The 72089-nt window shown below is 39.3% G+C and overlaps 2 protein-coding genes and 1 pseudogene across 11 annotated transcripts; all 3 read left to right on the forward strand.

The window, feature by feature from the left end:
- The first annotated feature begins 17563 nt into the window (after positions 1-17563).
- On the forward strand, positions 17564-22271 carry LOC148875178 (uncharacterized). The gene is made up of 2 exons (XM_088964248.1): positions 17564-18116; positions 19349-22271. Exons 1-2 carry the CDS (start codon positions 17708-17710, stop codon positions 19399-19401), a joined length of 462 nt encoding a protein of 153 aa, XP_088820374.1. The 5' UTR covers positions 17564-17707; the 3' UTR covers positions 19402-22271.
- A 2518-nt stretch (positions 22272-24789) lies between these two features.
- Positions 24790-28223, forward strand: LOC148875179 (pentatricopeptide repeat-containing protein At1g62350-like; annotated as a pseudogene). The gene is made up of 2 exons (XR_016104885.1): positions 24790-25103; positions 27663-28223. The product of XR_016104885.1 is annotated as a pentatricopeptide repeat-containing protein At1g62350-like (transcript).
- Positions 28224-35668: 7445 nt separating this feature from the next.
- LOC148875180 (geraniol 8-hydroxylase-like) lies at positions 35669-42897 on the forward strand. Of its 9 annotated transcripts, none has more exons than XR_016104882.1 (5): positions 35671-36567; positions 36678-37130; positions 37353-37920; positions 39760-40875; positions 41502-42897. XR_016104882.1 is itself a non-coding variant. In XM_088964243.1 (4 exons), exons 1-4 carry the CDS (start codon positions 36067-36069, stop codon positions 39940-39942), a joined length of 1698 nt encoding a protein of 565 aa, XP_088820369.1. In that variant the 5' UTR covers positions 35671-36066; the 3' UTR covers positions 39943-42897. The 9 variants fall into 9 exon arrangements, 4 of the variants coding, with proteins under 4 accessions (XP_088820371.1, XP_088820369.1, XP_088820370.1 ...); XR_016104884.1 differs by having other exon boundaries at positions 42021-42897; XR_016104880.1 differs by having other exon boundaries at positions 39767-40875.
- The last annotated feature ends 29192 nt before the right edge of the window (positions 42898-72089 follow it).

The following is a 72089-nucleotide window of genomic DNA, read 5'->3' on the forward strand; positions in this document are numbered from 1 at the left end:
CTGAATGACCCATCATTGTGCTAATGACGGAAGGCCTTTAGAGAGTCCATCATATGGATCTCCCTATCACATGCACTCATATTTGCTGGAGGGAACAAAATTACGCCCTAGTTAATTTAGGTCAAACCAAAGTGACTCCCACTAACTTTCATAAAGTCAAATTTCTGGTGGGCCTTAATTGGCTAGGGATTTCGCACGCGTCCCTTTTCAGGGTTGTGGGGCCCACCATACAAGAAAGGGGTCACCCAATGACCTTAGGGGACACCATGGCAATGATGTGCATTCAGCCATGGTGTGCGTAAGAACCACTAACGATTCATCATGAGCCAAGTGCTTATAGCTCATGGTCGCAGCACATCATACATCCACACATCACATGCAATGGAAGAATTGATCCAATCAAATTAACTACTATAAGCCCATTAACCAACCCATTTAAAAAAATAACATTAACTATTAATGTTGTCTAGGTATATGGGCAGAATCGCAGTTAGCAGTTCGGCCCATATAGCTTTTCTCACAAGAGTGGGCTTTTGCAGTTTTAACCTTTTAAAACTGGGCTTTACAGGTGGGCCGAATTAATCCCTGCAATTGAACATCAGATTTGGAACTGCAAGTGTGAGAAAATTGGACTGAAAACAGTCCCCTTCAAACCCTAGATTCGGTCCAAACAGTTTTGGTCCAATTTGGCCCAAGATGGTCCGAAACTGATTTTCAATTCAATAATTAATTCAAGAAAGATTTGAAATTAATATTTCTGATTTTAGACAATCATAAATCAGACATGGACTGTTCGTACCACCTGCAAAACAGAGGTTAATCACTAGGGTTGCAGTTTCACAAACTGCAAAACGCAAAAAGCAATCTCTCCATCTGCAAATCTCCAGCGCCGCTTTCTTCTTCAATCAAGAAAAAAAAATACAAAAATCCTATTTCTATTAATTAATTACATTCTTGATCAAATCCTATACATTCAGTCTAGAAAAATAAAAATTAATTATTTTACAGACTGAATTGAATGAATAATAAAAAAGGGTTGCGTAGACCATCTGCGCCAAATCTGCACTTCGATCTCCAGGTTTGAACAGTCCATTAAATCAAAATAAATAAAGAACAGTTCTAAATAAATTTTATATTTAACAAAAATTGATTTTAGATCAGTCGTCCTCAACAAGAAACAATTTCTGGAAATAAAGAAAATAATATGCACAAATCTTTGTAGAACAACTTCTGCCCATCTGCGCAAGTTCAGATATGATTTTCTTGGTTCAAGATTTGAACCTGTGGCTCTGATACCACTGAAAGAATGGTAGGATCCACCGTATGGATGCCAAAAAGGTTGTGGAATAGGTGGGTGAATTTCAAAAATTTCCTACATTCTTCCAACTGGGAATCACATTCCCTAAATTTAGAATATTATATTCAAGGATCTACTCGAACCATGACTGAACCAGATCTTAACCAAAAGAGAAGGGAAGGGTTATACCTGATCCAGAGAAGTAGTATCTCCCAACATTGGTGTTCACGCCCAAATAAGAGAACCAAGATCAGCTCCCACTAAAGATGACACAGCGATGATAGAGCCGAACCAGTAGTGTTCGTCCCACGAACCAGGTTCTTCTAAAGAACTTGAAGGAAGCAATGAGCACCACAGAATCGATCAGGAACATTTCTTGATGTTTTCTCACTTGAGAACTTGAACTGGCAGAAGAAAATATGGCGGTGGCTGCTGGAGGAGAATGCTTGAGAAGAAGATGGTGAATTGCTATTTTCTTCTCTAGAGTTTCTGAGATCCTTAATCAAGATTGCAGAAGAGTTCTTCTAAAATCCTAAGGGTTCGAATTCTTGTAATTCGAATGGGGTTTCTCCTCGTTCTTGATGATCAAGAAACCTCCTAATCCCATTAGGAGTTATCCTAATCCAAATCTGTATTTGGAAAGGGAGTCTTCTTGATCCTATCTGTAGATCAGATCAGCCTACTCTTGATCTTATCAGGAGATTACTAGATTCAAATCCTAATTTGAATCTGGTCTCCAAGAGTGGATAGGGTCAAGATCCAATCCTTTTGGCTTAACCTAATCCCAAATCCGCCCCTATGTATGACTGATCTAATCAGCCCAATTCGAAATGAGCTTTAGGCCCATTATGTATTAAGTGCTCAATAATCTTCCAAAATTGCTACCCAGTTGGGCTTCTTTTATGGTGTGGGACCCAAGCATTGATCTACACATCAGCCACATAGGTTTGGCCCAGCCTTTATTACAAGGCCTAGCCGAATTCACTAGAAAACCCAGTGAACCCCTTGAGTCCATCACATGGACCCTATGGGCCCAACACTTACACTAAGTGGTCCCTGGGCCAAACCATCTTATAAAAACCTAGGGATTGTGGGCAGGTGCAAGATTAGTCCATCAGGTATTATCCTAAATGGCCTTACACTTAACCTCTCAACCCATAATGTTCAAGCACTGCCTAACAAGAGAGGACCTCTCCCTCGGCTGCAAGGAACAGTGCTGCACTCTTTTCTCACATGGATCCCGAGAATTAAAACCACTTGCAAACAACTTGAAACCGAAAATGCTCATATATCATATATATAAATTTTGCAAAACAAAATTCCAACGATTGAAATCAACTGCTGGCAGTTTGGTTTCCATCAGAGAGAGTGCATTCCCAATCATTACCTTTGTCTGACAAATGGGTTGATCATGTCACTATGATCACCCACTCAGATGAATTCTCAAACTGTCCCAACATACCCAGGTTTTGACCCCTGCTAAGGATCTCACTAATTGGCATATCAAAGACAGCCTAATCCGACACCTAGTGAAGTATCATAATCGAATCTAGGGGTCAAGTGTAACCTTCCAGTTTTGCCCATCTGTCTCTAAGGTCCAGGGCAATACTGGAAATCTGGTCCGGTTCAAGGATTCAAGTAATCCCATACTACATGTGCCTTGGGTCTTACCCTAGTGGCCGAGACAGGCCATCCCAACACTTGGCGGCACACCAGTATCAGCCTTAGTAGGATAAATCTCTCCAGAATTATCCAATGACTGTGAACATTTAAAACTAACATGAGTCTTAATAAGTGTCCAGTTTTAGGGTCTTACACAGAATCACACCAAACAACATGAATCAAACATGCACTTTATTTATTTACACTAAATGTCAAAAGTACATCAGTTCAGATTGAAGCTAAGGGCATGCAAAACTATCTAACATGAGGATGTTATTGTAGCCATGGTAACTGAGGCAAACTTGGTTGATAAACTGAAGGAGTGGGTATTGAACACTAGTGCTACGAAGCACATATGTGGGGACCACATCTCTTTTTATGAGAACACAACTCAGTCTGAGGGAAAGCAAATCTTCATTGGAAACTCACAAACTTCAAAACTCATCGGCAAAGAAAAGGTGCTCCTGAAACTAACTTCGGGAAAAATCTTGATGCTGATTAGGACATCGTAGTGCTCCTTTTTTAAAACAGTTATGTGAATTAGGAGTTTTGAAAAATCCTATTGATTTTACAAATGAAAAATTCCAAGTATTTGTAGAAGCAAATTTCACTAAGAAACCTCATAAAAGTGTACAAAGAGAAATTTAATTATTGTAACTTATACATAGTGATCTAGGAAACCTTAAATATCATAAAGCTAGAGGAGAAAAAAGATATTATATAACTTTCACATATGAATTTTCTAGGTATGCAAAAGTAATCTTACTTAGATCAAAAGATGAGGTTGAACAAGCTTTTATAAATTACAAGACTGAAGTAGAAAATCCGTTAGGAAAGAAAACATATAGACTTAGAACAGATAGAGGGACTGAATATGATAGATAAACCATTAGGAAATTCTTTGAAAAAAACGGAATCGTACATGAAACCACAACCCCTTATCATCCTGAATCTAATGGAGTTGCAAGGAGACTTAACAGAACATTAATAGAAATTATGAATGCTATGCTAATTAGTTTATGTGTACCTCTGAACTTGTGGGGTGAAGAAATCCTAATGGCTTGTCACTTATATAATATAATACCACCCAAAAAGAAAGGAAAAATATTTTTTGAACTATGGCATAACAGGAAATGTAGTTTGAACTACTTAAAAGTTTGGGGCAAATTACCAAAGGTTGGAATACTTGAACATAAAAGAAAGCAATTGGGATAAAAAACTTGTGATTGTGTGTTCATTGAATATGCACAAAATAGTATGGATTATTGATTCCTTGTAATTAAAATAATTGATAATATTGTAGAAAATAACACAATAATGGAATCCCGAGATGCAAAATTCTTTTAGCACATTTTCTCAAAGAGAAAAGAAACAATAAATAGGGAACCCTTCCAAATCCATAACAGAAACTAAGAACAATTGATGCTTAAGGAATCAATACTTCACTCAGTCAAGACAACCCCGATTCTTAGAATCAAGAACCGGATTTAAGGAAACGTAAAAGACAAAGGAGAGAAACAAACTTGGGTAAAGGTGTAAATCAGGCTTCGGTCGAACCCTACTTTGGACTAACCCAGTACGGCCTAGCGCGGCCCATGGTTCAGCACAGCCCCTGCGAAAACTAGTCATTGGGACTTGGGAGACCACCCCCCTCCCCCAATGGCTAGTTTCAGCTTTTGGGGGGTTTACAGAAATACCCCCCAACAACTATAAATATCTATATAGGGGGGGTATTTATGTTTTTGGTTATGGAGGAGAAAAAATGACACAAATGCCCCCAACAGTTATATAACAACTAGTTTAGGTGGGTATTTTGGATAAAGTTATAAATAACTTTACAATAACCAAAATACCCCTCCTAACAACTAAAAAATGGCTAATTTTTAGGGTCTTTTGGATAATTAAATATATTCAATTCCTATAAATAACCCTATCTTTCACCATTTTCATCATGCCAATTCATCAATTCTCTTAATCTCTTCTCTCATACATTCTTTGAATTCTGAGATGATCTAAACTCTGATTGACTGTTCTCAAGTTATCAACATTATTGAAGTTTCAACAAGAAGAAGGCTTGCTTTGCTCAACCAGCTCAAGTATCTCAAGTTAATCAGCATTTAGCAATTTGGGAGGTTTGGACTCTTGGAGTTGAAAGGCTTCAACTGTTGAAATCAAGTTGGGATTCCGAACCGGCAATCTAAGTAAGTCCAATTAAATTAATTTTTATTTTTTTAGAATTAAAAAAAAAATGGTTGGCTCCTCCCAAAATCGATTCTCCAACATGTTCAATGTTGGTGATATTCTGTCGTATCATGATAGTGCTAGCACCAATATGGATGCTATTGATATTGATGGAACTTCCACCCCTATTGTTGATACTATGGGAAAGAAAAAGAAGGCCACTAAGTTGGTTAGCCCGGTTTGAAAAATATTTAAAGTAGAAGAGGTTGAGGGAAAGGGAAAATGAGTTGTTTGCCAAAAATGTAGAAAAGACTTTAGCTATTGTAGCAAGAGTGGCACTGGCCATTTGGGTAGACATTTGTTCAACCATGAGAAAGAAGAAGAAGGGAGAGAGACAACACAAACACAAATTGGGTGAGGGGGTTTTAGTACATTTAAATATGCAAGAATGAGCAAAATACATTGTACATGCTGAACATCTATTTTTGTTAGCTAAAGATACTAAACTTGAAAAATGGTTATGTAATTCTATAAACTGACAATATAAAAAAGTTTCTAGGAATACTATTAGATCAGATGCTTTAAAAAAATTTTATTCTTATAAACAAAATTTAATTTATATGTTATCAAATCTTAATTCTAAAGTTGTTATTACTTCTGATGTTTGGACTTCTAAATTTAACATCAGTTATATTTGCGTTATGGGTCATTTTATTGATGAAAAATGACTTTTAAATAAAAGAATTTTAAATTTTACTAGGCTTGAATGGCCAGATACTGGCCCAGCTATTGTTGCAAGCATTTTAAATACTTTACATGCTTATGGAATTGAGAATAAATTATTTTCTATTAGTTTTGATAATGCTAGTAAGAATGATTCCCCAATAAATATTTTAAAATCTCAATTAAAACCATGTTTAAATGATAAATTATTTCATATTTGATGTTCATGTGACATCTTAAATTTATATATTCAGGATGCTTTAAATATTATTTCTACTCATATTTCTAAAATTAGAAATTCTATTATATATATTAAAGGTTCTAGAGCAAGAAAATAAGAATTTAAATATTTATGCCAAAATTACGGTTTAAAATATAAACATTTTATATTAGATGTTAAATATAGATGAAATTCTACCTATGCTATGTTAGAAAGTTGTATTTCTCATAAACAAATTCTTAGTGATTTTTATAATGCAAAAATACCTAATGATATTATATTCGAGGAAGACTGGGAAATAACAATTTGTATAAGAGATTTTTTAAAACATTTTTATGATGCAACTAATTATTTATTGGGTATTAATTATCATATCATGGCTGAAATGCGGTGTGTGCACGAAATGTAGCCACCCTTTACAACCAATCTGTTGCATATGGATGGCCAAGCTGGTGCTTGGTCTGGTTGGGGTTGGCAAGTGGGACGGGTTAGTTTCATCAATATCAAGTCTCAACTATTGACTGCATTTCTTGGTAGGGTGATCAAGAAAAATCGAAAAATCAAACTGACCAAAATTGAACCCAAAATTTGGTTAACTGATTTGGTTGGTTCGATTTTGGTTCTGTATATTTAAAAATTTTATGGAATTGATTCGGTTTTGGTTGAGCAAAATAGAAAACTGGCAGTTAACTGAACCGACTGAGGTATACATATATTTATATATATATTTTATGTATATTATATATTTTAAACATTATAAATTAATAAATATATATTTATAATATATAATATATTATTTATTATTTAAAATATAATTTTATATATACATATATATGTATATTTCTAGTGTTTTATTATATATTTATATTTTTTTAAATATACTGTAAATAAAAAAAACTGATGAATCGAACCGATAATTAACCAAATTAGTCAACCAGTTAATCGATCAGTTTTCGTTTAATTTCAATTTCAAGTACTAGTTTTCCAAAAATTAATAAGCCTGATTCGGTTTAAAAAATAAGCCCACGGTTCGGTAGATGGCGGTAGACAAAGTTCTCAAAACTGTAATGCAGTCTGCGGCCCCAGCGCGCACAGTCGTTAACTGCCTAATCGGTAGACAGTGGCAGCCCAGATCTAAACCATGGGTTCTGTTGTTTTTGAAGGGGAAGGCGCGTTAGAACCGTTAAATCTTGAATGGCCCCTACAGGACCACGTCTCATTTCTCGCAACTTTCTAGGCCCTTAGAACTTTATATCGGCCTATTAGCTTATCGATCATTTGACCTAATTAGTTTATAATAAGAGCATATGGCAAAGCAGCACTGTTCATAAAACCAAGCAGCAAGCCCACTGGCTTTCATATCATCGCCGTTTGATTTCAGGCAGCACTCTCGTCTTGGATTGGGCCCAAATAATTGAGAGGATTCAAGGGTCCTACCGTGCCACGGTGGCAGTCTGGTCGCGTGTCTCTACGCTCCATATCTATAAATAACCACAGGGCCAACTCCCCTCCTACTCAAAGCCTCAAAGCCTACAAATCCCAGGGTCATCTTCTTCCTTCAACTCTCATAATCTTCTTCTTTTAGCTCATTCAATCTGTCATAGTTCAGATTTCAAACAGTACTTGGTAGAGAAATTAAGATGAGTGTGGAAGTATTGGACGGTGCCACCATCTTCGACTTCGTGGAGGACAAAGAGGCCTTCGAAGGCTCGGTTCATGACCGCTTTGCTCGTCTCGACACGGACCATGACGGTGTATTATCGTATGCCGAGATGGTGAGGGAGCTCCAGAGTCTGAGGATCTTCGAGACCCACTTCGGCGTTGACGTCAAGACAGACCCCCATGAGATAGATTTTGCCTATCGTGCCCTGTTCGGCCGGTTTGACCGTGATTCCAATGGTGCGGTGGATTTGGAGGAATTCAAGGCGGAGACCAAGCAGATGATGCTGGCCATGGCGAATGGGTTGGGATTCTTGCCCATTCAAATGGTACTTGAGGAGGACAGTCTCCTAAAGAAAGCTGTGGAATGGGAGTCCGCCAAAGTTGCAGGTGCTGCTGCTTAAAAGAGTTTTCTTCGGTTTTCCCCAAGCATTCTATTTCTTCATTTCTGTTTGGCTGATAGTCTTACAAGCATTTTACCTTTTTAAATTATCAATGTTGTATAAGTATTCTTTTTGGACATTAAATCAAACAATTAATATTCCTTTTTGGCCGAGGATGCCAGTAGTTTAACAATCCAGATTATCCCCTGCTTCATTTAATTTGTATATTAACGCAATCAACAGAGTAAATCATTTGCCAATCTGTTCAGCTACATCCAGGGTAGCTTTTAAAGGATTTCAGAGGGTGTTATCGAAGTAAGAAGCCGAAAATCGTTCTTTGTTAATTTTGTTTTGATTTCGTTGTGAGAGATGAAAATCCTAACTTCTAGTTGGAATCCTCGGTCATAAACAGCCATGTCTAGTCAATGGACTATGGGAAATTCGTCTTGCACTGTTAGTTGACTCAGGACCCCCGAGTGGACTCCGCTCTCAAGCATGGAAAGCCGAGTTAAGGTGGTAATTAGTTTTCTATTCAGCAACCAGAAAAAATAAAATAAAAAAATCTATATGACAACGATTCCTCTGTCTCTCGGCCGAGTCAGTTGGCTCAATGGCTCTTAGCTTGACTCGATTTTCATTGATTACTATTCTTGATTTATATCACTATTTAAAAATTAATGAACTCAGGAAAAAAAAGTGGGAAACTGCGAAAGCATTAAACAAAACCGATTAATTCGATTCCGTTTTGGTTCAGATATTTTCTTAGCCGAAAATCTTCGGTTCGGTTAGGAATTCGATATTTATAGATAGGGTGAAAAATTAAATTAGACATGTGGTTATGTGTTGCATGGGAGAGGAAAGTTGAATAGAGAGGTCAGAAAAATTGGCTTAGTGTTTTCCAATGAATAGGAGCTACTGTAAGCATTTATGCTCTACTACCAATAATCCAATCAAGATGTGAGTTAGACGGCTTATCAGATACATTGTTTGCAACAAGGGATGTGTCTAATTCTTTCCTAAGCAGAGCAAGAAACTGGGCGTACTGATGAGAACTCAAACCAGCAATTGGTGAGGGGCTTGAGGTGGATGGTGATTCGGCGTTTGCACATGTAGTTGATCGATTAGATCGTCCAGATCTGGATTGATTCCCACAATTTGTTTTGTCTTTGTTACTACTTACTAGGGTAGCCGACCAATTCATAGCAACAATCTCTTGTGTGTCCTTGCTTTTTGTAGTGGTCACAAAAATATTTACTTCTATTTGTTGAACGCGTAGTGGTTGGTTTTGATGACACAACTAGTGTCGTTGCTTCTGATGCAGTTGACCCATGAAGAGAAGCATTAAGTAAATGGTGTTCTTCTTGGGTTACTAGAGTAAATGCTCTATTCAGACTTGAGAGTGGTTCAGAACCAAGAATACTAGATCTTATGGCATTATAAGAGTTGTTGAGACCCATCAAGAATTGATGAAGCTTATCTTTTTCTATTTTAGCAATGAGAAGCTTCATGGCTCTGCCACAATTGCAATCGGGGAGGGTTGTGAGAGATCCAAGTTCATCCCATGGGGCCTTCAACTTTGCGAAATATCCTGTTACAAAGAGATTACCTTGTTGGTAGGGGTGGATTCGAGCCGAGCTGAACCGAATAGTACGAGGCTCGAGCTCAACTCGCCACTGTTGTACAAGACTCGAGCTCGAGCTAGAACATTGAGCTTGAGCTAGTCTCGAGTCAAAAACTCATAAGCTTGATCTTGGCTCGGTTCGAGCTCAACTTCAAAAAAAATGCTTTATAAAAATAAAAAATTATCGTTTATTAATTGAGCCTGTAAATTGGATTCGAGCTCGACTGGAAGCTTGGTTGAAACTGAGCCAAGCCGAGCTTGAGCAACTCATGAATAGATCGGCTCGTGCCCACCCCTACTTGCTGGAGCATGGCTAGATCTCATTTTAGTTTATGCAAACGAGGGTCTTCTAGTTCACGCTAGATTTCTAATGTTGTTTCAATAAATCCCACGCTTTCATGTAGTTCCTTGGCTAAGGATTTAATCAACCAAGAAATCACCATTGCATTACATTTAATCTAATTTCTTTCTTCAAGTGTTGACTTTGCTGGTCATGGAAGAGAACCGTTGATGAAAACGTCTTTGTTCTTCGCCATTAACGCATTCATCATGACCCTTTACCATATTGGGAAATTTTCTCAAGTGAGAAGAGATGAAACAAGGATCGAACCAAGATTGTCTGAATGATGAAGATAGAACAACGATCCTGGATCTATCTCTATTCCAGTTCCAGTAGGGATGTCAACGGTATTTGAAAATCTGATTTCAAATTCGATATTCGACATAATCGAATTGAATTCGGATAATTCGAATATTTAATTGGTTGAATTCAGAAATCCTATTCATACCTAAAAGTTAATCGGATTCGAATTTGGATATGACCTTATTTGATTCAATAAATATTCGAATTTGACCGATTATTTAATTCTTATATATAATATATAAAATGTTTTATATAATTTATATATAATAAATTATAAAATATAATTATAAAAACTGAAATAAATATTTTAAGATTTAATTTTTTTCCAAAAAAATTATAAAAATAATATATTTCATCTACCTTAAATGATTTATATATATTTTTTTCACATAATTATATGTTAAAATGAAAACATAGTTATTATTTGAAAAAAAAAGAGTTATTATATTAAAATGCTAAATAAATAAATTTTCTCAACAAAATTAATGGAAAATAGAAAATTATAATTATAAAAACTGAAATGAATAATTTAAGAATTAACTTCCCCAAACAGTTATATGCTAAAAATGGCAATGTATTTATTATTTAAAAATGAGTTATTATTTATATAAAAATTGTATGATGTTTGAATGTTCTAGAGTTTAGTATTGTTGGCTGTAATGTTTGTCTTCATATAACCTATTAAAGATGCATTTCTCATGTGTTTATATCTTATTTATAGATAATTTAACTTTTAGTTTAGCATTATTAATGCATTTATGTGATTTGCATGCATTTCCCTAGCATTTCTATTTCTTTCATTTGTATCTATACTTTTCTAAATTGTATTTGTATTTGTATCCATATTCGAATTGTCTAATACAATACTCGATACTGATACTTTTGCTACATGTATATTCAAACTCCATTCCTTTCTTTTGTGGGCAACAAACATAAATTAACTGTGGCAGTATTGACTAAACTCAATTTTCAAAAGCTAGTGATGAACCCCTAAAATACACATAAATAATAAACAACTATTTCAGTACAAGTCTTCCATTATAGCTTTTGCCAAAGCATGTGAAAGTGAAATGGTCATATTAACAGTGAGCGGGAAAGGTTCTATTTTTTTCTAGACTAAAATGCCCCTTGGAAGCTCATGAATGTCTCAAAAAGATGGAATCATGGAGTCACCACCCATTTTTTAGAGGAAATGTGCCTTCATTTTCATATTCAAAAAATCAATTTGCCTTTGATAGTGACTCTGTTCTCCATGGAAAAAGGCACAAAAACAAGAGATTTTTTGTCCCAAGGATTAGAAGAGGGAAGGTATTATGCACCCCTCTCTCCAAGCTTCTATAGCAGCCAAATACGGGAGTTGTTCAGACTCGATTTGAAATGAAAAAAAAATAGAAATGGTTGCAGAAATTTCTTAAATCTGGAGGAACATGCTTTCAACTTCTCCTAAGACTGATTTTGAGGTGATGTTATCAGGTTTTAAGTACTGATTTCCCTAAGACCCTTGCCTTTTTGCCTCTATTCTCAATTAAGATGAAATCACAAACGATGGTTCACCAACATTTCAGAACTTCAAGCAACCTAAAAAAGCTAAAAAAAAAAACAGAGATTACGAAATCATATTTGAAAGTTAAAATAAAACACTTACCTTTCGTATGTACCTTGTCAAAAGGTTTCCAACAACTAGGGATGAGATAGAATAAAGTTTAAATGGGTTCTTGAGCTTGGGAGTGCTTCTGGTTGCAACAACTTCCGCTTAAAAATGGAGGAGGCGAGTTTGGAATTTGAGGTTCAGAGTACCTCCGAATTTCGGGTGAACAAGAGGAAGTATATGAGCTGGGAGAAAGCTCTCTTCTCTCTTCCCTATCCTACTTTCTCATTCTCTCTCTCCTTGTCTCTCTCTTTCTGGGGGCCTCCCTCAAGTTTCCCCTCTTTGGTTACCTCCCCCCTTTGAGCTTGAATTAAATCAGTATTTATAGAGAAAGGAAAGGGGAATAGGTATGAATTTGTTCAGCTATAGTGATTTAGATTCAATTGAGGTTTTTCACACAAATAGGCAAAGATTGTTCAAAGAAATAGATGTCTAGTCAAGCTTTCCTATTTGATGAAATATTTTTCTTCAATTTCGGGGTAGTTTTTATAGGTTTTGTGCATCCAATGGGAGCTTAAGGCGTGTGCCTATCATGATAGTCTCGTATTTGGGGTTGTCAATGGCAAAAAATGTAAATTTGATGAATTTAAAATGATATTTTTTTTATTGGTTTTAAATAAGGATATCTTGGGGTTTTTAGTTTGGGTCTATTAGGCTCCATTTCATTGGTCCAAGTGTTATAATGGGTCAAGTATGGTTCTAATGTGTCTAAATGGTATATTTCTAATTTAACAGTCATACGGATGAATCTGGTCATGAAATTAGATGTGTTGGGGTTTTTTGGGTCTTTGAACATAGCAGTGAGGTCTGATTGGATAAATAAGATCAGAATGATGGAGATCTATGGCTGAGAAGTTCGGATCAACGGGATTTGTTGAAATAGAATCTTTGTTTGATGAAGGGACAAACGAGAGAATTTTGGGATGAAATTTGGTGGCTTGACACTTTTGGACGTCCTGAATCTAATGGAAGTTACGGATCTTTGACTAGAGGAGTGGATTGACTGATTTAGTTCAGATCATAGTCTTAGCTTATGGTTTTCCAATCAATGAGAGGGCCCAAAATGAAATCTTGCTTTTTTTAACGGTCAAGTGGAGGTGATTGGTCATGAAATTCGACGTGCTAAGGTTTTTTAGGTCTCCAAACATAGTGGTAAGGTTTGTTGGTCATATGAAGTTGAGATGATGGATGATAAGCTCTAATCAATGAGATTTGCCGAAATAGGATCTAGGCTTGATGGGGGTCAAATAGGGGAATTTTGAGTTACAATTTGGTATGTAGGCATGGATTAGGGGGAATCCCTCTCCATTTTTTCCTCGAAGCCCTAACATAGAAAACAATCCATCGGCGATTTCACTGCACTACTGACATCCGTAAAGGGGGAATCTATCGACGTCAAGAAATCAATTGACAATAAGCATGTTTGTCTTCGCTTTATTCTTTTTCTTCTTGTTCTTGTTCTTGGAATCCTTTTTCTTCTCCTCTTCCTTCCCTGCAAATGTTTTTTTCTTTTTCTTTTTTTTTTTTTGCTTTTTAATGCACTTCTAAAGTTGGCCTTACCCCTGAACTCCTTCCTCTCTGAAATGAACATCCGCATCCCCAAGTCGGTGGTACCCTTATCGAAGGCAACCTATCAAAACCCCAAAAGCAGAACTGGGTTCAGTTCTCTGTTGCTCTAGTGCCCTTTGTCTAATGTAGAAGAACTGAATTCCTTATCCGTTTAATGCAGTTCTATGAAACTTATTGCATTGCTTTGAGAGTAGGAAACCTGGAATTTGGACTACAAAAATGAAATCTCTAAAAGCAACTCCCTTATTAGAATTTCAAGATTGAATGCTATTTGAATTCACCTAACTATAAAAATTCCAAAATGATTTTTATATTCTTAATGCATGGTTGTTCACTATACATGTGTTATGCCTGTATAGTTTATTTTTTTTATGAACCCATGCAACATTTTACCTTAACCTTAGAATAATAATGAAAAAAAACATGTCGATCTGCTAACCCTGAGGAGTTCAAGGAAGAACTTCAACACCACATAAAACCAAGCTTTATTACTTTGTTATACAAATTTGTTGCAAGTAAAAAATAAAAAACTTTGATTTTTTTACTCTTAAATTTATAGCTATTTATAAAGTCTTGAACTTGCAGAAAAATTCCTAAATTGATTTGGTGAAACAAACCAGGTGTAGAGAGTTAACTATTCTCTTTTTGGAACTTCGATAGATTGCCTTCTATCCATGTATCAACAATTAGGGGATGTTGCTGTTTGTTTCAGAGAAAAAGGGGTTCATGTATCATTGATAGACACATTGCCCATGCAGGTGTGTGACGTGGCGTAGGGAGAAGAGAAACATATTTCCTCCATTTTCTCTTCATTTTCTTGTTAGTTTATTTCTGTTCTATTTCCTTGTAACTTGTACGTAGGAATAGGTCATTTTGGTTAAGTAGTTATTACTTAAGAATAGGTCAAGTTGTTAGTGGTTAAGTAGTTATGTTCCTATGGCTTAGGGATAAGCTAACTACTAGAGAAGCTAATCCCTTAATCAGTGGCTATGTTAGTGGAAGGAAGTTGAGAATTTTCTCGTATTTAAACACCACCCATCCAACATGGGAGGGCAGTTGGAAGTTAATAAAATCTTATGGTCTTATTCTCACCCTAAGCAGAATACTCTATCACTCTAGCTTTGTCTGGGACCTATCAATTGGTATCAAAGCTAAGCACCATGGCTACTAACAAGGAGAGAATTGAGAACTTAGAGGCTGGACTTAGAGGCTGGACTTAGAGGACTCCAAGATAGCTTTAGTTGTATGGAGGCAGGAGTGGCTGATATGTTCCATCAGTTAGAAGATGCCATCAACACATTATCGGAAGCTCTATTCTCCAACCGTGTTGCATCGACGGCCAACAACCTCAAATTTAAGGCAAACTCTCCTATCGGGCATTCTCGCAACATGAGAGAAGAATCTCAAGACAACTCCAAAGTGGGATGACAACTGTTCTCTTCCAAACTAGCCAAATTGGAGTTTCCTCAATTTGGGGGAGATCCCACCAAATGGTTCACAAGAGTATATCAATTTTTTGAATACCAAGGCACTCTTGAATCTCACAATGTGTCATTGGCTTCTTTCCATTTGGAAGGCAAGGCTAATCAATGGTGGCAATGGTTGAGAAGATCCTATAAGGAAGAAGGCAAAGAGGTGACATGGGAAAATTTTCAAGAGGAACTTTGGGTAAGATTTGGTCCTACTGAATGTGAAGACTTTGACGAAGCATTGTCAAAGATTACACAGGTGGGCTCCTTACGTGATTATCAAAAAGAGTTCGAATGGTTTGGGAATCGGGTACAAGGGTGGACTCAAAAGGCATTAGTAGACACATTTATGGGAGGTCTTAAAATTGAAATAGCAGATGGGATTCGGATGTTTAAGCCAAAATCCTTGAAGGAAGCCATCCATTTTGCTAGGATGCGAGATGAGTAGCTAAACCGTCAAGAGAAGGCTACATGTCCATTCAATAGGACCACTATCGACTCTTCTCCAATGAAACTGAAGTCTACTTCTCCAATGAAACGACTCACTTGGATGAAGATGCAAAGGAGGCATGTTTAAGGCCTTTGTTTTAATTGCGATGAGAAATTTGTACCAGGGCACAAATGCAAAGAGCCGCAGTTGCTGTTGCTTGAAGGAAATTATCACGAAAGTGAGGCAGATGACGAAGAGGGAGCTCACACCAACCTTCAACAAGCTATGGAACAGATACATCAAATTGGACCTTGAGGACAAGGTCCCTCTGAAAGACAGGGGCAATGATAGACGCATGGCCCATGTAGGTGTGTGACGTGGCGTAGGGAGAAGAGCAGCAGATTTCCTCCATTTTCTCTTCATTTTCTTGTTAGTTTATTTCTGTTCTATTTCCTTGTAACCTGTACGTAGGAATAGGTCAATAAAGCCAAGGTGTTGGCCCTACGAAGTAGTCAATTTGGTTAAGTAGTTATTGCTTAAGAATAGGTCAAGTTATTAGTGGTTAAGTAGTTATATTCCTATGGTTTAGGGATAGGTTAACTACTAGAGAAGTCAATCCTTTAATCAGTGGCTATGTTAGTGGAAGTAAGTTGAGAATTTTCTTGTATTTAAACACCACCCATCCAACATGGGAGGGTGGTTGGAAGTTAATAAAATCTTGTGGTCTTATTCTCACCCTAAGCAGAATACTCTATCACTCTAGCTTTGATTGGGACCTATCAATCGTCACCTTGAAAAGCATTCACAAACAACAAAAAAAATAATAGTATAAAGAGTGTTGAATCTGTCGTTGTATAGTGTCAGATACTGATGTTCTGGCGAGAGACGACAGTTGACGAAGATGACAACGACAAAGATAGCACGCGCTATCCAGTGACAAACAAAATTGTAGCCCTTGATATTATCCGCTGGTGGCTTTTACATTCATGAATGCTATGCCGATGGATGCTTCTAGGTTAGGGGAGAGTCAAAAATGGGAGGAAGACCTAAAAATCATATATAATTAAAATGGGTCCGGATGTAGTATGCACGTTAGGTAAGCACAACGAGTGAGCATATAATACATATATGACACATGTCCCAGTTAATAGGTCTTTCATCCAAACATTTTTGTTCTATTAGACAGAAATTATCCATTATTTTATTATCTTTGTCAAAATAATTAAAAATAAAAAACAATGAAAAAGTAAAACCTAAATATGTTGGGAGTTGGGACTCATTTATGTTTTCTTTTTTATAATTTTTTATTTTTAATTATTTTGACAAAAATAATAAAATAATGGATAATTTCTATATAAGGGAATAAAAATATTTGGATGAAAGACACATTAGCTGGGACATGTGTTAGGGAGATATTAGGTGCTCACTAATTATGCTTACGTGAGGTGTCTATTACATCCGGACCCAATTAAAATGTTCATAACTTCTAAGTAATTTTTATTCTTTTATGCATGATTCACGCGTTTCGTGGTTCACAGAACGCGGTTTGATGGCCAAACTGATGCCCCTGGTGGCGGTTGGTAAGTGAGCGCGGATCTCATCAGTCTCAACTCTCGACTCGACTGCATTTCTTGTATCCTGCTGTGCAGTGCAGTCTGTGGCCCCAGCGCTAGAACAGTCCGTCACTGGTAGAGCGTAGCAGCCCAGATCAAAACCATGGGTTCTGTTGTTTTTGAAGGGAAAGGCGCGTTAAATCTTGAATGGCCCCTATAGTCCCACTTCTCATTTCTCACAACTTTCTCAGCCCTCTGCCCTTATAACTTATCGACCATTTGACCTTACTTTATATACGAGCATATGCGAATACGATATCTCGATTCTACGCAAAGCATCAAAGTTCACAATACCACGCACCAAGCCCACTGCCTATCATATCATCGCCGTTTGATTTCAGGCAGTACTCTCGTCTTGGATGGGGCCCAAAGAATTGAGAGGATTCAAAGGTCCCACCGTGCTACTCTAGTCAGTCGTCTCTAGACTCCACGCCATAATCTATAAATAAACACATGGCCGGCTCCCCTCCTACTCAAAGTCTCAAAGCCCAGAGTCATCTTCTGCTCTTCAACTCTCATATCTTCTTCTTTTAGCTCATTCAAGCTATCATAGTTCAGATTTCTAACAGTACTTGGTAGAGAAATTAAGATGAGTGTGGAAGTATTGGACGGTGCCACCATCTTCAACTTCGTGGAGGACAAAGAAGCCTTCGAAGGCTCGGTTCATGACCGATTTGCTCGTCTCGACACGGATCATGACGGTGTATTATCATATGCCGAGATGGTGAGGGAGCTCCAGAGTCTGAGGATCTTCGAGACCCACTTCGGCGTTGACGTCAAGACAGAACCCCATGAGATAGCCATTGTCTACCGTGCCCTGTTCGGCCGATTTGACCGTGATTCCAATGGGGCGGTGGACTTGGAGGAATTCAAGGCGGAGACAAAGCAGATGATGCTGGCCATGGCGAATGGGTTGGGATTCTTGCCCATTCAAATGGTACTTGAGGAGGACAGTCTCCTAAAGAAAGCTGTGGAATTGGAATCCGCCAAAATTGCAGGTGCAGCTGCTTAAAAGTATTCTATTTCCTCCTTTGTAGTCTTGCAAGCATTTTGCCTTTTTTAAATTTTCATTGTTGTATAAGTATTCTTTTTGGGCATTAAATCAAACAGTTAATATTCCTTTTGGCTGAGGATGCCAATAGTTTAACAATCCAGATTGGTGCTCATCTCCAGTTCTGATTCAATATATCCCCTTGTTCATTCAATTTGTGTATTAATGCAATCAACATAGGAAAGTATTTGTCAATCTGTCAAGCAGCATCCATGGTAGCTTTTGAAGGATTTCATGAAGGTGTCATTGATGTAAGCAGTCGAAAAATCGTTCTCTGTTAATTCTGTTTTGGTTTTGTTGTGGGAGATGTTAATCCTAACTCCTAACTTGTTAGAATCCTTGGTCATACCCCATTGCATGGGAGCAGCCATGTCTAGTCAATGGAGTATGGGAAATTGTCTTTCAATGTTAGTTGACTCAGGACCCCCGAGTTGACTCCGCTCTCAAGCATAGGAAGCCGAGTTATGGTGGTAATTTGTTTTCTATTCAGCAACCAGAAAAAAAAGGGATAATAGCATATAAGGGCAACTTTTGAGGTTTAATATCTGTATGACGATTCCTCTATTTCTCGGCCGAGTCAGTTAATTCAATGGCTCCTAGCTTGAGTCGATTTTCATTGATTCTTACTCTTGACTTATATCACTATTTAAAAAATAATGAAGTTAGAAAAAAAAGAGGTAAACTGGGAAAGCATTAAACAAAACTGATTAATTCGATTTTGGTTAACCGAAAAATTTCGGTTCAGTTTGAAAAACTGTGAGCGCCCCTACGACCCTACCTGACGTGGCAATATTGTCACAAGTGACTCCTTCACCGCACCATCAAGCACCTTCAGCCGTGCCAATAGAGTGCCTACCGCGTGCTTTCATGGTGTCATCATGGGTGGGCTATGTATGTATCTTGGAAGGGGGACTGTCAATGGCATTATTGTAATTACTTAATATGAATTTCCACTATTTTGATGTTTCCTTTTGTCACTCCCCCAAAAGCTTAACGTACTCTTTGAGGGGAGGTAGGTAGTCGAGTGAGTCATAAGCGTGTAAAGGTTAAGCACGAGATCCCCTCGACACTGAACTGTGTGCTTGTTCTTACCGCTAATTAATGCAATACAAGTTGCCTTTTGTCTAATTTGTGTGCCTTCTTGTTGCCTTTTGTGTGTTATTGCTTTTGCATTTGTAGGCTTTCTCGACCCCATCGAGTGCCGCACCGGGCCTTGTCGATTAGCCCCGTGACAGTTGGTATTAGAGCGGGTTGCTCCTCAACGCACGTGACCCTTGCATAACAACACTAGTGGTGGCGCAATGAAGCACAACAAGGAACTCACCAACGAGATTCAGCATGGCCTTGCCCATGCTAGAGAGACCGATGAGGCTCTAGGCGATGAAGCCGTTACAGAGAAGGCCCCAAAGGGTCGCACATCCAAAGCAAGCAAGCGCGACAAGTCAGTTGACAAGCTTGCTACCTTTGACACACGCATCCTTCGTTGCGAAGTGACCGTTGGGGAGATGTGTGACCAAATAGAATAAATCCTCCTGAACGTGAAAACAATTGAGAGCTCCATGGTGGAGCTAAAAGCCCGTTTATATGGCATTATGAATGAGGTCCAAAACGTCCTGAATGGCACCCTCAAGGAAGTCATTGGCACAACATCCCGACAAGAAGGGAGCTCATCTCGATCCAACATCCAAGACCAGATTGATGAGATAAGAGCTAAATGGATGGCCATGAAAGTAGCCATGGTTGCTCCTACTGACCTCCAGACACAATTAGATGAACTAAGAGGAGACATGATGCTCCTCAAGAGATTAGTGGCCAACACTCCAAGCCCCTCCACAACATTGGCCCCTACTCGTGTGAAGATTCGGGAGCCCACACCTTATGCCGGCTCCCGAGATGCTAGAGAACTTGACAGCTTCTTGTGGCAAATGGAACAATATTTCCTTGCCGCTGGCATTGATGATGACCTAACTCAGATTCGTACAGTGATCATGTATTTGACTGACATTGCTATGCTATGGTGGTGGAGGTGATGCCAAGACATTGAACGGGGTACGTGCACCATTAAGACATGGGCTGATTTCAAGCGAGAACTAAAGCGGCAATTCTACCCAGAGAACGTGGAGTACTTGGCGTGGCGTGCTTGGGGACTCACTCCACAACTATGTCAAAGAGTTTTTAGCCCTTACCTTGGAAGTCACAGACATGTTCGACAATGATCTATTGTTCAACTTCATGGACGGACTGAAGCCATGGGTCGAACTAGAGCTCCAATGCCGCAACATACAGGACCTCGCCACGGCAATGGCAGTGGTGGAGCTACTCAATGAGACGAACTTGTCAGATGAAAAAGCCCCTAAGCCAGAAAGCCCACGTGCCCCAAATTTGAGTGGGGGAGCAAGTCATCCACGCCCTCCGTACGACAACTCTAGCATCAACAAGCCAGCAAGACAAGACTACAAGAAGCCCCAAGGAGAGCGAGGTCGACCCTCAGCACCAGTACAAGCCCAGAACCACAGGGCCCCCATGTTCTTGCTTGCTTTGTGGGGAAAATCACCTGGTTCGCAACTGCCTAACCAAGAAGAAGATCATTTCCCTTGTCGCCAAGCTCAATGATGACAAGCAAAGTGATGAGGAATAAGTCTATGCAGCGCCAAGAGTGGTGCCCTTCAACTCTTCAACAACATGGTGAAGAAAGAGGACAATCATAGAAGGCCAAAGAAATCCCAAAGGGAGCTGAAGTATGTAGACATCCTCCTCGGCAGGAAGCCGACTCAAGCCCTTGTTGATACAGGGGCCTCCCATAACTTCATTTTGGTTGCTAAGGCCAAGCGACTCAATCTGAACATTGTGAAGAGACCGGGTGGATCAAGGCCGTGAACGGGGGCCAAGGCGACTGAAGGCATGGCTCATAGGGTTGATCTCCAAGTTGAGCCGTGGACAAGCAAGACTGATCTATCAGTGGTACCCCTGGATGACTTCCAAGTTGTCTTGGAAACAGACTTCTTGACACAGGCGGAAGCAGCACTCATGCCTCATATCAACTTTCTGTGCATATTGGACGAGCGCTCCCCTTGCATGATACCAATTATGACTTCCACTAGGGTTCATGGGAAGCATGTTTCTGCACTACAACTTCTTTATGAAGAAGCCTTGTTCCACACCAACATGGAGGAAGCAGAGAAGTTCCCCACTCCACTAGCTGAAGAAGCCACCTCTAAAGCCAACCTCAACAGCAGCAGGCCATCAAGCTATCCTCACCACTCTAGCAACAGAGTTCGTGCGTGTCAACAATCGTCAAGCAAAGCAGAAGACCCAAGGTCGTGTCCATGTTCGCCCACACCTACTACCACAACCACTGGGGAGAGTGAGTGCCACCCAAGCCATTTAGGGACCACTTTCGCACCATCCCTCAGACTGAATCACGTAGTAGCCCTGTGAGTCACCCTTGGGGAAAAATTCATGGGAACCAACACCCCAACAATCCAAAACATCATTTTAACCCTTACCTGGCCCAAACCTTCCCTATAGCCAAGCTGAACCAGCCACTATCATACCTTGAGGTCGCCAGGAAAGGACTTAGCCATAGGAAACCCCAACAGAACAAGATAACCCAACCATGCAATCCAAATCTACACCTTGGCCTTGGACGACAGCCGATTCGTGGAACAGTAGGAGAACCTTCCTTCCACATCAACGACTCTAAGGGACCAGCCGAAGCCGATCTCCGAGGACGTAGGTCGAATTGAGTGGAGGAGACTGTCACAAGTGACTCCTTCACTGCGCCATCAAGCACCTTCAGCCGTGCCAACAGAGTGCCTACCGCGTGCCTTCATGGTGTCATCATGTGTGTCATGGGTGGGCTATGTATGTATCTTGTAAGGGGGGACTACCAATGGCATTACTGTAATTACTTAGTATGAATTTCCACTCTTTTGATGTTTCCTTTTGTCACTCCCCCAAAAGCTTAAAATACTCTTTGAGGGGAGGTAGATAGTCGAGTGAGTCATAAGTGTGTAAAGGTTAAGCACGAGATCCCCTCGACACTGAACTGTGTGCTTGTTCTTACCACTGATTAATGCAATATAAGTTGCCTTTTGTCTAATTTGTGTGCCTTCTTGTTGCCTTTTGTGTGTTGTTGCTTGCATTTGTAGGCTTTCTCGACCCCATCGAGCGTCGCACGGGGCCTCGTCGATTAGCCCCGTGACAATATGGCACATTGGAGGCCGACGGCCTCACTTCACTGGCTAGTTCTTGCCAACTAATCTTCCTTCTCCGTTTTACTCCCTTTCCAATTCCAATGCTTTTTGCTTTTGATCGCTAGCTATTTCTTGTCGACTGTCGCTCACATCTTCCTTCGTCATCACATTACTTTTGACTTACCGTTGGCTGTTTTCTGGCTTCGATTGAATAGACACGCAGTATGAGAAAAGCTATATTTATCTTTCTTTAAACTATGCTTTGTTTTATAGATTTTTTTTTTTTTGAATTTATAGTCTTCCGACGTAGCTCAGCTTTAGTTATTATAGTCATACTAATCTCTAATCTTCATACGAAAGCACTTCGACCCATCCATAGATGTACTTGTTGGGAAAAAGGGGTTACTGAAAACTTTGGAGGAGAAGCTTTGAGGCACGTCTGAAGACACTGTCTTTAGAACGTTATTTGCCCCCACTTAGTTTCACTGAGTTTGTTGTTGGGTTACAGGCAAATTCGTTCCCGGTATACAACAGAGCCTTGGGCGAGAATCTGCAACCAGTAAAGTTGAAGAGTCTCTGAAGAAACCTTCGGTGAGACTACAGTAGACCAGAGTGAGAGAGAGAGAGAGAGTGAATTTCGAAATTGTGTTTTAGAAGTCTGATCCATACTCATTAAATAGTTTATGAAAATGTATGAAGAAAAGGTAGGTGCTGGTTCAGAGAAGGCACCTTGAACAGTCACAATTTCAAACATTGTGACTTTAAAAGGTAATTAACATTAACTTTGAATTGTGCCTCTTGATCACACCTGATCGAATCGTGACCATTGATCTCATCAACAGTAATCAACGGTGATCAACGGTCAACATCACACCAAAACCAAAGCTACCCTTTGCGAGTCATGTGGGTGCGCGCCTCATTGCGCCGCACACACGCGTGCACGTGCGTTGCGTGGTATCAAACCTCCATACTCTCCTCTACTATTTCTAAGGAGTGTAAATCAGCTCCTATTAAAATACTGAAAACAAAGCTTATAATTTTCCAACATGGGACAAGTTTAAAACTGGGTTTTGTAAGAGAAAAGCTAATTTTCCAAACAAGTGTGCAGGTGCAATTTCTCATGTAATTGACCAATCAAACCCATTGGATTTAATCTCTTATGAAATTAAAATCCAACAGTACTTGTGTCATCATTCTGTTCATTGCATTTTTGGCTCTTGGACAGGGGTTTCATCTGAAGGCTATTTACATTTTACTATAAATTAGAGACTTCTTTTTTATGGTGTTATCCCGTTATGTTAGTTACTTAATTTTCATGGTCATTAAGGCGGTGTTTGTCATCGGTGCCACATCAGAAAAAGCAGTGCTTTAGAAAACGGCCTCTTATTTGGTATCGCTTTTTTTAGAAAAAACATTTCTCCAGACTTGGAAATCGGGAAGGTGTGATCTGAAGAAACACCAAATTCAATGATTTCTCAGAAAACAGTCTATTGCTGCTAGTGGTGGTTACTATTTATGCATGTCTTTAATTTTATCTTGTTGATATTCATATGCATTATAATTTTTAATTATGCATGTCTTTATTTAATTTTAGGATTGCTTAGTTGATTGTTGTATTCATGGTTGCTTAATGTTTGGCATTACGATGGTGGTTACTATTTAGATGTAATTTGGAAGTTCAAATATTGGGAGTGATATTGATGACTCTGTTGGGAAATAACTAAATAAATGAAGTGCTTTATGAATCACAACGTACTCCATTATTCTCCAAAAGTTGGAGAATGAATCACAACGTGCTACATTTCAATTTAGCAATTAGCTCATTTCAACAGTGATAGTTTTGGGGGTAAAATGTCAATTGCATTTGGGGAAGGCGAGTTTGCCTAGAACAGATGCATTTATTGGTTCTTTTTTTATGGATTAAGTGCTCAGGATGGAATATTGCAATCATAAGGGTCTCTATATTCCTAGGGTGCATCATGTACAAGTAAGTTGAAGAAATGGTGGATCACCTTTCTAATACACTTACCCAAAGCATATCTGATGCATAATCTTTCTTTTGCTCTCTTTTCTGGTGTCTCACACACTTAAATGCTTTTCAGTTTGTGGCATTTTTTCTTCATGGATATGTTTGTTCAGAAATGTGTCATTTATTAACATGCTTCCTGCTTTCGACTTTTCTAAAGCTCATTGGATATGTTGGTTGAGAGTTATGCAAATGACTTAATTCATGAAGACTCTTTGAAACATTGCTCTTTTGTTTTAATTTTTAATCTCAAGGTTGGCTTTCCACATTTTGTTACTTTTGATGGCAGGGTTCAGAAGGATAGAAATTCCATTCAGAGACAATGATCCTGTCATGAATCATGCTATGTTTAGCCCAAATTTTATTAGAGGGAAAAGCAAGAATACTTATTAGGCACAAAAGTTCTTCTCTGAAGACCCCAGTTGTGGGTTATATTCAAAATGATCAAGGACTAGGAGAACATAAGGAACAAGAAGGTTTTTTTCTACCACTTCTCAATGTCAGCTTCAAGTCCTAGCTTGTCAATATGGAGGTGGAAAAAGGAGATGGGAAAGGAAGGTCTGATCACTATTAAGAACTTAAGAGGCTAAAGTTTAATACAATTAAGCTTGACCGATTTATGCAATCAAATGTCTCTCTCATTCTCAAATCAAATCTTCTTGCTATTCTTGCCGAGTTCGTACACCAAGATCAAGTTTTCCTCTCTATGAAGGTATGGGTTTTAGTGAATTTGATGACATTTGTTTTCCTTTCTTGGTGATGTTTCATATTGTGTTTTTACAAATAAAAAGGTTTGGAGCATCCTTGGACTACTTTCTAAGTTGTTTACCTCTTTTACTGAACTACTGATGTCCTTTGAGTTCATTTGTTTTTCTTAAGTCTGCCAAGTTCATTTTAAAAGGTGAAAAAAGAATTCCAATGAATCACTTAAGAAACATATTATGGTTTTTGGGATTTTACCTTTTCCTAGTTATTTTTCAGTTACTTCCTTTACTTTTGAAATATTGGAATTTTGGAGCCCTCTCTGTATCCTAGTTTGCACCTTTCATTTGATAAATTGGTAATGCAGTGTGAGAGTTCAATAATTATCTCCAAAACAACGATTATATCTGAAGATTTATGGCTTATCCATAAGTTCCTGATATCCTGCAAACAAATGGATTTAGTCACTCAACTCAACCCGGCTAAGATTTGTTCCAACTATTAGGACTGGCTTCTCCAATCCTGTTCCACTGTTCCATGTTTTTGTGATCTGTCAAAACAAAGTCCTGAAGGCCCTCTAGTCTTTTCTTGCTACTTCTTCCTTCATGCTTTTGGCCTCTCTCTTGCCTTATAAGAGCCTTGAGCTTGCAGCAAATCATTTGAATACTGAAAACAAATATTATGTTGGTGCAACTAAGAATCCAATTTGTTGTGAAGAAATGAGGTAAAACTTTATATTTGGTGAAACTTTCTAAGTGCTTTCTCTGCAAGTAATGAGATAATTTTAGGCATTAATGATTATAAGACCTTAAAAGCACTTTACTGCCTTTGGGAGACAAGGGAAGAATAATGGGCAGGTTTCCTGAGGATGAATCCCAAACTTAATCCAGTAAATGGCTTAGGACATAATTTATCTTCTTCCTTTCATGGTATTGGATTGATCAACCATTTGATTGGTCAACCATGACAAATACCAACAAATAGATGGATGTCATTGAATGTGAGTCCAATAAGCCATGTGCAAGCCATGCTCAGAGTTACTGTGGAGAAGCTATCTAAATTTTAATACTTATTTCTTTCTATGTATTCATATAGAATTTCTTATTCTAAATTAACTCCTGAAGATACTCAGATTTCACAATTCTTCAAAGCTGATCCGTTATGTTATATTGCTAGCATTTGTCTTTGAGGGCCCATAACTGACAATGAATATGGCATTGAATAGAGCAGAATGGTGGAATAAGATACATGTAGCCGTCTAGCTAGCCAACCCCATGTAATTGGGACAAGGCTTAGTTGAGTTGAGTTCAGTTGCTAGCTTTTGTCCGAAAGGTTTCAAAATCTAAATACAGGTGCAACCTGTAATGAATTTTAAACTTGTTATTAATTGTAGTTTTCTAGTCATTTGGCTTGATTTAGCAATTTGGGTCTTTCTTTCCATGATCATACTGATTCATGTTCTTATATAGTTAATTTGTGAGCTTTATGTTCTTATATACTTGTTCGTGTTCTTAGATAGCTGTTTGTGTTTCTTATATAATTAATTAGGGAGCATTATGTTTATCAGAACAAAAAAAAAAAAAAACAGCTTTATGTTTATCAAAAAGAAAAAGCGAGCTTTATGTGGATACTTATGATTTCTTGAGGTTTCTCATGCAGTTAAGTATATTAAAGCAACTTATATTCTATTTACTTATTGTGGTGTTGATTTTATGTTGCTTAAGGCAGATTTGTAATTTTTACCTGTCAACCATTTCTCTATTGTGCTCCTTTTATTTCAGAAAATCAGAATCAATGTTTCCATTGCTTTTGTTCTCAGCTGCAAATGGGAGAACTGGATTGGTTAGAGATCTTTCTAGGCAGAACTCTTACATTTAAATTGCCACACCATATTTCTCGCCTGAATTAAATAGCTAAAATTTACAGTAAATTATACTGTACCTTTTCTTGCCAAAAAGAAAGAAGAAGAGCTGAAAACTGGTTCTGTAGGAATGTTCCAGAGTTGGCACTTTTCTAGTTTCTAGGTTGCTCTAGATTCATCCATATCTTTTATTTGTTTTCGGTTTTCTCATCAAATTAATAAAACTTAAAAATGATCCAGAAATGTTTCTAATTTCATTGTTGGGTTATGAGGATCTTTTTGTTATTGTCAACAGTTAAATGATCCCAAAATGCTTCTGATACCTAGCCTTTTCACTTACTGAGGAAAAAAAACTGAATCTTGTTCACTCCTTGTGTAGCCGTTGCATTAGCCAAACTTTTTGCTGATCTTTGAAGCAAGAGAGATGGTTCTCACTTCCCCCACTCTTCTCTCTCAGGATGTGTTGGTATTGCCACATGTTGAGTGATGACGCTTTTCTTTTCTTTTTTTCCTTCTTGAGTTATAGGGCCTGACTCTATCTTCTGCCAAAGATGAAAATCATAGAATGTCCCATTTCCATTAGACTCAGTCATGCTAAAACACAACAAAAGAGAATGACATGAAATTGGCTCAAAACATTTTTAATATGACTTTGTGGTAATATTTCTAGCATCTTTATTTGTTTATTTCCTTTTTTTTCTCCTACAGATATATGATATGGTGAGGAAAGAAATATGGTACCAGAGACACGCTCATAATGCTTTCTAGGAACAGATAGGTGAACCAGGCAAAGAGAGTCTAGAAAGATCTGAAGAGAGGAAATTCTGTTTGATCAACACTCTTTTGGAGATATTATCAAGTCCTTCTTATATAGTGGATTGCCCTCTGAACTTCTGAAGCAATTGAGTTTTACAAAGAAATGAGGCAATTACCTGACCCTCAAAACTCTTTTCCTTAATCTTGAAAGGACTCATTCCGTACCCTGAATTGAGGGAGACGGTAAAGGAAAATTTCCTGGAGCTATTTCCTGATATGATTGTCTATGATCCATCAGATGACCTGTGCGATGATATTGTCATTCCAGAGTTAGAGCTTGACGTGGAGATGGTATATATCAATACGGATGCTTGAACAACATTCCACCTAGTAAAACAGACCTTTTAAGACCAGAGGAAATCTTGTATTTGATTTAGTGGCCCTAAGATAATGGTTGAAGTTGCTTAACTTAATGACTTATTGCTTTGTTCACTAGTGGTTAAAATGGTTTCATAATGAAATAGTTAAAGAGCAGAGTAATTAATCCAACATGCCATTCAGCCATGAAGTAGTTGAGAATCTAATTAATGACTACTTATTCACTAAAAGACAAAGCAATTCATCATTAAGTTCAGCCACTTCAGCCACTATCAAATTATCCCTTAGTGTTGTAAATGGTCGCATCAACCTCCCTCCCCTGTATCTTTTCTTCCCCTTTCCTTACCCTTGTCCATTGTTTTGGGGGCAAAAGAAAACGTCAAGCATGAGAAACAAAAATAATGGAAAAGGTGATCAGATGATCCCGAGGCAGGAGAGCTAGAATGGACTCAGCTTGCATGCATTCAGATGATCCTGAGGCTGGCTATCAGCTGGTTGGTTGTTTTCCGTTGCACCTGGTTGTGGCCTTGAATCACTAGGATGGCTTCTCTCAAGGTTGGTTCTGTGCCAATTAGGCAGCTTTACCAAGGTTAAGGCTAAGTTTGATAAAGTGATTATTTAAAAAAAGCACCTATTTTGGGCCGGGGTCACACCAATAACACTTATTTGCATTCGAGAAATAAGTCCAAAGAATAAGCACTAATTTAAAAAGTCCAAATTTTAGGTTTATTTTTAAGTGCTCATTTACTTTCTGGCCTATCTTGGCTCATCATGTCACTTTAAAAATATTTATACCATCCTTGTTTAAGATAAGTGCTTTTTCACCAATCACTCAGAAGTGATTATTAGAATAAGCATTTATTTTTTTTTTTTGTTTAATAAACACCCCCAAACTTGGCCTAAAATCATTACATCAGTGTTGTGTGTAGTTGCAAAGAAAATTAGCTAAGTATGTAAATGTGGGTCTGAGTTTGAGAGTGACCACATTGCGTAAAAAGATTGCGAAGTATTCGCTCTATCCCTCTTAAGACCTAGATAGATTGGACCAACATTGTTTAATGGTCCAGTCTTTTTACTTGGATTGCATGATTCATATTAAAGTAAGATTCATCATTAAAAAAATCAAATCAAATACACACAAGCATGTAAATCGGCTTCAATTTTACATTAAAGAGACCAAAGTAATCCTTTCGATGATAAGGATGAGTTTTGTAAATCTGACCACTGATATTACAATCCCATGCTTACCTTTTGATGGAAAGGTACAAGTCAAATACAATTTTAAAACCTTAATATTTGCCCACTGTACAAAACCAATCATTTTGGCATTGACGCATTGCAACAATAATGATAAGTAACCAATAGCTGGTTTTCTTTACACTCAGTTTGGAAGGAGTACAAATGCAAATATGCAGAGTGCAAAATCTTATATTTTGTATGTATTTGCATTGTACATATTTGTATTTGTATTCTTTCCAAATTAAGCCAGAGACCCAAAAAATATGACTACAATATCCCAATGGAGGGAGATAGTAATTGTGGCTAAGGATGTAAACGTATCAAATTGGATTTGAATTAGGGTATATATCCAAATCAGATCTGATAACACATGTTAGATTTAATCTGATCAGATAATCAAATCTCACAGAGAATAATTTGAATCCGAATATGTTAAGAATGTTGGATATCTGAATCTGACTCGATGTAATTTAATTTCTGAAAATTTTAATAAATTATTAAAAGAAAAAAAATATAACAGTTTATATAAAGAAAAATGAAAAATGCAAATATCTTTTTCAACTACTTTCATCATATATATTAATATATACATGTATTTTTATTAAAAATTTACAAAAAAAATGCAATATAAACACACCCAAATATAGGATCGGATCATGATCCAATCCATTTGCACCCCTAATCATGGCATTTGATGATTGAAGGCATATATAAGTTGGAACCAAATGGATGAAATTTTGTGTTTAACAAAATCAACACCTTCAAGAGCAAGGCCATAATGTTATTACTCCCCTACTTTCTTACAATACATTTGTTATGATTCTATTTTTGGTACTAGGTCAAGGTTTTGGGAGAATATGTGGTGATTACGTTAATTCCTAGAATTTACAAAGTACCAACCTTCAAACACAAGTTCATTGCTAAATTTTGTTGTTCAAGATCACTTTGGTCTTTCCTGAAATCTGGGATTGAAGAGAGGATTGAAGACTCTGAAAGAAATCTTGTATAAATTCATTTTGTTTGAATGAATTCTAGCGTGTGAAGGTTATATGGGCTTGTGTGAAATATTTTGTTATTTTGGCACAAATGGTTTGTGATATGTTCATGAGCATTTGTTAATTACAAAAGTGTCATTATTTGTCTCCTTCAATTTTCTATTAAATACAAAAACATCATTATTTGTCACCTTGAGTTTTTTAATAATTACAAGAGTGTCGTTGATATCATATATATACTAAAAGCAAAATGGGAACTAATAAAGCACCCATTTTGCTTGAAATGGAATCCTAGCATCTAAAGGTTATATGGGCTTGTGTGAAATATTTTGCAATTTTGGCACAAATGGTTTGTGTGAAGTTTGTGAGCATTTGCTAATTACAAGTGTCATTATTTGTCTCTTTCAATTTTCTACTAATTACAAGAGTGCCATTGAAAACAATCATTGCCTCTTTTTTGGTTGTAGATATGGCATCGAGCTTTTGTGTAATTATAGGATTATCATTATTTGTGACCTTGAGTTTTTTACTAATTATAAGAGTGTCATTGAAAAACAATTAATACTTCTTTTTTAGTTGTGCATATAACATTGAGTTTTCATGCAATTATAAAAGTGCCTACAATATTGCCGCAAAATTGTTATTACCCTCTTTACTTTTCATATATTACCCCTTCTCTCTCTCTCTCTCTCTCTCTCTCTCTCTCTCTCGGGCTATTAGTGGGTCGGGTTGAACTTGATGGGCCCAAATTGATTAGGTCATTTTGGTTCCGGTTCTTGATGCATTGCCCCGATTCTTATCGATTCAAAGTCGATTCTACCCAGTCACAAATTGCTTCAGACTCGCCCCAATATATTAAATAAATTAATATTATATATAATATTTTTTATAGGTCTATTATAATCGGTTATTGGGTTAGACCAGATTGACCCGAGAACCAATCAGTTTCATTTTGTCTAAAATTACAAACCTTATCAGGTTCAGTTCAGTTATAGATCCTTAATAATTCTTATCGGGTCAATCCTGGTTCTACTTGGACCCAACCCGTTGACAACCATATCTCTCTCCAATCCCATTATAATACAATTTTTCATTTTTCATTTATCTTTATTTTCAAAATTTCATTTATCTTCAACCACTCTCTCCTTGAACTTTTAATATCATTTACAAGATAATAAATGTGTTTTTAATATATTTTTTCAATTAATCAATATAATTAATTAATTAAGTCTTCTAATTATGTTTCATCTAGGCAAGCACTAAGTTGGGATTAAAGTATTGGATGAACTTTTAATATTATTTACAAGATAATAAATGTTTATTATTATATTTTTTAATTAATCAATATAATTAATTAATTAAGTATTCTAATTATGTTTCACCTAGGCAAGCCCCAAGTTGGGATTGAAGTATTGGAAACAAACCCAACTTGGAGATTTGTGGACCTAATGCACACTCAAGCCCGAGCCCAATGCTTGAACAAAAAACCTAGGCCCAAGCCTTGAAATTTTGAGTTAAGTGGGCTTAGTTTGGTTAGGCCCAATTTTGACTTAGAAATTTGGACCTCAGGCTATGCTAAAGTATTGGACCAAAGCTTGGGTTAAAAATTGTAGGGCCAGGTCCGGATCAAGTCTAAACACAAAACTTTGGACCAAGCCTAGTATTTTTGGGCTAAGCCGGGCCTTTTCATCTACATCTCTTTAGCGTCTCAATCTAATTCCATGGAACAAAAGCAAACTAATATTTTAAAACATTCTCTCTTCTTTCTTACTCACTCTCTCCAAGAATTCAACCACTTCCTCTCACCCTCCAACCCCTCCAATAGTATTCACTTGTTAAAATGTGTTAGTGCATATCATATGTAAAGTTACTTAATTTCGTTTAAATATATTTTTTAAGATTTTATTAATTATTTTAAAGTTATTAATTGTAATTGTAAATTTTTCTTTTAAAATTCGAGTAATTAATGTAATTTAAGTATTCAATTATATTAATTAAATTAGTAATTAATTAATTTACCATATTTAATCAATTAAGTTAAATTAACTAATTAAATGTGTGCATTCTCTGATTGGTGAAGATACTACTTATCTTGTGACTTGCTAATATGCAAGATTCAAGGCATTAATACAATATACGAATAAATTGTGTAGACTGTAGAGGTTTTGATCAGCCGAAACTATTTTTTTATTTGTTTAATTTGACAATTTCTTAAAGCTTATTAATTAATCTCTTTTATTGGCTGAGACCACTGCTTCAGCCTAACTCCAAGTGAACAACATATCTGTGATCCTAAAAATCAATATGTATCCCATACGATAGGCATCGATACATTTCAATATTTTGAACATTGCCAATATGCTTCTCAGATACGGAGCCATTTTTAATCACACTTGGAAAGCAATTGGACAGTCCAATCCGTTTTATGGATCTTTCCTTTGCCAATATACATAGAGGCAAAAGATACTGTGTAAGTTTGCAAGGAAGCAATGGTTGTTAATGGGTCAGGCCCAACCGGACAGACCCGACTCGAACCATATATTAGATATATAATATTTTCGGTAGGTTGATAATAATTGGGTCTATTGGGTCAGATCCAATTGTCTCTAAAAACCATCAATTTGGTTCTAGGTCTAAAATTAGAGACTATATAAGGTCTGATTCATGGTTTTGAAAACTGGATTGGATTGGGCGATTGAACTATTTAAATCAGGAACCGGTCAGGTCTCCGGGTCTGATCTATCTTTAGACCATTAATTCTTAAAAAAAAAAATATTGAAATGGTCAAAGAACCGCTGGGCCAGGCAGTTGAACCACTAAACTGTTCGATGCGGATAGCAGTTTACAGTTTTATTTAACATTTTAAGGAAGTGTAAACAGAGGAGATCTATTACTGATATGTGTGTGTGTGTGTGTGTGTGTGTGTGTGTGTATGTGTGTGTGTGTGTGAGAGAGAGAGAGAGAGAGAGAGTTGCAAAATCTGAAATCTGAGGTGGATTTGCTGTTGTTGGTTTGCCACTGTCTGATACCGTTGTCACCGTTGCCACTGCCACTGCTGTTGTTGTCATTGTGGGTGAACCACCACCACCACCACTTTCTCACTCTTTTTCTTTATTTCTTCTTTTTTTTTTCTTTCCCTTCTCTTTTTTCTTTTCTTTTCCAACCAACAGCTACCTCCTCTCTATTTATATTTTTTCTTAATCTGACCTAATATGCTAATTCAATGGTCAAGATGCAACAAAGTTATCTTGATCATTTCGACTCATTTGACCCAAACAGTTGAACCGTTAACCCAAAAATCAGTGGCCAAAGCGATTCAATGACCAAATCGATTTTTAAAACCTTGGTCTGATTTGGGTGCAGTTGCTTAATATTGTTTATCAGGTCGGTTTTGGTTGTACCCAGACCTGACCCGTTGGCAACCCTGAACAGCAAGCTTATGGAGATTGTAGGTATAGAAATAAATGCCAGAATTTTTGAAATTAATGGTTTGAGCTGGATAGATCGTATTAAAAAAATGAATTAGGCATGGGCCTTGGCATGTGAAGAATTCAAAGGTGTTATTATGTATGGATGAAGTATTAGGAGGATGGCAGATTGTAACAGAGCATCAACTCAAAATTATAAGACATGTGGTGGGCATCACATTTTATGGGAAGAATAAAATTCAATTTTGAAGGCTGCAACCTAGGCAACCAAGGGAATCCAGACTCGGAGGGTTGTCAGAGACAGCAACAGCAATATATGCCCTCAGTTTTTCAGGGTCAATGACCAATTGGGTAGAGCATCTCCCTAAAAGCTAAAATCATAGCAGCATTAATTGGTTGCAACAGGGGAAAGATAATAAATATGGAAGGGGTTCGGATTGTCAAACAATTATTTCTTATGAACATTATTTTGATCGTTGTAATTGGTGCCATGGACTATGGTCTGGTAATTTGGATGATACATTAGTTAAAGCAGCAGTGATTAAGTATCCGTAGTTGGAATTGGAATCGGAATTATTTATTTTCACTGTTTTGTTTAAATAGAAATCAATAAGTTAGAATGAGATTTCATTTCAAAAAGGAAAGAAATGACTATTCCAGTAGGAATGGGAATGGATCTTTTAATTCCCTTGCCAATTCAAAAGAAATTAATTTAACCAGGTATTCGAAAGTATCAGAATACTGCAATATTATGAGGTAAAGCTATGATTGAAAAATTGGAAGTGAAGTGTTATCGATTGAATGGCTGCCCTCGAGTGTACTACTTCTAATGCCTTTTTCCCTTGGAGTGATACAAATACCCAATCCAGTGGAAAGCTTCAATTCACTTTCTATTCTCAAAAAGCCTTCTACTTTTTTTTATTATTATTAGTTTGTTTTCGGTGAATTCATTAGGACCTTGAGCCGTTCTGATTCAGTCCAATTCAAGTTTTTTAATTAACCCTCCAATATTTTGAATACTATTAGTTGCTTAGACGTGCGCCTTTAAAGAAGAGGAGTCCAGATCACCTGCCAATAAAACGCGTTTCAACCCTACCAACAAAATTCCACACTACACATCTCATATATGGTGGTGGGCCCCAGTCTCATAGTAAGATGTGTGGTGTGAGATTATATTTGATAGAGGGTTGAAATGTGTTTTGTTGGCAGAAGATCCCAATCCCAATTGAAGATGAGCTAAAAAAATGAAAACTTCAAAACTGTCCCTACCCACCGTGCTTGGTTGCTTGATTTGATTTGTCCTAAAAATGATTATTATATAGGATTTAGAAGGAAGCAAGTGTTGAAATTCTCAATGTGCAAAATTTTCAAAAATGGATACTTTAAACCTTGGTCCAATTGCCAATCGACTAGTCGCTCTTAACCAAGACAAATCCCCCATCTCTGAATTCTGATCCCACGGATTCCATGCAACCATTCTTCGTCTTTTTTTTTTCTCTCTCTCTCTCTTCTATTGATAGTTTGTACTCATTAGACTATAAGAGGCGATACTGAGAATAAAATACAAAAGAACCCTTGAAATATTGGTGAAGACATAAGAAAATTAGTAGAAGACGACATAGAATATGCAAAAAAGAAGCCCTCAAGATTTGGTGAAAACATAAGAAAATCGCTAAAGGACAACGTAGACAAGGTGGCTAGAGGCAAAAACATGTAGACGAAAAGCGTCCCACGGGCTCCTCGTTGAACCGTCCTCCTCATATTGCCATATCCTTAGTCAGGAAAAACCAAATAGCCTCACTTTTCTTCTTCCAACATTGCTTGATGTCTTCAGTTAAAATTACCGGACTAACCTCACTTTTACCTCAAGCATTGTAGCATGTCTCCTTTTATATATATATTCTTGCCATACTGATTCATGGGTGCATGGGTTAGGTTGCCTCCGTGTGGGACCCAGATGTTATAATTCTCTATGGGCGGTGATGGCTGCCGGTAACAATCCCTCCCCATATCCATCCATACAGATTTAGATTGATCATGATTATGATTCTGTTCCATCTTGTGAAAATGGCCCATCCGATTCATTTTGGTAGGATTCACAAAATGGGCCATCTTGTGAAAATGGGCCAATACTTGGAACGAGAATCTCGTGGACCAAAGCATGGGCGTGTCATTTGATTTCCCAAAAAAAAAAAAGTGTCATTTCGCTTCAATGTCGAGGAACTTATGGTAAATTTGTCATTTTCAACAGACTAATAAAACGAACACCCAAGCCAAGTCAAGCCAGTAGAAACAAATCAATCGAGTCTACGAAGAATGAATCAGCTCAACCCACTCGCTTCCACCCTCACTACCTACATCACCTCTCACCCCCTCTCCACACTCCTCACCTTCTTCGCCTCCGTCGCCGCCTTGTCTCTCCTCCCGATCATCTTCCGCCGGCGAAACTGGCGAAATGCGCCACCGGGTCCTATCGGATGGCCCTTGATGGGGTACCTCCCCTACCTCACCGACCGTCTCCACGAAGACCTCTACCACCTGGCTAAGACCCATGGTCCACTCTTCAGCCTCCGCATGGGCCAGAAGCCCGCCATCGTCATATCCTCGCCGGACATTACTCGTGAGATACTCAAGCACCAGGACGCAACGTTCTCCAGCCGCACAATCACCGAAGCTGTCCGCTGCGTCACGTACGACGCCACCTCCTTAGTCTTTGTCCCCTACGGTGCACGGTGGAGGCTCCTCCGTAAGATCCTCACTACAGAGATCTTCTCTTCTCGTGCCATGGAGCTCTTTCAACCAACTCGCAAACAACAGGTACCTGATACATACATAGATAGATACAGTCGGACTTCGGACAGTCGGACGACGCCTCATAATTATCATCTGTAGTAATTAATTCTAACATTAATAAATGCTTCGTCTAGGTCCGAGGACTGCTTAAAACACTCTACGGGGCGTGGAAGTCAAACACACCTGCGAACATCGCCGACTCGACGTTCGTCGTATCAGCTAACCTCATAAGCAACCTTGTCTGCTCCAAGAGTCTGTTCGATAACACGAAGGAGGGGCGGGAGCTGAAGGAGATGGTGTGGGAGATACTGGAGGTGGTGGGTGCGCCCAATTTGGCTGATCTGATTCCGCTCTTGAAGGTTTTGGACCCTCAGGGATTGAAGAGGAGAGTATGGAAGGTTGTGAAGGAGTTTGACGATTTCTTCGAGAAGTTGATCGGCGAAAGGTTGGAGGACAGGAAGAAGGGAGTGAAGACGAATGAGAATGGAAGGTTGGACATGCTGGACGTGTTCTTGGATTACAGGAGCGAGAAGAAGGATGACGAGTTGAAGCAATTCTCTCTGGTGGACATCAAAGGGATGCTCTCTGTAAGTAATTTTTGTTCTTGTTTGTCAATCTTATTTGAATCGTTAGTTCTGATTCAAGTGGGAATTCTTTTGGTTACTTTGAGGTAGATTTTTAGAGACAACATGTCTGAAATCTGTCACACATGAATTATGATATATCCTCAGTATGAATGTATGCAGAAAGCTTGAAAAAAAGAACAACTGATCGAAAGCTAATATCTATCTCTGGCATTGTATATGTAGGACATGTTTGTGGCTGGCACTGATACTTCATCAAGCACAGTGGAATGGGGGATGGCTGAAATTCTGAAGAGACCAGAAATCTATAAGAAGATATTAGCAGAGATTGATGAAGTCGTCGGAAAGGAGCGATTTGTGGAAGAAACCGATATCCCCAAGCTTACCTACTTCCAAGCTGCTGTAAAAGAAGTGTTCAGACTCCACCCAGGAGTTCCACTCCTCATCCCTCGCCGCACCAACGAAGCAACCGAAGTGTGTGGCTACCATGTGCCCAAGCACGCCATCGTCTTTGTAAACGTCTGGGGAATGGCGAGGGACCCCAAAGTGTGGACAGAACCTTACAAATTCAGGCCAGAGAGGTTCCTTGGGTCGGACAAGGATGTCAAGGGTCAAGATTTCGACGTCTTGCCATTTGGAACGGGAAGGCGATCGTGCGTGGGTATGCCGCTGGGTCACCGGATGGTTCACTATTCCTTGGCTTCATTGCTCCATGCTTTTGAATGGGACTTCCCGGCTGATATTTTGGAAGACATGACGGAGAAGGTCGGGATTACACTACAGAAGGCCAAAGGTTTGATTGGCGTTCCGAAACCTCGATTATCTGAATTTGTGTATCAGTAATTAATCCCTAGACCCTACGGTATTCTACAGACTGCTCTTGCTATATATGCAGAGATATGTCGTAATTTATATGATGATTATGCATCTTCTTTGCTAATATTATAAGCACTTGTAGTTGAAGCCAGTTGCTAATAATATTTCCTTGCGCCATTTTTCTAGTTTCTTCTCTTCAGATGATGAGCTTATTGCCTCGCGTACGTCCTCGATGCATCAAAATTTATTTAACTTCATTTAACCCAATATGCGAATGCAGGTCCCATTAAATTCAATCCGCCTCCATCGTCCTAATTCAGTAATTTGACTCAACAGATTACCGAACCTACTGACCCTGGAGACCATGGCCAGTCTTCACCTCCCAAACCCTAATCACTTGTTCTCATCTTCTTCAATCTCTGTTAGGTTCCACCAGAAGAGGCTGTTTGCGGATGTTGTTCTTCCTCACATTGGTTGGGTTCCTAGAGCTAGTCGAAGAAGCTCACGGATCCGAAGTGACAGTGGGTGTCTACTGTTCTTATTCTTCTTCTCCATCTGTTCCCATGGAATCGGCCAGGATTTAGGTAATGGGTGTTGGTATCCAGTCCGGATTTCCTACTAACTTCTCTCTACCAACCCAATAAAATGATTCCAACTGTTTTTAATCATGTTAGAAGAGTCCAATTTTAGTGTAACAACATTCAAGAGCTTAACCCCTCCGTTAAATACTCTTTTTAAAATATATCATTCTTCAAATATTAATTAAACCTTTTTTAAAAAATAGATATTTCATTTAAGCCCAAATTCTTCTTCCCCATTCTCTTTCCTCTTCGTCTCTTCTCAGAAATCTTTCTGTTTATATTTGATCGTTAATGTACAAAAAGCCCCTTTCAGATTTCTTCGAGGATGAAGAAAAAATTCTATGTAAGCTCTAGCCACACTCCACACCAATAGATTGGAAAAGTTATACAAATTTTCTCGTGCTGCCTATCAATATTTGAATCTTCTATCTCAATTCTTTGCCCTGCCTCTAGAAACTATCTATTTGGAACTGAAGTTTTTCTATTTTATCACAAGTAATTCAAAATTTTCCTACAATCCAAAAACCTTCTTAATATTGTTCACAGAAACATAAAAGTTATACTCCTCCCAACGTCTTCAATGACAGCAACAAGAAAAAAAAAATCCAATGTATAGGAGGAAATTGAATGTGTACAGTGTGCTTTGCAAAAGAACTTGAAAGATGAGCCAGTTAATAATTATTTATTGATCCTTGGAGAGATGGAAAACAAGATTTCATTGAACAGAACAATGAGAGTTTCAATGAACATTATAAGTGGAAATGAGAGAATGGGGAATTTGCATATAATTAAAATACATATTTTTATTTTTATTTCTTTTTTAAGCCTAAGGCAAATTCATGCATGGCAAAAAAGTTTCAGATCACCGAAGATTTTTTTTTATTATTTTTAGAAATATCTAATTAATGCATAAAAAATAGTTATTTCTTTAAAAGAGTATGTTGGTCAGATAGGACTTGGGGACGGATGGAATCATTCTATTGGGTTAGTAGGGAGGGGAGTAGAGGGAAGTTAGTAGGAAATCCAAACTGTTTACCCATCAACTTTTCGATTGATGGGGTTATCTCACTGATCATATTAGGGTTAGAGATAGTTAGGCTATCATTACCAGCTGTATACTCTGTTATTTCCAGCTGTACATTCAGTTAGCCAGCTGGACTCCGCCATTGTACTCTTTATATATACTCATTGGTAAATCGAAATACATGAATGAAGATTTATTTTCTTCTTGCAAGATTTTAGATGGTATCGGAGCGGTGAAAAAGGTTCTTCCACGCCTAAAGTCTGCTGAAGCTCTTCCTAATACGGCGAATACAAGATGGCACCAGAAACTGAAAGCAGATGCAGCAGAAACAGATTCACAGATCCTTTCTCGCCGTATTACCTCCACCCATCCAACAACCCCAACACGGTCTTAGTCTTCTGCTAACGGGAGAAAATTATCAAAAATGGACACGCGCAATGATCAACGCACTCAGTGCCAAAAATAAGGATGGATTCATGGACGGAACGATAGAGAAACCAGACCATTTGAAGACGACGGAATGGCTGGCATGGTCAAAATGCAACTCAATGGTGATATCGTGAATTTTCAATGGCTCCCAAGAACTGCATCAGAGTGTCGCCTATATCGAGAATGCCAAAGAAATCTGGTTAGATCTTGAGCAACGTTTTTCTCAAGGCAACACCCCCTGGATCTTCCAATTAAAGAGAAATCCTGCACTCTTGAAGCAAAAAACTCTTCCTGCGGCTGTCTATTACACAAGGATGAAAGGCATATGGGACGAACTCACCAGTTTCTCAGGAGTTCCAACTTGTTCATGTAGAGGTGCTACAAAAGAATTCCTCGCTGAGAAAGAAAAGGAAAACGTATATCAATTTCTTCTTGGTTTAAGTGAAAGATTCACTACTATCAGGTCTAGCATACTCGGCATGGAACCTTTGCCGAACATCACCATCACCAAAGTTTATGCATTAGTGTCTCAAAAAGAAAATCATCAAGATTTAGCAATTCAGCGAGCACCAACAGTAGAGGCGTAGCCTGAATGTAACAGTACAATCACGAGGGGGAAACTCCGAGAACGGCAGTGATAAGCCTAAACTACGGTAAGACCACTGTAAGAAATAGGGACACACCAAAGACCGTTGTTACGAGATTTTTGGATACCCACCAAACAGGGAAATCAGGGGGAAATCGAAAGGAAAATCTCCAGCAAAGGCTAATGTTTCTAAAGCTGGGTCTACCAATCCAAATGCTAAGGTCTCACCTGCCAACAGGCTTTCATACGAGCAATACCAATAGTTAATTGATCTTCTCAATGGTGGAAAGCCCACTCTCTCCAACTTTGCAGGTATGGTTAACTGGTTCATGAATTCTGATATCTGGTTATTAGACAGCAGTGCAAGTTGCCACATGACACCTTTTCATGCTAAGCACCACACCATTAACCAATCCAATATCAAGCCCGTTCAATTGCCAAATGGAACCTGCTTGCCTATTCAATCCAAAGTTGATGTGTCTCTATATCCTGGACTTTCCTTACAAAACGTATTGTTCATTTCCAGTTTCCGTTGCAATTTGGCATCCATTAGTAAACTCACTTCGCAGCTTAACTGTGCTGCCCCATTTTTCCCAACTCTGTGTTTTGTAGGACCTGACCTCCAAGAGAGTGACTGAGGTGGGTGCTGCATGATGGACTATACCACTTGACACCAGTGAAGCCAGTAGTGGCTCTACAATCTCATGCTAAGTTTTAGTTTATGGCATGCTAGACTTGGCAACGCCTCTTATAATCGGCTATCATCTATCAAATATCTTCACACTACTATACCTGCTACTGTATGTTGTGATACCTGTATGCGTGCAAAACAAACACGTCTGTCTTTTCCCATTAGGAATTCTAGATCATCAAGTATTTTTTTCGTTAGTTCATTGTGATATATGGGGATGGTTATACTAAGACACCGTCTTTCTCAGGGGCACAGTATTTCCTAACAATTGTTGATGACTATTCATGGGCCACATGGGTGTACTTGTTGAAGACCAAATTTGAAGCCTATAGTTTCTTTGTCATGTTTTGTGCCATGGTCAGTACTCAATATAATTGTAAGACCCAATGTGTTTCGATCTGATAGTGGTTCAGAATTCCTATCTAGTCCTATGAAGAATTTCTTAGCTAAACATGGTATCATGCAACAAACCTCATGTGTAGATACCCCACAGTAAAATGGGGTGGTTGAAAGAATGCATCAACACCTCTTAGATTGCAAGAGTTTTGCGGTTCCAGGTCAAATTACCAATAAAGTTTTGGGGAGAATGCATTTTGACTACATCTTACATAATCAATCATCTTCCCATGCCCATTTTGTCCGGAAAGACACCCATTGAAGCTTTACAAGGCCAAGCACCTTTCTATGCACATTTTCAAACTTTTGGCCACCTTGCCTATGCTGCTACAACTCATCATGGGCGTGACAAATTTGCGTCTCGATCTAGGTATGTATCTTTCTTGGTTACCCTCGTGGACAAAAAGGGTGTACAGACTTCTTGATATGGAGACACAACAACTCTGTCTCACGAGATGTCAAGTTCTTTGAAGATCAATTCCCTTTTGTTGAAAATAAACAAGATGATGGACCATTGGGATCGTTCCGACACTCACCAGCTATTCCAACACCGGCATTGGATGATAGGATCAATATCATGGCCCATAAAGACTCAGGATTCTCAGATATTACTGAAACAAATGGGTTACTTCCATCTGATATACATATTGAATTGAACTTGTTGCACCCATTGTACCTGAACCCACTACACCCATTACGCTAGAACCTATACCAATTACCAACAAATCACCATCCGTTATGCTTGTGTTAGATCCTCCTAATTGGCCCATTCGCAATAAACGAATTCCAACCCATCTTGCTGATTACGTTTGTCCAATCATTCAATTCAATAATGACCCACATGCTTCATCCACCTCCCACCCCATTTCCAACTTTCTCCATTCAGGTGCCACTTCCCATCTTGAGCCTACCACATACAAGCAGGCCTAGAAAAGATGAATGTTGGAGACAAGCAATGGTAGTAGAATGGTACAAATGGGTTTACAATGTCAAATACAATCCGAATGGTACAAGTGAGCGCTACAAAGCATGACTAGTTGCAAAGGGATATACACAAACCAAAGGGATTGATTACATTGAAACTTTCGCTCTTGTTGTGAAATTAGTGACAATACATTGTTTACTAGCTCTTATAGTAGCATGAGGTTGGGAACCTCACCAAATGGATGTAAAAAACGTCTTTCTTCATGGCTCTCTTTAGGAAGAAATATACATGATCCATCCTCCTGGCATGTTGTCTCTAATAAGCATACGTGTTTGCAAATTAAACAAATCAATCTATGGGCTTAAGGAAGCATCACGGAATTGGTTTCATACATTAGCTTTTGCTCTCAAACAATGTAGCTTCCATCAATCGTTGGCAGACAATGTACTATTGATTATGAATAGCTCTAGTTACTTTTTAGTCATTTTGGCATATGTCGATGATCTTGTCATAGCCGAGGACAATCCTATTGCCATTAATGATCTACCAATAATGATCTTAAGAAGTATCACAGCAATTGTTTTCCTATCAAGGACCTAGGCCATCTCCATTACTTTCTTGGCATTGAGATATCTCATTCCTCTTCGGCACTCTTTCTCAGCCGACACAAATATATTCTAGACATTCTTCAAGTAGGAAGTTAGGCTGCAAACCCAGCCCATTTCCAATGGAACAACAACACCCTCTTGGACCGAAATCTGGGTCCCCAATAGACAATCCTGCTCAGTATAGGCGCCTAGTTGGTCATCTCATTTACTTAACCATCACAAGACCAAAGCTCAGCTATGCAGTACACACACTCAACCAGTTTATGAGTGACCCTCGACAGTGTGATCTTGATGCTGCCATGCATGTCCTCCAATACCTCAAACCAACTCCAAAGCATGGCATTCCGCTCTCCTCTAATAGTGGTCTGATTTTAAGGGCCTACTGTGACTTAGATTGGGTAGGTTGTCCCTCCACCAAATGTTCAACTATTGGCTACATTACTTTTCTTGGATCCTTCCCTTTATCTTGGAAAACCAAGAAACAGACAATGGTCTCTCGCTCATTGGCATAAGCAGAGTACTGTGCCATGGCTACTACCACTAGCGAGCTCCTTTGGCTAAAACGACCATTTGCTGATTTGGGACTTATGCATTCTCAACCCATGCATCTCTTCTGTGACAACAAAGCTACACTTCATATAGCAGCCAATCTCATGTTTCATGAACGAACAAAACACATCAAAATTGACTACCACTTCATATGAGAACACCTTCACTCCCAGGGGCGGAGCCAGCCAGGGGAGCCATGGCCCCCCCTATGGTCCAGAATTCTCCACTTGGAATAAAGCTTTCCATGTAAAGTTCCCCCCTCCCAAATTCTCCACCCAAGAAGTTTCCAAGTACCGTGTATTCAGGGATATTAGACAGCTTGTATATGCTATCAACATTCTGGTAAAGCCAGAGTAGAAAGGAGTCTCTGTTTCTATGGTTCTATGGTATTTGAATCACTTAATAGAGATGTAGTGGTATTGGTGGAAATCCACTTCTTGGGGAGTAGGCTGCAGAGGAATCAAAAGTGGCCATCGATACTACTCTCAGGGGATCAGATCTCGTGTTCATTACAGCAGGGATGGGTGGTGGTACGGGTTCTGGAATTGCCCTTGTTGCTCAGATGTCGAAGGAAGCGAGTTATTTAACTGTTGGGAGTAATCACCTACCCATTCAGCTTTGAAGGATGTAAAAGATCTCTTCCCTTTTCTGTTCTTTAAATTCATGATATACCTATCTGTTTTATCCATCAAGGTACTATTGCTTGATTGCAGTCCACCTCATCTCAAGGAAGGGGGTCCTTGCCAACATATAATTTCTTTAGAGTGGACAACTTATTTTACTGTTGTGCGTTCACATTTAATCATATTTTTCTTCAATTTATTTGGCATATGATGGAATTCCAACCCACCATTCAATGGGTCCCACCTTGAAGATTAATTGGTTCAAAAATCAGCTAAGTTTGTTATCCAAAATGTTTGGAATGGTTATTCGGATGATGGTGAAGGGTTCAATTAAAATACTTTGAAAGTTCTAAGTATGAAGGCTTATAAAAAAAAAGCTCTGAATATGAAGCATGAATAGAATGGTCTAAGGACGCCTGATCTGATTTTTGGTGTACAGTTTCCTTTAGGTGATACCATTCCTTGAGAACTCGAGTCTTATGACTGAAGTCCTGATTGCATGTACTTGTAGCTACTAGTTAATCCGAGGATGCTATTGATAATATAGTTGACTATTGCCTTTGAACTGCAAAGGTGTCTTTGTTTGTTGAAAATATTCTTTCTCTTTACTAGTCAAAGATTTTAAGGGGAGCATTTAGATGACATTGTGATGTCTCTCTTTACCACCATTTCTTGCTTGTTAATCTGTTCTACACTTCTACCCAATGATTTTCCTATTCACAAGAGATTACTCGCATCAAATCCAAACCATCTGATCATTCTTTATTTGGGTCGGTTAATTGAGAGTATTTAGAGAATCAGGCCCCTTTTTTTTGGATGTTTCACTCATTTAGATGCATCAATTTCTTCTTGCCAAAGAGATTTCCTAGGTTGTCGATCTAGGTCGGAGAATAAGTGTGAACAAGGAAGGAGACTTTGAATCTCTAGAAGGGGTGAAGAAAGCCAAAGAGACAAACAAGTTTCATTTTTGCCACGTGTCAAAAGTTTTTTCAAGGTTAAAAGGCTGGTTGGTTGGGCGGGTCCTAGGAAGGCCTAGAGGTTAGGCCAGGGTCAGGAAATAAGGAGGTAGGTCGTGTTGGTGATAGTCGTTCGGCTGTCTCAACAAACTGGAAAGGAGGGGCACAAAGTGGAGATTAAGAGCCTAGTCGACAGGGATGTTAGAATTGGTAAGAGCTTAGGGCTATTTTTTTGGGGAGGCGAGGAGTTTGCTAGAAGAGATTTCAAAACATTTGAAAAGAGCAAAAGGGAAGAGAGAATGAAGAAGTTGATAGGGGAAGGAGGAAAGGTTTGGAATGAGGACAATAATGGGATGACAAGATATTTGAAGCTGAAGACTAGCTGCGTTTGCAGTGGGGGTTCATTGTTTTCATTTTGTTTGTTTGTGTCATTGTTGTCCTTTTGTAGTTGTATTGGGTGTTAACTCAGCACCCATGTCTGGTTGTAATCAGTTTGTCTATTTTTATCAATAAAATTTATTTTTATTCTACAAAAGAAAAAAAAAAGATTTTTAAATTATTTGAAACGGTGTAATAAGGCACTGCCCATATGAATTTAAAGAAAGGTTAATATGCTTCTTAAAAAAAATCATATTCTTTACATAAACATGTTAATGCCTTCCCCTTGAGATGAGCTATTCGAATTGCCTTATATACCCTCTCTCTCTCTCCCCATCGTTGTTATTCTATTCAATGTTTAGGAACTGAACCAAGCCCTAAATTATTCAGCAGCTAAAAATAAATAAAACCGTAGGTAAAAGAAAACAAACCCAGATGATGGAAGGCGACATGAGGATCGTGTAACCCGAAACGGTTAAAAAGCTATCGCCTGCAAGATCACCCTCTGGTGTATGGATGGACAGGGCCTCTAGCCTTGTAGCAGTTATGAGTGTAGTACGACCTCCCGGAGTGAGGTGGGCAGGGGATCCTGTTGGTAGAGAAAGCACCGTAGGAAACCAGCTTTCCTCTTGAAATGCTGGCAGTGATGGCGTCTTTCAGTTCATTTGTGCAACCAGATGAGTATTACCACACCAACCAACATCCCAGTCACCTCAGCTTCACCTATAGTGCATCCTATTATAGTTCATTTTTACTATGTTGATTTCAGCCATGTCAAGTAAAGAAAACAGCTCTCAGTATGCTACTGCGAGGATCCAGCAACATTTGTTCAGATCATTGATAACAGTAAAGCAAGGCAATTGAAGTCTCTTAAGAACTTTATGTATAATGAGTGCATAATATAGCAGATGCTTCCATAATGCCCATAATATGCAATCAATAATCAATTCCCATGTGCTACATGAACTCATATAAAAATGACTGGTATAACTTTTCTCCCATATTAATAACTTCATGTTTTGGTGATTTACATGTTACCAAATTAGCCAAAATTTGAGAAGGAATTAGAAGTGGAAATTTTTTCCTCAGGAAGATATGAAAAATCCAAACCAAGCTGTTATCATATGTTAGCTAGCTACAATTCTACAGGCAAGTTCAGCAAATGTGTACAGCCACATAACGCACGGCATTATCAAGATTCATCAGCTCAGCTAAAAGCAGACATTTTTCCGATAATTGAGCAATAAGCAAACCGTTTTTCGTCAGTACATGCAGTATACTATTACATTTGAATAATCGTATGAAGGAGAATAAAAAAAGGAGCTAAACATGGGTTGAGCACACAATCAAGAGTCAAGATAGCCACAGTACATTCCATCCTGCATATGTGTATGTGTGCATGCAATGATGTGGATATTACAGTAATGGGAAACAAAACATCAAGTACAAGTACAACACCCAGAATGCTTAACGATTATCTGGATATTTGAGTTACTATGGTCATACCTCAGAGCTAGAGTCCTCATGGGCAGGTTTCATTTGGGCATCTTTGTCTGAAGCTGCTCTTCTGCGTGCAGCATTTCTTGTTTGAGGTTCTCTTGTCTCATCTGGAGCAGATTTCAGAACAGCTTTGCCCTTTCCTTTTGAAGAGCTTGCATTACTATCTTGAGCCTGGTCCTTCCTAGATGCACCTCCAATAGTCACCGATGATCTGGATCTGGTGGAATGGCGATGAGTGGAAGAAGGTGTAGATGGTGATGGTGATGAAGGACCAGCTCCTGCAAGTGTTGTACCAGGCTCAGAATTTCCTGAAGATGCCAAGGGTTTCTGTGCAGGTTCACCTCGCTGAACTCATGGCCAAAGAAATTCTTCTACAGTAGCTAAACTTGCAAGGGGATCAATCAACAAAATGTTTGACGAATAATCACGAAGAGATTTGTCTCCTTGAGCTCTACAAAGACGTAGCTTGAATGGCTGAGCCGATGCACTCAGCCCTGATGAGAGATGTGCATTTCCACTGGATGACCTAGAGGAATGGCTCGGTGCAACTGGAAAACGCTCCAAAGAAGACAGGGAATTTTGAAGCTTCTGAACCAAGACAATCATAGGAGTTTCATTCCCTTCATTAACACCAACAGGAAGAGCAACAGAAATAAAAAGACTTGGATCTTTTAAGTGCTTGTTGTCGAGACCTAGGCAAATTAGCTTCTGATATTCTCTCCTTGGAAAAGGTTCCACAAGAAAAGTAGTTCAGCAAAGCTGCAACAACTCCACTACCAATGAACTCAAATGTGGAAACACCATCTCCTTTACTCAGTTCTGCTAGCATCTCATATATCACTCCAATCAAGTGTTCCTCTGTATTAGCTAAAAGGTCAGCTAGGCGAGGGCCAGAAGCCTTTAATTTACCCTTTGATTTAGTCTTTTGATCATCAACACAAGCATTCAACTTCGAACATAGGTTTTTCAAGCATAGGTCATCAGTTACACCGACTTCAGCTGCCTTGCTATCTGCTGAAAAATATTCATTTTTAAAAGCTTTTGCACAAATACTTGCGGTTGTGCGAAGCTAGAATTAACAGTTGGGGATTTCTACTGATGCTGGCGGTGAACCAACACTGCCGGGTATAACACTTTTTGATTCTTCCAAGGGATTTAAATCTGCATTTGAACAACCACTGCGTTGCTGATAGCACCTGAAACGTGATGATGTTCCAGGTACATAATCATTATCTTTTTCAACAGAAGATGATTGGACAATAGCTGTATTTTGAAGAATCAGTTAATATAAGTGTATCAACAGAACATGATTGGACAAACATCTTGGAAAATGTTTCAGGAAGCTTTTCCATAAGAGTCTCTGCTATCTGAAGGGCAGGAATCAATACTTGTGGATTTTTCCATGCTAAAACACCAGCTAAGAAACTGGGAGATCAAACAATAGATAACCAAAAAATAAACTTCTTAGATATGCATGACAAAAAAAATTACAAACTGAATAATATTTGCACGAAGAATAAATCAATGTAAGAAAGAGCAAAATAATGCAAGTACCTTGATATGTTTGTTATACTTAGTAAAGACCGAATCATATCTGCTAGCTGTGCTAAAATACATCAATTTTCCAATAACCGACAAACATTTGTGGCGAACTGGACCATTCATACTAGATCCATAGATCTGCTCAGCAAAAGGGGAGTAAAATAATAAAAAGCATGAACTCTATTATCTATTTAATTGAAGGGACCGATGTTAGACAGTTTTTGTATGCCCTTAGCTTCAATCTGATTTGATGTACTTTTGTTATTTAGTGGAAATAAATAAAGTGCATGTTTGATTCATTTTGTTTGGTTTAATTCTGTGTAAAACCCTAAAACTGGACATTTATAGAGACTCATGTTAGTTTTAAATGTTCACAGCCGTTAGATAAGTCTGGGGAGATTTATCCTGCCAAGGCTGATACTGGTGTGCCACCAAGTGTTGGGATGGCCTGTCTCAGCCACCAGGGTAAGACCCGAGGCACATGCAGTATGGGATTACTTTGAATCCTTGAACCGGACCAGATTTCCAGTATTGCCCTGGACCTTGGAGATAGATGGGCAAAACTGGAAAGTTACACCTGACCCCTAGACTCGATTATGACATTTCACTAGGTGTTGGATCAAGCTGCCTTTGATATGCCAATCAGTGAGATCCTTAGCGGGGATCAAAACCTGGGTATGTTGGGGCAGTTTGAGAATTCATCTGAGTGGGTGATCATAGTGACAGAATCAGCCACTCTGTCGGACAAAGGGTAATGATCGGGAATGCACTCTCTCTGATGGAAACCAAACTGCCGGCAGTTGATTTCAATCGTTGGAATTTTGTTTTGCAAAATTAATATATTTATATATATATGTACGGTTTTGAATTGTTTGCAAATGGTTTTAATTCCCAGGATCCATGTGAGAGGAGAGTGTGGCACTGTTCCTTGCAGCCGAGGGAGAGGTCCTCTCTTGTCGGGCAGTGCTTGATCATTAAGGGCTGAGATGTTAAGTGTAAGACCATTGAGGATAATACCTGATGGGCTAATCTTGCATCTGCCCACAGTCCCTGGGTTTTTATAAGATGGCTTGGTCCAGGGACCACTTAATGTAAGTGTTGGGCCCATAGGGTCTATATGATGGACTCAAGGGGTTCATTGAGTTTTTCAGTGAATTCGGCTGGGCCTTGTATTAAAGGCTGGGCCGAACCCATGTGGCTGGTGTGTAGATCAATGCTTGGGTCCCACGCCATACAAAGAAGCCCAACTGGACAGCAGATTGGAAAGTAATTAGACACTGAACACTTAATGGGCCAAAAGCCCATTTCGAGGTGGGCTGATATGATCACCCATCCTTGGGGCGAATTTGATATTAAAGTTAGTAAAAGGATTAGGCCTTTAGCCTTATCCACTCTTAGAGACCAAATTCAAATTAGATTTGAATCTGATAACCTCCTGATAAGATCAGGAGTAAGCTAACTCTATCTGCAGAAAGGATTAAGATTATCCCCTATCCAAATACTGATTTGGATTGGGATAACTCGTAAAAAGGAGGTTTCTTAATCAAGAAGAAAGGAGGAGATTTCGAACCACCTTGAAGAGGTATAGGATATCTCCTGCGAATTCAGATCAGATCTCATACTCTACAAAAAAAAAAAAAACAGAAAAAGCAGTTCAGCCTTTTTCGTTTTGGAGATCTCCTCCTGCCGCCGCCATCTGCCATTGCAAGATTAGATCTTTGCAGAAAAGAAAGTCAAGAAATCTATTCTTGACATCAGTCTTGCAAGAAAGACTGAAAAAGGATTCAGTGTTTAGTACTTCCAGAGGATTCTTGTGAAGGATCCAGTGTGTAGGACGCACCCTACTGGTTATATTCCATTCACAGCTGTGTCATCTTCAGCAGGAACGGATCTTGGAGCATTCTTTGGGCGTGAACACCAACTTTGGGAGATACGGCTTCTCCGGATCAGGTATATTCCTCCCATTTATCTTTTGGTACAGATCTGGTTTGATTATGGTTCAAGTAGGATCCTTGAATATTGTATTCTAAATTTAGGGAATATGATTCCCAGTTGAGAGAAGGTAGGAAATTTTTGAAATTCGCCCACCCATTCCGCAACCTTTATGGCGTCCATTAGATGGATCCTACCATTCTTTCAGTGGTATCAGAGCCACAGGTTCGAATCTTGAACCAAAAGAAAATCAGATCTGACCATGCGCAGATGGATAGAAGGTGTTCTTTCAGGATTTGCGCAGATTGTTTTTTTTTTTTTTCAAGAAACTGTTTCTTGTTAAGGGCGATTGATTTGAAATTAATTTTATTAAATCCAAAATTTATTTAGAATTGTTCTTTATTTATTTTGATTTAATGGACTGTTCGAACCTGGAGATCACAGTGCAGATTTGGCGTAGATAGTCTGTGCACCCTTTTTCTTTCTATTTATTTATATTCGGTTTGTAAATAATTTTTTTTTTATTTTAGACTGAATGTATAGGATTTGATCAAGAATGTAACTAATAGAAATAGGATTTTTGTTATTTTTCTTGATTAAAGAAGAAGGAAGAAGAAGAAGGCGCTGGAGATTTGCAGTTGGAGAAATCGCTTTCTGCGATTTGCAGTTTGTGAAACTGCAACCCTTGTGATTAACCTCTGTTTTGCAGGTGGTGCGAACAGTCCATAGTTTGATTTGTGATTGTTTGAAATCAAAATTATTAATTTCAGATCTTTCATGAATTAATTCTTGAATTGAAAATCAGTTTTGGATCCTCTCGGACTAGATTGGACCAAAACTATTTGGACCGAATCTGGGGTTCGATAGGGACTGTTTTTCAGTCTGTTTTTCTCACACTTGCTGTTCCAAATCTGATGTTCAATTACAGGGATTAATTCAGCCCACCTGTAAAGCCCAGTTTTAAAGGGTTAAAACTGCAAAAGGCCCATTACTGTGAGATAAGCTGTATGGGCCGAACTACTATCTGCGATTCAGCCCATACACCTAGTAGTCATTAATTGTTAATGACTTAGATTTTAAATGGGCTGTTCAATGGGCTTTACAGCAGTTAATTGATTGGATCAATTCCTCATTTACATGTGATGTTTGGATGTTTGATGTGCTGCAATCATGGGCCATAAGTACTTGGCCCATGAAGACTCGTTAGTGGCTCTTGCGCACACCATGGCTGAATGCACATCATTGCCATGGTGTCCTTCAAGGTCATTGGATGACCCCTCTTTGTTTGGTGGGCCCCACAACCCTAAAAAGGGATGCGTACGGAACCCCTAGCCGATTAAGGCCCACCAGAAATCTGACTTTATGAAAGTCAGTGGGAGCCACTCTGGTTTGACCTAAATTAAAACTAGGGTGTTTTTGTTCCCTCTAGCAAATATGAATGCATGTGATAGGGAGACCCATATGATGGACTCTCTAAAGGCCTTCCGTCATTAGCACAATGATGGGTCCTTCAGTAATGAGGAAACGCACCATAAAATTGGGCTATCCATTTGCTGTTGGATCTATTAGAGTGTTTCATAAGATGATAGGGGTGTCATAGACCGATGTGGGAGGGGCTTCACCAGAAAATGGGAACTCTCTCACGGTACCTTGGCGTAACCTGAATATGATGGGTAAGCACTCACTGGACAGAAAGGTTTATCTGAAAACGGCTCTGAACCTTGTCTGACAGAGGCCAAAGGGAAACTCATTTGATGAGTGGATATGATCCGTCACAGAAAGGTGGTGAGGTTATGCAGCTGAAACAGTTGGCTTCATGCACCCCATGTGATTTCCCACATTTCCAGAGACATTTCGTCGTCTCCGTCACTGAGAAAGGAGGGAAATCTCAGAGATGAACAAATGGGAATGGAACATAGATTAAAAGCCATATCTATGTAGGTAACATGAATCAAACTAAGGTTGTGGACTAATGATTTTGCTATTTTATCAGAAAATGGCAAACGGTCAATTTGCAAAACTTCTAGACGATAACAAGCTAAAGGGCCCAAACTATGTCAACTGATACAGAAATCTTATGTTGGTCCTAACTTCCGAAAAGTTAGACAAGGTGGTGAAAAATCCTGCACCGGAACGTCCGGGTGATAGGGCTTCTGAGGCCCGTAGGAGGGACTACCAAGAGTGGGAGGATAAGAACTCCCTAGCCCGCTGCTTTGTCGTTGCCTCATTAGACAACTCAATACAGAGGCAGTTCGATCAGATCGAACTAGCCAAGGACATATTGGACAGTCTAAGAACAATGTATGAAGAGCAGAACCGTTCTACTCGATAGAAGGTCCTGAAATTGTTCATGACCGCGCAAATGACCAAAGGGCAGAAAGTTCATGACCATTGTCTTCGGATGATGGGTTACATTAATGAACTTGAAGCTCTTGGATCCGGGCTAGATCTTGGCACGCAAGTGGATGCCATCCTCAATTCTTTGCCCTCTTCCTTCAATGCGTTCACAATGAACTACAATATGAATAAGCTGAATGTCAGCGTCCAGGAACTCAGCAATATGTTGCAGAGAGCCGAGGATCTACTCAAGAAGGATGAGCCTGTGGTTATGCTTGCTGAAGCTAACAAATCGGGCAAGAAAAAGAGAAAGGCAAAGAAGCCTCAGAAGAAGGCTACCAATCCTAAGAAGCAGAAGAAGAACAAGGCATCTGATGTCTGTCACTTATGCAAGCAGACCGGCCACTGGAAGAGGAATTGTCCTGCCTACCTGGAATCTAAGAAAGGTAACATCGAAACTTGTGTCATAGAAACTAACATGTTAGTTACTTCTATGTCCTGGTGTGTTGACTCCGGGGCTTCAACTCATGCGTGTAACTCACTGCAGGGGTTCAAAGTTAGCAGAAGGTTGAGTGAAGGTGAAGTGACATTATTCTTGGTAACAACTACAAGTGTTGCAGCAGCGGCAATAGGAACCGTAGAATTAGTTTTTAAAGAAGGAATGCTTGTACTTAAAGATTGTCTTTATGTACAGAACTTGAGAAGAAATTTAATTTCTGTTTCAAAATTGTGCTGATGGATATACTGTTTATTTTAGTAATGTGATTACTGTTAAACGGAATAATAAATTCATCGCATGCGGGGAACAAGAGAACGGTCTCTATGTTCTACATCCTTCTCTGGAAACTAACTTAACCGAAACTACGTCGGTCGAAAATCCCAAGAAAAGGAATCGTGATACAGTAAGTCCCACGTGCCTCTGGCATTACCGACTTGGCCATATCGGTATTGACCGAATCAACAGGTTGGTAAAGGATGGTCCTTTGGATTTTCTAACTGTAGAAAATCTTCCCACTTGTGAACCTTGCCTTCAAGTTAAGATGTCTAAGCGGCCATTTGACGGTAAGCCTGAAAGATCTGAAGGCACACTTGACCTAATACATACCGATGTATGTGGTCCCCTGAGTGTTAGGACACGGAACCAACACGTGTACTTCATCACCTTTTCAGATGATTTTTCACGATATGGTTACGTGTACCTAATGAGACATAAGTCTGAATCATTTGAAAAGTTCAAAGAGTTCAGACAGGAAGTCGAGAAACAGTTAGGGAGAGAAATTAAGGCCCTTCGATCAGATCGAGGTGGCGAGTATCTCTCTGACGAATTCAGGGACTACTTAAAGGCCAATGGGATAGTGTCACAATTAGCTCCTCCTGCTACACCTCAACTCAACGGTGTTTCAGAGAGGAGGAATAGGACCTTGTTAGACATGGTCCGATCGCTTCTCGTACGCTCACAATTACCCACATCCTTTTGGGGATACGCATTAGAGACTGCTATCTACTTGCTGAATCGGGTTCCAACCAAATCAGTTCCGAAAACTCCATATGAACTTTGGACCGGAAGGAAGCCAAGTGTAAGACACTTGAAGATTTGGGGTTGTCCTGCACACATTAAAAGAACAAGTGCGGACAAGTTGGAATCTAAAACCAGTCGTTGCCTGTTTGTAGGCTACCCAAAGGATTCGGTGGGTTATCTATTCTATGACCCGAGTGAGCAGAAAGTGTTCTGCAGTCGAAACGCCCAGTTCTTAGAATCCGATTACATCCTGGACACCCATCGTCAGGAAATAGTTCTTGATGATGAGAGCTCAGGAGCAGTGGGAGATGTCCCACAAATTCCAGGTAATTACCAACCTAGAAGAACCACCCGGGTATCTAGACCACCAGTCCGATATGGTTATGACCAGGATAGTTACCTGGTGGAAACCTTGACTAGTGAAGAGGATCCCGTGACTTACTCAGAAAGAAGGCATCGACTATGAGGAAACCTTTTCGCCCGTGGCCATGCTTAAATCCATTAGGATCCTGCTAGCTGTAGCAGCATACCATGACTATGAGATTTGGCAAATGGATGTCAAAACCGCGTTCCTAAATGGAGATCTTAGTGAAGATATCTACATGCAGCAGCCGCAAGGCTTCATTGCTGCTGGTCAGGAACACATGGTATGTAAACTTAATAGATCCATATATGGACTTAAGCAGGCTTCTAGGAGTTGGAACATCCATTTTGATTCTGCAGTCAAAATGTTTGACTTTGAGCAGAATCCGGATGAGCCCTGTGTTTACAGGAAGTCTAGTGGGGATAAGATCACCTTTTTGGTGTTGTACGTGGACGATATCCTACTCATTGGGAATGATGTAGGAATGTTGACTTCGGTCAAGGTATGGCTATCACAGCAGTTCTCCATGAAAGATCTTGGAGAAGCTTCATACATACTGGTCTTCGACTCTATAGAGATAGATCGAAGCGGATAATTGGATTATCCCAGGCTGCTTATATTGACAAAATTGTCAAGAGGTACAGCATGGAGAACTCCAAGAAAGGAAACGTTCCTTTCAGGCACAGAGTCACTCTCTCCAAGAAGATGTCTCCCAAGACTTCTGAGGAGATTGAGAGCATGAGAGACGTTCCCTATGCCTCAGCTGTAGGGAGCATCATGTATGCCATGCTGTGCACTCGCCCTGACATTGCTCAGGCGGTGAGTGTGGTAAGCAGATTCCAGGCAAACCCAGGGCAGGAGCATTGGACTGCTGTGAAGAACATACTCAAATACCTTCGAAGGACAAAAGAGTTTTGTCTGATATTCGATGGTATTTCACTGCAAGTTCTAGGGTATACCGATGCCGATTTCCAGTCGGATCCAAATGATAGAAAGTCTGCATCTGGGTATATTTTCACGATAGGATCGTGTGTTGTTTCCTGAGTGTCAGCAAACAGGGGTCCTAAGTTGCAAATTAATAGTCCACAACCCAAGCCGAGCGCATTGCCGTAAGTGATGCTGCCTTATGAATGAAGGTGTTCATTCATGAATTTGGAATTCAGCACATCACCCATTCCATTGTTGTATGACAACACTGGACCTACGGGAGGATGATAGCAAGAGGTAGCATCAGCGGAGAATGTGGTAGACCCATTGACTAAGCCACTGACACAGAAGGTGTTTGAGAAACACGTGGAAAGTATGGGACTCCAGCTTGTACCAGATTGGACCTAAGTGCAAGTGGGAGCTGTTAGACAGTTTTTGTATGCCCTTAGCTTCAATCTGATTTGATGTACTTTTGTTATTTAGTGGAAATAAATAAAGTGCATGTTTGATTCATGTTGTTTGGTTTAATTCTGTGTAAAACCCTAAAACTGGACATTTATAGAGACTCATGTTAGTTTTAAATGTTCACAGCCGTTGGATAAGTCTGGGGAGATTTATCCTGCCAAGGCTGATACTGGTGTGCCACCAAGTGTTGGGATGGCCTGTCTCAGCCACCAGGGTAAGACCCGAGGCACATGCAGTATGGGATTACTTTGAATCCTTGAACCGGACCAGATTTCCAGAAATGCCCTGGACCTTGGAAATAGATGGGCAAAACTGGAAAGTTACACCTGACCCCTAGACTCGATTATGATATTTCACTAGGTGTTGGATCAGGCTGCCTTTGATATGCCAATCAGTGAGATCCTTAGCGGGGATCAAAACCTGGGTATGTTGGGGCAGTTTGAGAATTCATCTGAGTGGGTGATCATAGTGACAGAATCAGCCACTTTGTCGGACAAAGGGTAATGATCGGGAATGCACTCTCTCTGATGAAAATCAAACTGCTGGCAGTTGATTTCAATCGTTGGAATTTTGTTTTGCAAAATTAATATATTTATATATATATGTACGGTTTCGAATTGTTTGCAAATGGTTTTAATTCACAGGATCCATGTGAGAGGAGAGTGCGGCACTGTTCCTTGCAGCCGAGGAAGAGGTCCTCTCTTGTCGGGCAGTGCTTGATCATTAAGGGCTGAGATGTTAAGTGTAAGACCATTGAGGATAATACCTGATGGGCTAATCTTGCATCTACCCACAGTCCCTGGGTTTTTATAAGATGGCTTGGCCTAGGGACCACTTAATGTAAGTGTTGGGCCCATAAGGTCCATATGATGGACTCAAGGGGTTCATTGAGTTTTTCAATGAATTCGGCTGGGCCTTGTATTAAAGGCTGGGCCGAACCCATGTGGCTGGTGTGTAGATCAATGCTTGGGTCCCACGCCATACAAAGAAGCCCAACTGGACAGCAGATTGGAAAGTAATTAGACACTGAACACTTAATGGGCCAAAAGCCCATTTCGAGGTGGGCTGATATGATCACCCATCCTTGGGGCGAATTTGAGATTAAAGTTAGTAAAAGGATTGGGCCTTTAGCCTTATCCACTCTTAGAGACCAAATTCAAATTAGATTTGAATCTGGTAACCTCTTGATAAGATCAGGAGTAACTTAACTCTATCTGTAGAAAGGATTAAGATTATCCCCTATCCAAATACTGATTTGGATTGGGATAACTCCTAAAAAGGAGGTTTCTTAATCAAGAAGAAATGAGGAGATTTCGAACCACCTTGAAGAGGTATAGGATATCTCCTGCGAATTCAGATCAGATCTCATACTCTACAAAAAAAAAACAGAAAAAGCAGTTCAGCCTTTTTCGTTTTGGAGATCTCCTCCTGCCGCCGCCATCTGCCATTGCAAGATTAGATCTTTGCAGAAAAGAAAGTCAAGAAATCTGTTTTTGACATCAGTCTTGCAAGAAAGACTGAAAAATATTCAGTGTTTAGTACTTCCAGAGGATTCTTGTGAAGGATCCAGTGTGTAGGACGCACCCTACTGGTTCTGTTCCATTCACAGCTGTGTCATCTTCAGCAGGACGGATCTTGGAGCATTGTTTGGGCGTGAACACCAACTTTGGGAGATACTGCTTCTCCGGATCAGGTATATTCCTCCCATTTATCTTTTGGTACAGATCTGGTTTGATTATGGTTCAAGTAGGATCCTTGAATATTATATTCTAAATTTAGGGAATATGATTCCCAATTGAGAGAAGGTAGGAAATTTTTGAAATTCGCCCACCCATTTCGCAACCTTTATGGCGTCCATTAGATGGATCCTACCATTCTTTCAACCGATTAAAGCCTCTTAGCACAAAATAAAACCCTTGGAGCAACTAACCTGTATCAGAACAGGAAAAAGATTCATTCCAAATTGCTGCAGGAGCTCAGGTCGAAATGGTTGGGGTCCGTTTAGGAGCAGTTTTGGTAACTGGTATCATCTTGGCTACCATATTCTGGCATGTAGACAACTCTCGGCATCCAAGAGCGACTGGGATTCTTTGCCTTCGCCATGTCGACGACATTCTACACCTGTGGAGAGGCGATGCCAGTGTTCCTGCATGAGCGATACATCTTCATAAGAGAGACAGCTTATAACGCATATCGTCCTCAATCTCAGTCTCTAGAAAAACAGGGGGAAGAGGGGATGGTCTTATCTACCGCTCTGAGGGGGCGGTGACGATACGGAGGGAGAGAGAAAAACAGGGGATTAAGGGATGTAAAGAAAGAAAAATCTCGATACGTGTCTGTCATACAATGGGTATACGAAAAGAGAAAAATGGTGAGAAGAATAAGACTAATCTAAAGGGAGGATGGAAAGAATATCTGTCATGCAACAGGTATACGTACGAACTGCTTGAGACAAAAGGAAAAATGGTGAGAAGAACGAGACACACATTTGTGAGAGACGGAGAAACTGTTTGAACGCTAAAATTCCATTTAGCGAAAGGGGAGATATGCTTCTTGTGACCTGTTTAATGCTCTCTCGAAGGTGATGGTAGTTCTGAGCATCTTAGCTACAAGTCAGGCAGGACATAAAAGAAAACGTCCAACAGGAAACCACGCTCCGGATGCCACAAACAAACCCCATTAAAAGCATACCCTACAAGATAACCATAAGAACCTATAGATCTCCCACTTGATCAAATAGAGACCACTAACAGAATCAACAACAAGCAAGGAATAGAAAATAAACTATCGCACAAGAAAGATCTAGTAAATTAAAAAAATTGTAAATGGATAGCTCAAGCTCAAGCTCCATTGGCAATACTTGGTAATGAAGTAATCTAGGTGTAGGTTTTCAAGACTGCTATTCAGTCTTGATCACTAAGAGATTTTAGTTTCAATGAGAAGAGAAAGTGAAAAGATGTAGAAGAAAGAGTGATGGAAGAGGAATAGAACACAGATTTTGAGGAGAAGAACAGAATGTCAATCATTCTGCCGCCACCACTTTAAGTTAATATATATAGGTTATGCTAGTTACATGAAAGGACATATCTGCTCTTGGTGTTTACATCATAACTGTGACTAGATAACAACCAATATAAAACTGAAACTATAAATAACAAAACAACAAAATAACCACAACTGTGACTAGATACATTCTACCCTACGGACAGAGTGGTACCACAGCTATGGGGCCCACATCAATGTTCTCTACACTCCCCCTCAAGTTGGGAGTATATGTTCATCATTCCCAACTTGGATAGATCCGCCTCTAGCTTCTTTCTTGATACGGCTTTAGTAAGAATGTCGGCTAGTTGCATACTGGATGTGATGTAAGGGAGGCATACTTCTTGAGATGAGACCCTCTCTTGCACAAAATGGCAATCAACTTCAATGTGTTTGGTTCTGTCATGCTGTACTAGATTATGTGCTATATTAATGGCGGCTTGATTATCACAGTACAGCATCAGGGGTTTCTCATACTCAATACCCAACTCCTCAAGTAGAGATCTTAGCCATAGGATTTCAGCCACTCCATTGGCCATGGACCTGTATTCTGCTTCAGCACTTGACCGGGAGACCACACTTTGTTTCTAACTTCTCCAGGAGACAAGGTTTCCTCCCACAAGGGCACAATATCCTGAGGTAGACCTTCTGTCATCAACACTCCCAGCCCAATCTGCATCAGTATAAACATCCACTTTCATGTGATTGTTGTTCTTGAAAAGTATACCCCTACCTGGGCATCTCTTCAAGTAGGCTAAGATTCTTTCTGCCGCAAGAAGATGTGTGGTTCTAGGAGAATGCATGTACTGGCTGACAACACTAATAGCATAAGTAATATCTGGCCGAGTGAGGCAGAGATATAGGAGCTTTCCTACCAGTTGCTGGAACATAACTTTGTCTTCAAGAATCTCCCCACTCTCAGCACTAATCTTGTGATTCTGTTCAATTGGTGTATCTGCAGGCTTGACACCTAACTTTCCAGTTTCTGCCAACAGGTCTAGGACATATTTCCTCTGAGATATAAAGATCCCCTGTTTGGATCTAGCAACCTCAATACCCAAAAAATACCGGAGTACACCAAGGTCCTTCACCTCAAATTCTTGGTGAAGAAGTTGTTTAAGAGACTCAATCTCATGGCTATCATTCCCTATGACCATAATATCATCAACATATACTGCCAACAGTGTCAAAGAGGACTCCACCCTCTTGATGAATAGGGTATGATCTGATTGGGCCTGTACATATCCAAACTTCACAAGTGCTAGTCTGAATCTATCGAACCAAGCCTAGGTGACTGTTTCAAACCATACAAAGCCTTGTTGAGCCGGCAGACCTTCTTACCTACTTCTGCATCATAGAAGCCAGGAGGCAAACGCATGTAAACTTCTTCCTGCAGATCTCCATTCAGAAAGACATTTTTCACGTCCATTTGGTATAAAGGGCAAGTGTGACTTGCTGCAAGGGACAAGAGAACTCGAATATTAGTCATCTTGGCTACCAGTGCAAATGTCTCCAAGTAATCTATGCCATAAGTCTGTGTAAACCCTCTTGCAACTAACCGAGCTTTATACCTCTCAATAGATCCATCTGCATTATGCTTCACCGTAAATACCCAACTGGTTTCTTTCCTTTTGGCAAATCAACTACCTCCCAGGTGTTGTTCTTCAATAGAGCATCCATCTCAACTTGCATTGCATCTTTCCATTCAGAGGCGGATAGGGCTTCTTGCATTGTTCTTGGAATAGGGACATTGGAAATTGAGCTAAGGTAGGACCTGTAGGTAGGAGATAGGCGACCATAGGATAAAAATGGGAAATACAGTGGGCTGTGGATGTGGTACAATGTCGTTTCCCTTTGCGAACTGCAATTGGAAGGTCAATATCATCTGTAGGGGAAGTCTCTGTGGGCTCTGGGACTGAAGTATCTGGACCAGGAGCTGCAGATGAGATTGGAGCTGGTCTGGACTGCTGATGATCAGGATCAACCTGCCTGCACCGCCTGTGATAAACCCTCAACTCCTGATCCCTCTGACCACCCTCACCATTGTAGCTTTCCCTCAACTCTCGATCCCTCTGACCACCCTCACCATTGCAGTTATCATCACTCAATGGAATAGGTAAAGGAACTGCCCCACTCTCACTGCTCTCCCCCGGAAGACAATAACTCAAACCCCCACTCTCACTACTCTCCCCCTAAGGGGCAACCCGAGGATAATAGGGTGTCCCCTCAAAGAAAGTGACATCCATGGAGACAAACTTCCTCCCGGAGACAGGATCATAACAGCAATAACCCTTTTGAGTTTGTGCATAACCAAGGAAGATGCATTTGGAGGCTTTGGGTTCGAACTTGGAGGAATGGGGTCCGAGAAGCTGAACAAAGCAAGTGCAACCGAATGTCTTAAGGGGAATAAAAAACAAGTCCTCACGTGGGTGTAGAAGCGAAAAAGGAGATCGCATATCAAGGACCCTGGAAGGGACCCGATTAATAAGGTATACCGCCGTGAGGATAGCGTCCCCCCAGAAGCGAATAGGGACATTAGAAGTAAACATGAGGCTTCTAGCCACTTCCAAAATGTGCCTATTCTTCCTCTCGGCAACTCCATTCTGCTGAGGAGTATGAGGGCAAGAGATCTGTTGGATAACCCCATGATGAAGAAGATAAGATGTCAATGATTTAGCAAAGTATTCCTTTGCGTTATTAGATCAGAAAACTTTGATCTTGACATCAAACTGGGTTAGGATCATTTGGTAAAAATTTTGGGTCAGGGAAGGTACCTCATCTCGTGAACGCATGAGATAAACCCAAGAAAAGCAGGTATGGTCATCAACAAATAACAAAAAATATCTATACCCACTCATGGAAGGGATATGATAAGGCCCTCAAACGTCAGTATGCACAATATCAAAAAAATTATCGCTCCTTTTATTACTCAATAAATAAGGCTTTCTACAATGCTTAGCAAACTCACAACTTTCACACTGTAGCTAAGACAACTCAATAGACTCAAATAAAGTAGGAAACAAACTCTATAAAGATCGAAAAGACAAATGACCTAATCGGTTATGCCAAAGCATAACCGGATTCACACTCTTAGAAACAAAAGACAACTTCTCTACTGACTCTCCCTGACGAAACCGCTCCCCGAGCAGATAGATCCCATTCGTCTCACGGCCAGTCCCAATCACCTTCTGCGTCTCCAAGTCCTGAAAAACACATCGGTCAGGGAAGAAGGTTACTAAGCAGTTCATATGCTTGGTAATACTACTGACTGAAAGAATGTTAGTATCAAGCTTAGAAACATGCAAAACAGATGATAGTGAGATAGTATCTGAAAGCTTGATGTCACCCTTCCTAGAAATAGGAACCAAGGAGCCATCAGCAATAGATACCTTATCCCTACCAGAAGACAAATGGTAAGTAGTAAACAGTGAAGATAAGCTAGTCATGTGATCAGATGCACCTGAGTCTATTACCCAACAAGGTTCAGTAGTACCTAGAGCTGAGGCATGATAGGCTGAAGCTCGAGTACCTGAATGGGCGAAGGCAGATGTGACAAGGGCTGATGGAGGCTGCAGTGGCTGAGCTGAATTTCCAACCTCCTTTTCTAGTTGTATTAGGGTAGCCCGAACTGCAGCTAAGGTCTCCAAAGATGTTTCTTTTGTGCCAGATGAGGATGTTGAATCAGTGTTCATGGCTACATGAGCAGTGCCCTTCTTGTTTCTTAACTTCGCAAGAACCAAGTGGGGGTGCAGTTTCCAACATGTCTCTTTTGTATGTTTGGGTTTCTTACAATGTTCACATACTACATCCTTCTTGTCTTCCTTCCTCCTGTCCTTCTCTGAATCACCCCCTGATTTGGGTGTAGCCGCTACAAAGGCTGATATGGGTTGCATCATAACCTTCCTTCTGGTTTCTTCACTATGTATAAATGAGTAAGCCTGAGAGAGAGTCACATTGTCTCTAGTCAAAATCTACTGCCTCACAATATCATATTCTGAGTTCAGTCCCGCCAGGAACTCAAACACTATGTTTGTCTCGATGTGCTTTCTATGGGTTTGAGCATCTTTGGGACTCTCCCACTCAAGAGTCTCTAAGTGATCAATCTCATGCCACAGGGACTTCAAGGTAGAGAAGTAGACCGATATCGGTTTCTCTCCTTGTTTAAGGGTGTTCACTTCACATTTCAATTCATATGCTCTGGCAACATTAAGGGGTTGGGAGTAAGTTTATTTCATAACATCCCACATCTCCTTAGCTGTTTTTGCCCACAAATAATTCCGGCTAATATGAGGCTGCATAGAATTACACAGCCATGTCATAACCAAGTAGTTTTCTTGCATCCACTTGGTATATGTCGGGTCTCCCTTGGAAGGTTTTTTCATATCTCCCAGGAGGTACCCTAATTTACCTCTTCCACCAATAGCCATCATGGCTGATTGGGTCCATTCCAAATAGTTTGATCCATCAAACTTTACGGTCATAATCTGACCACCCATCTCAGAAATACCACCATAACTGATGTTCCCAAGACTGCCTTCTGCCTGAATTTTAGACTCCATTTCTGTCAAGTCTCAAAACAGTACTTGAATCACCAATCACGATCAAAACAGTATAGGCCTGATCTGTATTCTCAGTGTATGTGCACAAAACCGAAGTAATTCTGATCTGAAACCAACTAGCCAACACAGCAGTAGCTGTCTGTAGATCTCTAACCCCCTTAGAACTCTGAGAACAGCTTTAAAACAAAACTGATATGCTAAGGAAAGTTAGGGTTTTAATCAGTCCTGAAAGGAAGCAATTCAGTCACACGGTCCAAACTATATAGATGAGCTTTTAGTAGGGTTTTAATCAGTCCTGAGAGGAAGCAATTCAGTCACACAGTCCAAACTGTATAGATGAGCTTGCAGTAGGGTTAATAAGAAACCCTAGAATCTGATCGGATCTACCAATCAACTTAAGAGTAGCTCTAGGTAGATCACAGAGTTCAGTCAACCACTAGAGCTTGCCGCAGATCACTTTCAAACCCTAGAGTAGAAAGAAACACAATTCGGTCCAGGGTTTGATGTAAAACCTTAGGAAATCGAAGAGAGAAAGAGCTAGAATGATTCGGCCTTCCCCTCCAGATAGGTCCAACCTATCTTCTCTGAAAGAACTTCTATTAAAAAGTAACAACTTACAAGGAAAAAATAGTTCACTGCCTTCTAGGGTTACCTGAACCCTAGTCTTCTCTGATCATTCCTGACCACCAACACTCTGCAACCCTAGCAAGTTTCTAACAGCTGCTAATACCTTTGGCGATCTCCAAGAATCAGTCTACAAACTCCTCCTTTTCAGCTTTCAGTCCTAGGAGATTCTCATGTGGTCGGCTGGTATTAGACTCACATGAAAAACCCTAACTTGGCTCTAATACCATGTAGGTTTTCAAGACTGCTATTCAGTCTTGATCACTAAGAGATTTTAGGTTCAATGAGAAGAGAAAGTGAAGAAGATATAGAAGAAAGAGTGATGGAAGAGCAATAGAACACAAATTTTGAGGAGAAGAACAGAATGTCAATCATTCTGCCGCCGCCACTTTAAGTTAATATATATATAGGTTATGCTAGTTACATGAAAGGACATATCTGCTCTTGGTGTTTATATCATAACTGTGACTAGATAACAACCAATATAAAACTAAAACTAGAAATAACAAAACAACAAAATAACCACAGCTGTGACTAGATACATTCTACCCTACGAACAGAGTGATACCACAGCTGTGGGGCCCACATCAATGTTCTCTACACTAGGCTTTTCGAATCTCCAAAACCAGCATACTTAGCTAAGGTCCAATCAATGCCTGCTAAGAATCTCCCTAGAGCTGAGCTAGAGAGAGGAGATGAATCATGGTTAGATTTAGAGGAGGCTCGCTAACTAATAATTAGCTGTGACGTAGTGATTTTCTCAGTGGTTGTGCAGCTACAATTCCAGAGGGCAAAACCGCTTAGTCGAAGGAGGAGGAATTGCAGTTTTGGTTGGATCGGTCGAAGATGGGTCGGTGAAAGGGAAAGAGTTCTCAATACCAACGCTTCTCCAACTATACGCGAGCAGTGTACGGAACAGAATGTTAGAGGCATAAAGCCTGTACTCAGCCTCTCATTAATTGAAGATAACAAGGTTTATAATATTAATATGTTGGAATGGCCTTCTATTAAAGTAGTTATGGATAAATTTGGCTTTTCTCAGAAATGACAAGAATGGATAATATAGTGTAGCTCAATTATCTCTTTCTAAATCTTCATTAGTGGAATTCCCTTCAGGCCATTCACCCCTTCAATTGGGATTAGTTAGACAAACCCTCTGCCCATTTCTTTATCACTTTTATTGAGACCCTTGCTAGAATAATACACCAGTTTCCAAATAAATCCAAAAAAGAATTAGCTTTGAATTGTCTAGACATTTATTTTACATCTTCAATTGGCCAATGGTTGCCTATTTCTTTAAAAATTCTCTATTTCAGATTGTAAAACTAAATTGGTATCTGCTCCTCACAACTACATCCCATCCCACCGTGTATAGGGGACATCTCCCATGAATGATAACATACAAGTATGGAAGATATTCCCAATGTGCGATTAATACATGATGTGAGGCCAGTGTGAGGAGTGCTCTATGAGGAGCAGATCTGAACTATTATGAGGCATTAGCCAAATTTGCAAGCTCGAATAAATGTTCAATTACATCATGGTTTGAAGTATCGGTACATATCAATTGATACATAACAACTTCCAATGATACTAGACCTGTTTATGGGTCGGGCTTTGTATATGTATCAAAAGAATATATTCAGGCTTGAGCAAGAGCCCGGTGCTCATATAACCCCTAAACAAAAATTCTTTTCTTTTTTTATTCAATTAAAAAATGTTTTATTTATATTAAAAACTTTCTAAACTTAAAAATAATAAACATCTCACCATTACTTGAAAAAAAAAAGAGATGACCAAAGAAAAAACATTGTATATATTTTTTATTAAATAAAATATATTTTTTATTATTTAATATATAGTATCAAGTCAGGCTTAGTTTCAAGCTGGGATTTTTTTAGAAAGCCCGAGCCTGGCCCGAAAAAAGTCAAGCCTAGTGTTTTAGGCCCGAGCTTGATCCTGCGGGTCTAAAATTATGACCAAGCTCGACTTAGAACGGGCCAAGCCGAGATGGCCCTTCAAACTACCCGGTCCATGAACAAGTCTAATAGATACACAACATGGGAGGAGTGGCTAAAACTCAACATTATTCCACTTGTATTCACAATATCGCTTAATACAAGCACAATATCTATCTATATTGGTTTTATATTGGTTGATACATTCAATTTGTTTGTTAAGTTTGTTTTAGGCTCCTTATTAATTTTCTTGTTTAACTTCATCACTTCCTTTATAATTTTTTTATCAATAACAAGAACAATTCATCAATATAAAAGCTTAAAATACAAGGGAGAGGAGATAAACTATCTTAATTCCCCAATGGTGAATATAAAGACATCCAAAAAGAAAGAAAAAACAATTACAAGTGAGCCTAGAAGGCAAAATCCCTATTCACCCATTGCCTAGCTAACCCATCTATAAAGGAATTTGCTCTTCTCTTTACCCAAGTATATTTTACATCAATTTCCTTTGTTAGCTACTTAAGCTTTATCTTTTTGTTGTTGTAATTCCAAAGCCATTCTTGCATTCCTTTAACCAGCCCACTACTCTTAGTATCTCCTTCTATGACCAACTTATTGATATTCAGGTCTTTAGCTCTTGTTACCCCTTTCAATGCTCCCATTACCTCAGCCCTAAGAGAGCCTCTCACTCCAATTGGGCCAGAAAACATAGTTATTACATTCCTTTGTTCATTCCTTAGAACTCCCCCAATGCTAGAGGGCCTTGGACTGAATTCACAATGTCTTTCCAACTTCATAGTAAATCATCCACTGAGAAGTTCGTAAACAACTCCAAAGATTTCAACCAATGTATTACCCTTATATAGATCGCTTCTAGCACATTTTCTAAACTTCTCTCCTTATCAAAAAAGAAATGAATCATTTCCAAAGAAGAAGCAAAGAAGCTTTACACATCCTATAGGAGATTCCATTTGCACCCAAACAAAGAAATGAATCATTTCCAAATGCTTTTACAAATTGGTAGGATATTGATAAGTAGTAACCAAACTCACCATCAACCTTATAAAGAACACACCAATGAGGAGATAAACATCTACTGGGTCTCTTTCTTTCAAGCAAATCATCTGTGTTGAATCTTTCCAAAAAAGCTTCCTAACAAAAACCCCCAACCTTTGGAGAGATAGGTTGACACCAAATTTCTTTAATAGGGATGACAAACCAAAATTGTCAATTGGTTGAGTTAGGGCTTTAAAGAAGAAGACACAAGTGAAGGAACCCGAAGGAAAAGGTATCCAAATTCTGTTATCTATCTTTGTGGGGTCCGATAAAATCCCATCAAGCCCAAAAGAGCCAAAGTATTGTCTAATTCTGTGTCTCTAATAACTCCTCACAAACCTAAGTTCCATCCAAACCCAAAAGTCAAGTTAGAGGGTCCAAGGAAAGTGGAAATAGGTTCATTTTTTAAGTTAGATATGGAAAACAGACTTAGAATTTAGTTTTTCAAAGGGGAATCTTCAACACAAACTTGTTCCCCAAAACTTGACGAGATTACCTAAGTGTAAGCCATACCTAATACAGGGTGAAAACAAAGGCAAAATAGCTTGGATTACTTTCTAAGGTAAAGCTCTTACAGTCCTAGCGAAAATCCCAAAATCTCATCCATTATCTATAGGCCCATGAATACTAGCTATTGCCTTAGCCCATAACTTTACTTTTTCTAGGGGGAACCTCCACAACCACTTTCCTAATAGAGCCAAGTTTCTCTTACTAACATTCTCAATGACAAGACCTCCAAAGTTCTTACTTCTACTCACTACCACCCACGTGACCATGTGATCCTTTTTCTCCTTCCTTGATTCCCAAAGAAAGTCTTTCATTAATTTTTCCAATTTGCTAGTCATCCCTATTGGAATTTTAAAAATCGACATAAAAATAAACATGCAAGTTAACTAGCATAGTCCTAATTAGGGTGATTCTTCCTCCAAGTGATAAGTAATTAACTTCCAAGAGGCGAGTCCCTTTGCAAATATCTCCATGATTGGAACCCATGAACTTCCCTTTTGAGGATTAACCCCTAAGGGATGACCTAAGTAATTCAGAGGCCAATTGGATATTACACATTCTAAAATGTATGCATTCTCAAGTATCTCCCTTTCCCATACTGATTCCCATTATACAATTTTTCTCAAAATTCACTTTTAGATTGGTCATTTGTTCAAAAAAGTCATATTGCAAGTTTCAGATTCCTAATCTAATTATCAGATCCCCTCCTTCCTAGAAAAGTATCATATCATCTACAAACTTCAGTTCACCACTTCCTATTTATTAGCATGCTTAATAAAAAGACTACAAATAAGACATGAACCTACATCAATAGGTGACAACATGTCCACCATTAGACCATCTCTACTTGGTTGTCACAATTGTATCTATTTTAAATTTTAACATCTAGTAATATTCTCTTTTTTGTGTGTGCCACTTCTTATTTATTAGCATGCTTAATAAAAAGACTACAAATAAGACATGAACCTACATCAATAGGTGACAACATGTCCACCATTAGACCATCTCTACTTGGTTGTCACAATTGTATCTATTTTAAATTTTAACATCTAGTAATATTCTCTTTTTAGTGCACACACACACACACACACAGATATATATATATATTTAAAAAAGGAAATTAATTTCTAAAATTCATATTCATAAATATTGATAAGAATATTATTTGTCTCTCTAGAATTAAGATTTAGTTCTTCAAGTTCTAGGTTTTGAGTGTTCTGATAAATATATCTTAGAACACCAATTACTAGGAGCAAATTAATTTCGTACAGAAATTTAATATTTTGGTCATCTTAAGTTCAGGATAGGACTATTTATAAAATTTATATATTCATAAATATTGATAAGAGTACTATCTGTCTCTCTGGAATTAAGATTTAGTTCTATAGTTGGTAGATTAACTCTTTCAAAAGAGTCCGAATCCCTAGATTTTCCATAATATAATTGAAGATACCTGGAATCTTTAGAAATTAAATAGAGATTTCACTACCCAGTTCAGGCATGCTTTACATGAAGGAAACAAGCTTAGTGATTTGCTTGCCAACATTGGGAAAGAGGTTTGTGATTCATTAGATTAACTTCACTGAAAATTTGTATGAGGCAAGTAGTCTAGAAATGATTTGGCTTTAGTTAATTGGAAAGCTACAAATGAATTATACCAAGGCCCCATTTAGGAGGCTTCTATGTTTGAATTGAGATTCTACAAAGAAGCAGTCCATGTTGAGCAAATATATTTTAGATAAATTAATGAGAGTAGCTTCATATTCTAGCTGCTAAAGTGGCATTTGGAACACTGGTTTAGACTTTCAGATTTTCACCAAACACAACTTATGACATGTTTGTATGGAACCCAGCTGAGGCCTGAGGGAATGACCATTCTAGTTGCATCCTAGAAGCCCTCCAAATGGGTACTTACATTAAGGATCCATTTGATTTGCAGGAATAAGGGTCTAGAAATAGAATCAGAATGGTCCATTTGATTTGCTTTGGTGGAAGCAAAAACCCAATTCCCATTCCTTGTGGAATGGTATTCCCCCGTTTGAGGGAATGGCGATCCCCTCCCCCTTCCTTAGAAATGAGAATCCATTCCAGGCAATCCTAATTCCAATTCCCATTGGATTCCAATTGCAAATCAAACGGACCCTAAGTCAAATTGGGATCACATGCCAATAAAACATATCCCAATACTCTCCCAGCATGATCTGGTATCACATATCCTATCATGAAACAGGGGCCCACCATCAAAAGTGGGATCCACCATGTATGTGATGTGTAGTGTCATATCATGTTGTGAGGATGTTGGAATTTACTTTGTTTGCAGGTAATCCCTGGTCCTCATGACTCTCATTCTCATTTGGCTTGAAAATTGCAAAATATTTGATGTCTTTGGCGAAGGATTACTCCAATATGCCTTGCTTCGCTCTGCTAGTTTACTTTTCCCATCAACTAATAAAAATTTTTGGATTTTTCCAAAAATGCCTGAACTGAGGTGAGAGCATTTGCTGATTCTCTCTTCAAAAGCTAAAAATGAATAAATACCCACTACTAGGCAAATCCTGAACAATCATTAACACTTAACAAAGCAGCAGCTTTGCATTCTTAGACGGAATCATACTCATCGAGGTAATGATCATGCTACATAATCTCATAAAATCATAATTGGTCAATTGGATTATGGACCCCGATCCTCCAAATTGGTTCAATCTTAGCTTCAATGCTTTGATGATCAGAAGCGGATCTGCAACTGCGGATGCATGGGAAGACATGGTCAGCATTCGGCAGAGATGATATGCAAGCGCAGATGTGTCCAAGCCCAACTGCTCCCTCTCTCTCTCTCTCTCTCTCTACTTCTCTTTCTTGCACTCAGGTTTCAGCCAGTAAGCTTATTCTGCTGATGGTGCTGAGAATATTAAAGCGACGACGCTGCTGCGTGGCTCTCAATGAAAACATCCCTGACCACAGAGTCACAGGTCACAGCGCTCTGTGGCATCTGTCTCTGTCTGAGGAGCTCTCATCCCACAGATCGAGCGTGAGTTGCGCCACAAAAAGGTAGCTTATTAGGTACGTACTCTACATGGGATTAATAGCCGATCATCAGTATTATCAGCCCTTCTCATCCTCCGATCAAAACCTAAAACAAAAATAAAGAGCACAGCATCAATCACGCCACCCTGTCCCGGGCCTACCGGCGCTAATGGCGGAAACGGCAGTCAGCCGCAGCGATTGCCGTGCTTACTCTCGAATTGGCACCAGAGATAGGATGAGAATGCCACAGTGTTTTTTCTGTTCTCTCCTATATCACCGCCGTAAAGTGAGAACATCCGGTGGCCACACATGCTCTGCTTTAAGGGTTCCTCCGCATCAGTCCTTTCAGCCATCTCATCAACCATTCAAAGCTCTCTATATCTCTCTCTCAGTCGTAGTACGTAGGTAATACTTCCACTCACACCGATTTCTCCATTCCTAGGGTTTCTTTCCCAAACATCCCGCTGTAACCCTTTACTTAATTGAACCGGTGCACTCACATTGATTGTTTACTTCAGGTTTCCTTTTGTGCTTCTGCTTTACAGTTTAGGTCAGCGTTAGGGTTTCATATTTATGCTAAATACAGAGGTCATACTCTCTGGTGCAACTCCAAGAAAAGTAACTAAAACCCCACGTTAGCATTTTGTAGGATGATATTAAAACCACGTTAGGGCCCTTAGGCTTGGTGATTCCATGGCTTTCTAGCCTCGAGGATTTTTGCATTCATCTCTCTCTCTCTCTCTCTCTCTCTCTCTCTCTCTCTCTCTCAACACTACTGTAATAAAGCCAAGTAGTTATTATTGCACTTAAGCTACTGGAGTTTATCTAAACCTGCTATTCTACAAGGCATAGATGCAGCGGTCGTAGGATTTGCAGCGCCTATTGTGGTGGTTCGAGGGCTTTGAGTCGATCAAGGAAAGAACATGGATCAACTCGTATTTTTCCACAGCTTTCTTGAACTTAGACAGCATGAGCGAGGTCATCTCCGGGAAGACAAGCTTTTATATACTAAGCTCAAGAAAGCTGTGGGAAAACATGGGT

Source organism: Nelumbo lutea, chromosome 1, assembly GCF_056320005.1.
Source record: "Nelumbo lutea isolate HS-2025 chromosome 1, American lotus-T2T, whole genome shotgun sequence".
NCBI lineage: Eukaryota > Viridiplantae > Streptophyta > Magnoliopsida > Proteales > Nelumbonaceae > Nelumbo > Nelumbo lutea.

Excerpts from the sequence above, each read along its gene's own strand:
- LOC148875178 (XM_088964248.1), top strand. The coding sequence starts at position 17,708 with ATGAGTGTGGAAGTATTGGACGGTGCCACCATCTTCAACTTCGTGGAG. Across the intron at positions 18,117-19,348 it reads GGAATCCGCCAAAATTGCAG|GCTTTCTCGACCCCATCGAG; the intron begins GTGCAGCTGCTT and ends TTGCATTTGTAG.
- LOC148875180 (XM_088964243.1), top strand. The coding sequence starts at position 36,067 with ATGAATCAGCTCAACCCACTCGCTTCCACCCTCACTACCTACATCACC. Across the intron at positions 36,568-36,677 it reads AACCAACTCGCAAACAACAG|GTCCGAGGACTGCTTAAAAC; the intron begins GTACCTGATACA and ends TGCTTCGTCTAG. Across the intron at positions 37,131-37,352 it reads ACATCAAAGGGATGCTCTCT|GACATGTTTGTGGCTGGCAC; the intron begins GTAAGTAATTTT and ends TTGTATATGTAG.